General features: G+C 43.2%; 4 protein-coding genes across 6 annotated transcripts in view; 2 read left to right on the forward strand and 2 right to left on the reverse strand.

The window, feature by feature from the left end:
• Positions 1-1,551: 1,551 nt before the first annotated feature.
• Positions 1,552-5,950, forward strand: POP5 (POP5 homolog, ribonuclease P/MRP subunit). Of its 2 annotated transcripts, XR_013967896.1 has the most exons (6): positions 1,610-1,653; positions 1,744-1,886; positions 3,144-3,293; positions 3,476-3,559; positions 3,661-3,894; positions 5,074-5,950. XR_013967896.1 is itself a non-coding variant. In XM_080822280.1 (5 exons), exons 1-5 carry the CDS (start codon positions 1,634-1,636, stop codon positions 3,771-3,773), a joined length of 510 nt encoding a protein of 169 aa, XP_080678406.1. In that variant the 5' UTR covers positions 1,552-1,633; the 3' UTR covers positions 3,774-4,464. The 2 variants fall into 2 exon arrangements, 1 of the variants encoding a protein (XP_080678406.1); XM_080822280.1 differs by lacking the exon at positions 5,074-5,950 and having other exon boundaries at positions 1,552-1,653; positions 3,661-4,464.
• A 9-nt stretch (positions 5,951-5,959) lies between these two features.
• Positions 5,960-46,646, reverse strand: RNF10 (ring finger protein 10). 2 transcript variants are annotated; one of them, XM_080822279.1, is made up of 17 exons: positions 46,029-46,646; positions 33,017-33,213; positions 25,360-25,559; positions 24,127-24,217; positions 21,429-21,613; positions 21,213-21,349; positions 18,217-18,377; positions 16,448-16,573; positions 15,951-16,212; positions 15,604-15,737; positions 14,377-14,494; positions 14,038-14,139; positions 12,243-12,398; positions 9,968-10,068; positions 7,123-7,180; positions 6,870-7,028; positions 5,960-6,245 (listed from the first exon to the last, which is right to left on the reverse strand). In XM_080822279.1, exons 1-17 carry the CDS (start codon positions 46,183-46,185, stop codon positions 6,172-6,174), a joined length of 2,418 nt encoding a protein of 805 aa, XP_080678405.1. In that variant the 5' UTR covers positions 46,186-46,646; the 3' UTR covers positions 5,960-6,171. The 2 variants fall into 2 exon arrangements, with proteins under 2 accessions (XP_080678405.1, XP_080678404.1); XM_080822278.1 differs by having other exon boundaries at positions 5,960-6,248.
• Positions 46,647-51,059: 4,413 nt separating this feature from the next.
• On the forward strand, positions 51,060-68,488 carry COQ5 (coenzyme Q5, methyltransferase). The gene is made up of 7 exons (XM_080821726.1): positions 51,060-51,278; positions 55,803-55,952; positions 58,487-58,708; positions 63,868-63,974; positions 66,016-66,104; positions 66,917-67,028; positions 67,107-68,488. Exons 1-7 carry the CDS (start codon positions 51,077-51,079, stop codon positions 67,206-67,208), a joined length of 984 nt encoding a protein of 327 aa, XP_080677852.1. The 5' UTR covers positions 51,060-51,076; the 3' UTR covers positions 67,209-68,488.
• Positions 68,489-70,397: 1,909 nt separating this feature from the next.
• DYNLL1 (dynein light chain LC8-type 1) overlaps positions 70,398-70,497 on the reverse strand; it is a 2,472-nt gene continuing 2,372 nt past the window's right edge. Inside the window, exon 3 of the mRNA XM_080821400.1 lies at positions 70,398-70,497. This exon is cut by the window's right edge and continues 324 nt beyond it. The gene's annotated coding sequence lies outside the window, so the exon portion shown is untranslated.

The following is a 70,497-nucleotide window of genomic DNA, read 5'->3' on the forward strand; positions in this document are numbered from 1 at the left end:
CCCTGCTTGTGTTCCCTCTCTTGATGTTTCTCTCTCTGTCAAATAAATAAAATATTTTTTAAATATATTTAAAAATAAAGTTCAAGAACAAGCAAAGTTGATCTTATCTTTTTTTTTAAAAGATTTTATTTATTTATTTGACAGATCACAAGTAGGCAGAGAGGCAGGCAGAGAGAGAGGAGAAAGCAGGCTCCCTGTGGAGCAGAGCGCCTGATGCGGGGCTCTATCCTAGGACCCTGGGATCATGACCTGAGCTGAAGGCAGAGGCCTCAACCCACTGAGCCACCCAGGCGCCCAAAGTTGATCCTATCTTGATAGAGGTCAAAACAGATGCCACTTCTAGGAAGGTTTTGACTGGGAAGAGAGCAAGGAACCTTCTTGAGTGTGGAAATGCTCCCTCTTAATCTGGGTGGTAGTTACAAGATTCTACTCATATGTAAAAATTCACTGAGCCTTACACTTAATATGTACTTTATGCATAGTACACCTCAATAATTCAGGTGTTAAAAAAAAAAAAAAGATACCCAAGCAAAAAAAGTGCTAAGCAGTTTGATCCTATTCTTAATAAGAAGAAAAAAAGAAAAACGTAATTTAACACAGGGCAGCAGTTCTAAGATTTTTATCTCATGACCCTTTTATGTGCTTAAATTATTGAGGATCCCAAAGAGCTTTTGTTTTTATAGGATATATTGATACTTATCATGGATATTAAAACTGAGAAATGCAAAGATTCCAAGTAAATATAACAAAACTAAGTGTTTAGAACACAATACCAAATCCCATCAGCCATCAGTGATAATGTCAGCACATGTCACATAGTCTCTGGAAAACTGTCCACTCTGAGAAAATGAAAAAGGCAAATAACATCTTAGTATTATTATGGAAGTTATTTCACATTAGGGACACCTGGAAAGAATCTCAGAAAACCCAGCGGTCCCTGGACCTCACTTTGAGGCCCTATGGCACAAGGGGAAAGAAAAGGAATTTGTACTTTTCTATTAAAAAAAAAAAAGTAAAATATAATAATCACGGATTGTTTTTGCCAACAAAAGCCGAGGCAATACTCCGGTTTCCATAAGATTGTTGAAAGACCCAAATAGTAATAATATATTTGGCTGTACGAAAAAAATTAAACCGATCTCCAACCTAAAACTAAGGGCCCGATTTCCCGTGTCAATCCCGGGCATGTAAATGCAGGGTCTCGCCCTCAAAATTTCCGCCGTCTAGGTTAGGGAGCGAATATAAGTGCATACACAACTTGATTGCAAGGTAATAGAGAGTATATTTCCCGAGAGCCCCAAATGCAGCGGATGCACCTGCAAAGAACTGCAAACTTCGGCATGCTGTAGAAACACCCATCGCAACCACACGCCCCTAGATCGCGGAACCCCACTCCCAACCACCTAACTCAGCGGGGGCGGTCAGCAGGACGCATGCGCTCTACAAACGTAGAGGGAGGTAGGGCTTAAGGGAGACTGACACGGGGTTCGGCCTCCCAACCCTCTAGCCCCGCCTTCTTACCCTGCTTCCTCTCTAACTGGTTGCAAGACTGCGGAGGGTAATTTCCCATTGGCCACCAGCAAAACCGCAGATATCCGGTTTGGGAGCTGGGCCGCAGCGCGCGGAGGCCGCCATGGTGCGGTTTAAGCACAGGTAAGGGCCTCCTGCCTGCCCAACATCTGCTCCCCTACCGGGTCCCCCGCGGCCTTGGCCGCGCGCTCACTTTTCTGCTGCCCGCCGCAGGTACCTACTGTGCGAGGTGGTGTCTGATGACCCCCGTTGCCGCCTGAGTCTGGAGGACCGAGTGCTGGGCGGCCTCATACGGGACACGATCGCCCGCGTGCACGGGACTTTCGGCGCAGCCTCCTGCTCCATCGGCTTCGCGGGTACGAGAGTGCTGGGGAACTAGACGAACGGCGGGATTGGGAGGGAACGGGGACCGGAAGAGGGAAAAGAAAGGGTACGGGAGACGGCAGGAGCTTCCAAACCCGATACACAGTCCTCACTGTACAGTATGTCCTCTTGAGGCCACTCGGAGCCTGAGCCCGAGTCTGCGTGAGTCCGAGGTTAGGTGGAGAGCTAAAAGCAGAAGGCAGTGGCACTTTGGGAAAGAATCGGCTTTATCAATTTCACGTGTGTATACTGGGGATTGTGATTGATTGAGCAAGATAATTAAATGGGGGAGGACGTGTATAGTTCCGAGTTAAGTTACTTGGTTACATTGACATCCCATGGGGGGGGGGGGTTGTCAAAATTACCTTTAAAAAACCCCTTAATACAACAGATGAAATACAGAACCCACCATCGTATGTAAATGAGGGAGGGGATTCTTCTGACAAGGACGCTGTTTTAAGTGTTTTATTTTTTCTTACGATTTTAAAAACATTTATTGGAGACAAATAGCGACAGAGCGCAGGAGCAGGGAGGAGTGGGAGAAGCAGGCTCCATTCCAGGATCTTGGTATAAAGACCTGAGCTGAGGGCAGAGGCTTAACCGACTGTGCCACCCAAATTCCCCAGCCACGCTATTTAGTATTTAAATTCTTTACCTGTTTTAACCTTTGCTTAAAATTGAATACCGGAGAATTCATGCACATAGGCCCAGTTCATATACATCGGGTCATTTGCAACCTCTTCAAGACCTACAGAATCCAGTTGCGATAGAACCTGTTTTTCAGGGATCACCTGGGTGGCTCAGACACCTAAGCATCTGCCTTTGGCTCGCATCTTGATCCCACAGTCCTGGGATCAAGCCCCCACCAGGTTCCCTGCTCAAGGGGAACCTGCTTCTCCCTCTCCCTGCCATTCCCCCTGCTTGTGCTGTCAAACAAAATCTTAAAAAAAAACAAAAAACTTTTTTAGCCAAGGTTTCCCCTGAGGAAGATGAATCTCTACCAGTCCCAGCCCCACTTATCAGCTAATCAGTGAATTAGAAGAGCATTTAAAATTCCAAATTCATTCTGATTGGTGTGCAAAGCCCTGGTGTGGTTTATCCCTTTTCCATAAATAAAGGTCTGTCCTAAGGTTTTTTTCCCTTCAGAAATTTGTTTTTACTCACTGATGCACATAGTAGAAGCTCAGTTACTCTAAGATTTTTAAATGAATCCAGAGTTTCCCAAAATGTTTTTTTTTCCCCTGCTGTAGTGCGATACCTCAATGCCTACACTGGAGTAGTGCTACTTCGATGCCGGAAGGAATTCTACCACCTCGTGTGCTCAGCTCTTCCTTTCATCACATACTTGGAGAACAAAGGACACCGTTACCCGTGTTTCCTTAACACCTTACACGTGGGAGGTAGGGGTGCATGTGGTATGGCCGCTGATTTTCAATAGTAACAGGTCCAGGGTTCAGTCATGACTGGCAGGTAGGTCTTCCTTCTCCCCTGCCAAGAACAGGAAGCTTTCACCCAGCTCAGAAAGTCTTTGAGGCAGACACCTTTCATGAGCTGTTGACCACAGAGCTCTTTCATGTGCCAGGTACAATTAGAACATGTCAGAAGTTCCTGATTCATTACAACAGGAGACAGCTGTTGATCTTATTGCAGAACTGCACTGACGAAGGTAAGCAACGTTAGCCAGTGCCCACTGAGCAGTAACTAGCCTGACTGAAAAGAGGTGACTCCCAAAGACCTCTTTCATCCCTGCTCTGCCTGCCTTTCCAGGAGAACGGCAAGCTATCCAGAAGTCTGTCGCCAGAAGCTGTTTACTAGAGGAGAGGTCAGATGAGGAGTTTTCGGAGAGTGGTGATGAGGAGGCTGCTGAAGCAATGGAGTGAACCTCTTCAGGCTGTGCTGGGCTTGAGGTTCAGGGCCCAGTTGTTGGAACAGGACATTCTGGGAGGCAGCAGCATCTGCTACAATTTTGCCAAACTGGATGACTGCTCACCAGAGGCCAAGGTATCAGCTCAAAGTAGAGGACTTGTTCACTTAAACTGAAGTCACCTTTACCTAGCGCTGCCGGGTTAAGTGATCCTGCAGGTGGTGAACCCCCAGCAGTTACAGACATCTCTGTGTCTAACTGCCTGGCTGAGTAGGTTTAATAAATGTACTTGGCAGGGCACCTGGGTGGCTCAGTTGGTTAAGCATCCGACTCTTGGTTTTGGCTCAGGTCATGATCTCACCGTTGTGGGACTGTGCCCCAAGTTGGGCTTTGTGCTCAGCATGGAGTCCTCTTCGGATTCTCTCTCTTCCCTCTCTCCCTCTCCTGCTGTTTCAAATAAAATTTAAAAAATAAATATACTCACTTCTATAGCAGCATTTAATATACTTAAGAAGTTCCACTTTGGGGTGCCTGGGTGGCTCAGTGGGTTAAAGCATCTGCCTTCAGCTCAGGTCATGATCCCTGGGTCCTGGGATCGAGCCCCGCATCAGGCTCTCTGCTCAGCGGGGAGCCTGCTTCCTCCTCTCTCTCTCTGCCTGCCTCTCTGCCTACTTGTGATCTCTGTCAAATAAATAAATAAAATCTTTAAAAAAAAAAAAATTCCACTTTGGCTGGGAGGTCTCCTTCCCCCTCTATCCCTGGCCTCAGCGGGAAGACTGGCTCCCTGTGATGCTAGATGTATAGCCTCCCACTTGAGGTCTTGTGCCCCCACCCCTAGGATGAACCCTAAGCAGTCCAGGTTATTTAGAGTAAAAGTATTATTAGTGAGACATGGCAACTAAACTGGCACAAATCTATAGCTGGTTTCCATACTGACCCATAAAAATCCCAGATTCCTTACCAGTCCTTAACCAGGTAACAGGATAACAAACATGGTTCTTGCACTTTTCTTGCCGAGGCGGGAGTGGGGGGTGACAAAACCTGGCCTTGCCTGACATTACAAAGCCAAGCAGCAGCTGCCAACTTCTGGTAGTTTTCTGCAGTTCGCCCTTCCCTGTTGTCTCACCCATGCCGGGCCACCTGAAACCGAGTAACACTACCACACTGACAGGTTAGGAGGGTTTGGATCCACCACTTACCAATGACATTTCTAGGATCTGTTATCTTGTTTAATAAAACAGATGTTGTTCAAAGTCCCTTACACGTTTAACAGAAAGATCTGTAATGTTTGCTTCAACATGTCCCCTTATTTTCAGGGCTGAAACACACTCAGGCACCCAGGGCGGTTCCGGTCCCAGGATTTATGAACCTCTTTAAGAATGACAGGTAAAGCTAAGCCCAACTCAAGAACCCCTTAGTCCTGACACTAGGAAAGACACTGCCCCGTGACACCAGAGTGCTCAAGCTCACAGTAGCTGTCACTTTACCCTATTTAAGAAGTGTCTAGCTAACCTGTAATGAACTTTAAAAAACCAGAAAGCTCACATTGCTTGTGCAGGTGATTTATTGCAACTATTTGCCTTCACATTCTATGATACCTAGAGGTCACTTTATTAAGCAGCAAAATAATTCACATCACTCGAATTCACTCAAACCAAGGCACAGACTGCTCTAGACAACAGGGAGGCAGTGGACACCACCACTGCCTTCAGACCTGTTCAGCTCTGCCTCCAGCTGTGCCAGATTCCTCTGCTCCTACAACTCAGGCCACTGTCACTCAAAATAAGCTTCATCTAACAGTTGGCAGGTTCCAGGGCTGCTTTAGTGACAATTACAGCTCTCCTTGCCAAATGAGCCACATACAAGTTGTAAAACCCTCTAGCACATAGGTAAGCAACCGCATCCTGGCCATTTCTCAGAAGAAAAACTGCAGTTCAAGCTGAGTGTCCTAAATCCATTTTATTCCCATCCTCTGTTTCTTTAACAAGAGGAAAACTAGACAGGAAAGGCTCTATTTTTAAAAGACATGCTGAGTGGTGTGTTGAAACCATGATGCCGTGACGTGTCAGCAGAGCAGTGGGGTGTGGGCTGCTCCAAGGGATGGTGAAGGGACTCAAACTTACTTGGGTTGAGAAAAATTAATTATACATAAGTCCAAAAGAATAACCCTGGTAACAAACTAAAAATCTTGGCAGGAAGAGATCTCTTGAGAGTGTCAATACTTTATTTTGGTGTAAAGACGGGAAGCTGGAAAATACACTGTATTTAAAATTTTCTTGGTTCCCCCGCACGCTGTGGAAACCCCCTCCCCCCAGAGCTAATCTGTTCAAACTCAAATACTTAAAAATTACAGCAGCAAAACAAAAGCACAGAAGAAAGAAAACCAGATGGAGAAGGTAACCAGGCCAGTAGTGTCACTTGGTGTGGACGACTGAGGTGCTGAACAGGAGCTTTTGTTTCTGTTTTTTTCTTTTCTTTCCTCCTTTGTCTTCTAAATGGAAACAAGAAAGAGCTTAGCTTTGAACGTTATCCCCTTGCCCCCAGCCAGTTTTCACTCCTGAGAGTCCAGAGTGGCAGCTAAGGTTCTAGGGTGAGGACCGCCTGGATCCAGATACCAGTCCCTGCATGCTGCAGGTATTTGTCTGGGCAAGTCCCTTTACATCCGTAGACCCATTTCTTCATCTGCTCTACCCGTGATAGTTTACCCATTTAATATAGTTGTCGGGAGAATAAAATGAGCACAATGCTAAGCACAGAGAAGACACACCCTAAATGCTAATGTTCTTGTCTCACTGAATAGCCAGAGTGGTGTGGCCTTCAAGCCTGACTTCTCCATCTATTAGCCACCCTCTACCAAACAGGATTCTAAAATCTCCTCTCCACTATGTCTTAGAAGGGAAAAAATACAGAGCTTCTCAGAATTTCACATCCAGGCCTCAAGAATTAATGTGGGGTGGCGAAAAGGTCCTATCTGACATACCGAAGGGACTGTTAGCTGACACTAGCATGTGACTCTACAGGCTCAGAGGAAAATGCCTAATTAGTGATGTCCACCACTAGATCCAGGTGGGAATGACAGCCCTGTACTGAGCACACACTTCTTTGCCTTTACCAGAGAGGGGATCTGAAGAAGCTGGTGTGTCCAGTTTCATGAAGGCTGCTTCAATAGCTTGGCTGAAGGAGTTTTGGAAACTGGGCACAGGAACACGGTCTGAGTTATCACTCTCCCCATCGCTGTCCACAGGAGCAGGAGGAACTAAGCTGTTTTCATCTATAAAATATCAGTGTTAGAATTTTAGAGACGATTCTAGAGACTGACTTTCTGAAAGGGACCAAATCCCCCTCCACCAGAAGGTCATTCTCACCTTTTTTGGGAGCAGTTTTGGGCCACACATCTGCTTTTGCTTTTCCAACCCTCAGCATCTGCCAAGTGGGAAAAAGGAGAGAAAAGAATTTAAGTAACCAGTACAATTTCTCTTCCAGACTTGTGTCTCAACACTAACTAGCTAGAAGGTCAAAGAACTATCACCTCTGGGAAAAAAGGATTTTCCAGGTACTTCTCTCCTCAACACACTATTTTGGTCATGTTCTCTATATCCTGACCAGTAGAACTAGCAGTGAAATTCCCAAGGTGGAAGACCAAAGCCTGTTTTATTCCTTAGAAAAAGGTAGAAGAATATGCATGACAGCACAAAAGGTTCTTACTAAGACTCTCAAGTTGACAATCCTGACTTTTGTGTGATTCTCTTGCTCTGGTTAAGTTTTCCCCGCTCTTCTTGGGACTCCTAAAAACATAAACCTCCTGGAATAAGCAGTGTGCAATACCCTCCAATTTCAAAATGAACCACCTGGCTATCGAATTCCAGTTACTAAAGGCCAAGAAAACCAGTTTAATAAATTACTTTATCCTGCAACTGCCCCAACAGCCTTAATTACCCTTCAGTCTTTGCTTTTCCAATAGCTCCTTAATTATAAAATTTTAGATCCAGCCTCCATGTACAGTAAAATCAGAACAATCCCTCCTGCCCCTGAATGAGGAACTCTTTCATCTTGTCTGGCCAAGGCCAGCTTCTTAATTATCAAGGGCCAGTGTGAGTCCCATCTGCGACACATGCTATGCTCAAAGCAGGGGGAGTTTTTTTTTTTTTAAGATTTTATTTTATTTTTATTTGACAGAGGTCACAAGAGCTTAATGCGGTCCTTGATCCCAGGACCCTGAGATATGATCTGAGCAGAAGGCAGAGGCTTATTAACCCGCTGAGCCACCCAGGCACCCAAAACAAGGGGAATTTTATTCCTGGAAAAATACCAGGAGACAAGCCCCACAAGATTCAAATAGGAATGTCTTATCCTAAAGTATGTGTCCCAAAGTGAGGTACAGTATTATTCAGACAGAGTTGGGCTGGCAGAGGTTGATTTCACTGAATAACCTTTCTTTATCATGTACCACTTCGATGATCTTTTCTCTTGGTCCCTGGGAGTTTGGAGTCCAAATAGTAAGACATCTAAATCATCTTACTCTTAAAAGGTCATTAAAATACCTACCACCTATGTTTTATTCTTGCCAGAAATGTTTAAATGTTTAACCTGAATCTACTTATGAAAAAAGAAACCAACAAACCCAAATTCTAGGACTCTATATACAATAGCTGGCCTGGATGCTTCAAAAATATCCATACTGTAGGAACAAAACAAAAGAGAGAGGCTAGAGAAACTGTTATAGATCAAAGGACACTAAAGAGACTTGACAATACATGCAATGAGCAATCTTTGGACGTGACTGAAACAATACATGACCCTTGATACATACTCCATGAGATATTCAGTTAGCTGAATTTCTTTGATGTGGTCATGACAACTGCTTATACAGAAGAATGTCATTTGTGGAGCCACTTATATTTGGTGGTAAACTGTCATTCATGAGGTCTGTAACTTATTTTCAGCATAGTAAAACAGTAAAAAGAGAAAGCAAACACAGCAAAATGCTAACAATTGGTGAACATAGATGAAAGGTAAAAGCGTTCATTATGCTATTCCTTCAACACACTGAAGTATGAAGTTGTTCACCATTTAATTCTGAAAGAAAGCAAAGGCAATAAAACCTAGTTAAAAGAAAAAAAAAAAAAACTTAAGCATTTGACATAACTCCTGAGAGCCACTTGCATAATTATCACTTCTGAAGCCTACCAGTTAATGTTCGGGATTGCTCTCAATTATTTCTTTCTCCTTGACTTCAGGACTCTCTTTACCAAAGTCCAATTCCTGCTTATTTCTCAACATGCACTGCCATTTGTTGTGAGAAACATCCATTATCACCTGCTCTAAAGAACTGTTAAGCTAATGATTCCAAACTAGCCCCCAAAAAGTTAATACTAACTTCTAATGGGGGTGCTTGGCAAGCAGTCCCTCCATCTTAACTTAGTTATCTCAGTGCAGGAATGCTGAGTGTTGGTTTGTTGTTTTAAAGATTAATCAAGTCATCTGACATCCGTTTGCCTCCTTGCATCTGAGAGAGCAAGCCGTGTCTGCTCAAACCCACACAGTCTGAGATCCGGAAGCAGGGTCTCACTTAAGTATGTGTCACCAGTGTTTCCATCAGCACGGGAAGGATAACGGCTTCAGTAAATTGGATTCAGTGAACTTTCTTGAATGGGTCCTCCAAGAGACCTATCTTAATGTTAACTTGTCCATAAAATAAAAATACTTCAATTACTGGGGGGGGGGGGGGGAATCTGACAAGTGTCACTAGCCTAGTGTTCCTCTAACCCACCTGCCTAAGAAAGCTGGTCTGGCTAGTTATAGGATAACCACGACCTCTCCCTTCCCAAAGTGAAGAGGAATGGCTTACTGTATATAACAGATACACACTACCTAAATCCAAGGTCCTAGAACTAGGGACCAGCTAAAACTGATTGATGTCTCCCCAGCCCCTACAACAGTGCTCATTACCCAAGTATCTAATGATTTGTTAAATAACTGAAGCTCTGATTCTCCCTCAGCTACTCTTGATCTCTTTCCTTGGTAAATCTATACAGTAACATCTGAGACTAAATCCAACAGATTTCCTCTTAAAAAAGTTTTCCATGACTACTACCATCCATGCAACATTAGCCTGTAAGTCTCCTCCTCCAACGGAAAGATTTCCAGAAAGAACAAGCAGCAGAGTTCATGTTAGATATCCTTGGGCTGTTTTACAAGCATAAGATTTACCTGGGCAAAGGAAGGGAAGGGAGAGTCTTCTTCCAGACTCCCAACGCAGAATGAAGGACTGCCCTGACTGGCAGTAGGTGACAGAGGGGTCAGCAAAAAGTCTGAAAGGAAACCAGAGACCTGATTATGTAAGTTAAGCTCCAAAGAGCTAGTCTATTCTTAACAAGAGAGAAAAGATGAACCCTGAATCAGGTCTGGATAATTACCAGCCCCACCTCTAAAAGCGAACCTGATCCAATTTTCACTCTGCCATGTTCTTATAAAGTCAAGAACATGGCCCCACTATTCACACTAGTGATCCAGGGAGAAAAAAGCTGAGTACTCACAGTAATACTAGAAAGCATGGCAGAATCTGTTCCCACCCTTTCCAAAGCAGCTGACTCTCCAGGCCTAGGTATTGGGGACTGTTATGGACTAGTTTTATGTGAATGAAAAAGTTCCAAGGAAAAGATAAAATGGAATCAGGTCAGCCTTTATGGTCCAGCCAGATGTCTCTGACCTGGGAATATTCAGTTAGAATCCAAAATACACATACATGAACAAAATCCAGTATGAAGATCCAAGCTTTTCCTTGATAAGCCCTAGATAATAGTCTTCTCCATCCTTATGACCTAGAGGTGAGCAATTCCCTCTACCTCTACCGGTCTACCCATTGCCCTGATCACTGCTGGGAGGGAAGGGCCTAGTCACTCTCCAGGTAGCAGACCCTTCTGCAGTCAGCCAGGGCTATTAGTACGCTCATTCCTAGCACCATCCAACTGCTCTTCCTCAGGACATTAAAGCCCATTCCTCAGAAAGGCCAGTATGATGAAAGCACATACACAAACACAATTTTTGTATCACAGATAATGTAGTCGATGTTCTGCCATAGTCCTCTGTATAGCAGCTCTCTTCTTAAACTAAAGAGCATAATGGTCACGATGCAGGTTTCTGTCACATTCCTGTGACTAAGCCCCTGCCTTAGCCTCACACTTCTAATCTGCAAAGTGACAAGCAAATGATCACAAGAGGGTCACCAAGAGCTTTAAATATTCTGCTTTGGACATTTTATTAAAATGGCTGGCAAGAAATAAATTTTAATTATCAAAACTACCATCCAGGAGGATGATCAGAAAAGAGAGCTCTTTTTTTTTTTTTTTTTTTTTTAAAGATTTTATTTATTTGACAGACAGAGATCACAAGTAGACAGAGAGGCAGGCAGAGAGAGAGAGAGAGGGAAGCAGGCTTCCTGCCAAGCAGAGAGCCCGATGCGGGACTCGATCCCAGGACCCCGAGATCATGACCTGAGCCGAAGGTAGCGGCTTAACCCACTGAGCCACCCAGGCGCCCCAAGAGAGCTCTTTGAAACAAAATTATGATTAACTCTTAAATGTTTAACTTGATAATACATTAATACATTCTCTCTTTTAAAAAGTATTTTTAAAAGGCAAAAGCCTCTGAACAACCTCTAAATACTGACCTCACTCCCTAGAGTAAAACACCATTACCAGTTGGATTATGTAATCATCTCGGTATTTTTCTACACGTTCAGATATATAAACCCATAACGAAATGCTGTTTTTATGTTCTTTTTTTAAAATCCACAAATGTGGGGTGCCTGGCTAGCTCAGTTGGAAGAGTATACAACTATATCTCAGGGTCATGAGTTCAAACCCCACATCAGGCATGGAGCCTACTTAAAAAAATAAGTAAAACAAAAAAAACAACAAAAAAGTAAAACCCACAAGTGGTATCATATTTCGTCTTATTCAACTATCTCCTTTTATCTTAAAGGTCCACGCATTAGTTCATGAAGACAGCTACTCCCCTCTTCAATAGGTATAAAGTATTTCATAGTATAAATGCTCTACAATTCAGCCATTACCTTACCAGCAAATTTCATAAGCTTCCCCTCCCCTCCCCACCCCCCAATTTTAACCAAGAGACATGTACAAAGATGCTTAAGCATACAAGGGGATTATATCACAGGTACAAACTAGAAATAAAACAGCTGGGTCACAGGGAAGAATCTAAGTTTAACTGTTCCGCCCTATGAACTACCTTGAGGTTTTGATATTTTTAGAAGACAGCAGGTCAGTACAGCCAATGGGAAAGGTGGATCAAATGGCAAAAATCTGACATATCTCAGGAATATATTAACTACCCAAAGTAATGTTAGTTACCTAAAGATCCCACCATGCTGAGTAGGTCAGAGTTGTACATTCAGATACCAGGACTTTGCTTTAAGGTCTGTGGCTGATGGCCAACTTCATTCTTTAAACCCCAACTCATTTACCTGCTTGGGAACCTGGACTTCTGCTAAGAGGAGAAAGGGAGAGGGCACCATGGCCCTCGGTGCTGGTGGGACCCAAAGCAGAATCGGAGGTGCAGGTATAGGAATTGAAGGCAGGAAACTGCTGTAGATTCTCTAGGGGAATGTGGACTTCTGGGTCTGCAAAGAAAAGAGAATGGTAGGCCCATTTAGAATATTCCTCAAATTTTTTCCAACAGTTGAGGACAGTCACTATGAATCCCCCAAGGGTCTTTAAAAAAAGGGATGTAAACAGCTTTAAAACCCAAATTTTGGGGCACCTGGGTGGTTCAGTGGCTTAACTGTCCGACTCTTGATTCTAGCTCAGGTCTTAATCTCATGGGTCCTGAGATCATGACCCCCTGTGGGCTCTCCCCTCATAGGGGGAGTCTGCTTGGGGATTCTCTCCCTCTGCCCTGCCCCCTCTACCTCCCCCTACCTTTCCCTCGACCGCACTTTCCCGTGCAGTGCATGTACTCCTCTCTCACTGAAATACATAAATCTTTTTTAAAAATTTAAAATAAAAATAAATAAATAAAATCTTTGTTCTTACTATTCCTATCTGAAGCCAGATGATAGACATGCAGCTTAACTATATTATTCTACATACTTGTCTTTGAATACTTCCATAATAAAAAAAAGGAAAACAGAAAAAGCTCATTCCTGAAACACCAGTTTTTCAAACATTTGGGAAATGTGCCAAACAGCTATATAACACTGGGACCCCAGTGTTACCCTAGTTATCCTAGTTTAAGAAGTAAAAAAAGTAAAAGTAAAAAAAAGTTTTAAGATTTTTCTTAATTTATTCATTTGAGACAGAGAGAACATGAGCACGGGAGAGAGGCAGAGGGAGAGGGAGAAGCAGACCCCGCCCCCCCCCCCCACCAAGCAGGGAGCCCGAAGTGGAACTCGATCCCAGGACCCTAAGATCATGAACTGAGCTGAAGGCAGACAGTTAACCGAGCCACCCAGGTGCCTCAAAGTAGTAAAATGTGTGTTTACCATACTGTATGTAGTCAAAAACAGTGAAGTCCTTTCCCAAGCTGAGGACTCAGTTCTTTGCTTCCTGGAGTGATAAGCAGGCCCTCATGTCACACTACTCTCCTGGGTTTGATGAAGCTTACATTGGAGCAGCAGATCAAAAGGCTCTGCACTTACTGGTATGAAAATTAACCTCCTGCATGTATTTCCTAGTTTGTCAAGGTTTCTACTGTATCAGACCCCCTTGGGAGACATGCTAAGCTAGGTAGAGATGTCCCTTTAATACAAATGTGGGATTAATGTTCCATCTAGAGTGCATGGAGCAGCAGATCAAAAGGCTCTGCACTTACTGGTATGAAAATTAACCTCCTGCATGTATTTCCTAGTTTGTCAAGGTTTCTACTGTATCAGACCCCCTTGGGAGACATGCTAAGCTAGGTAGAGATGTCCCTTTAATACAAATGTGGGATTAATGTTCCATCTAGAGTGCACAGGAGACAATTATCCACCAAATTCAGATTTCCAGTTCTCTTCCCAGAACATATTTTTTCACCCACTATGCCAAGGATGAATTTAATCTTATCCCTTATTAAGAGCTATGAGCTTTGACTCGAATTAACCCACTTAATTCTCAAATAAGCCTATGGAGGAGGTACCCTCATGATTCACATTTAAGAGCTGAAAACATGTGGCAGGACTAAGATGTGAACCAAGCAGTCTGGGTCCTGGGCCCAAGCACTGAGTCTCTCTCCGATGATGCACAGCTGTACTACTCAATTATGGGAGCTCCTGAACTTACACTTGCCCTGTTTCTTGTTCTCCTCCATCTCAATCCTGCGCTCCCGACGGCGTTCCTCCCGAGCCTTCTTCTGGCGCTGACGCTTCCTCTTCTCAATGTCATCTGTGGGTTGGTCAGATGGTGAGGAGGTAGACCAAAGAAAACCTGGCCATTAACTCCTCCCAAGTGACTAGTAGCTAAGGCCACATAAGGAGAAAGCCAACTGGATGAATGGAGGGAGTGTTTCTGGAGGTATGGAGGCTCATGATTGGAGCTCCTTAATTCCTCCCACCCCAGGTTTCCAGTCAGAAGAACCCCTGAACTCCACTCTGAAGAGAAGCAGAGTGGATGCATTCTTACCTGAAAATATCTCTAGGGTTTCCTTAGAGACCACAGGAGGCTGCAGAGCCAATTCACAGATGCTGAACTCACAGGTGAGCGGCAGGTGAGAAAGGTATCTATGGCGCTGTCGAACGTCCTACCATGCAAAAGGGACCAAAACTCAACTGACAGCGAGCCAGACTCAGAGCAGAGGTTCCCACCCCAGACAGCCAACAGTACGCACACTCACACACAGCACCGGGGCTCAGAGAGCAGTATTCAAGTTATCACCATTTGACAAAGCCAAACAGAAACTGTCAGTCAACATTCATTAAGGTAGAATGAGCAACCAAAAGCAGTTTTTAGGTTTGTGCTGCAAATGAATAAACTGAGCCTGGTAATAAATAATCTAAAGCTGATCAGCTATTTCTGATTTTCTGGGGCCCAAAACTAAGCGGGGGGTGGGGGGGTGGGGGAGACAAGGGGAGTTGAAGAGTATTTGATGGCAAAAAACCTAGGATCTGTGGACAGAATTAATGGTAACTGGGAAGGCAAATAAAGCAGATTTCCCTACTAATAAAGCTTGGCCTGAACTAGTAAAAAAATGAAGGCCATCAATTTTTCTTTTCATTTTCTGCATGTTTATTTTTATTTTTTTTTAAGATTTTTATTTACTTATTTGACACAGAGATCACAAGTAGGCAGAGAGGCAGGCAGAGAGAGAGAGAGAGGAGGAAACAGGCTCCCTGCTGAGCAGAGAGCCTGACTCGGGGTTTGATCCCAGGACCCTGGGATCATGACCTGAGCCGAAAGCAGAGGCTTTAACCCACTGAGCCACCCAGGCGCCCCCATATTCTGCATGTTTGATGGAAAGTTTATGGTACTCAATGAGTCTCTTATTTTGAGGCTTGTAACAAATTTGTGATCAACACAGGGGTAACTCTCAAAGGGTAAAAACACATATATAAATTATCAGACAATAATTAACGGATGTATGCTGAGCCAAAAATGTGTTTCAAGGGGCGCCTGGGTTGAGCTCTCTGTTGAGTAAAGAGCAGTAGTGACTACCAGAAACCCAACATGGTAAGGGAGCACCATTTAATCTCTAAAAACTTTGCGGAGACAATCATCAGTGATAAAAATAGACTTAAATACAAAAGTTACGATCCTTGAAGGACTGGGTGCATGGGCTGGCTAGGCCCATGTCAAAGAGATCATTTTGATGGCACCCCAGAACCATGCCCCTCGGGGCAGGCAGGACCTTACCTCGGACATGGAGTAGCCGGCAATCTCCACCACTACCGCCGAGATCTTCTCCGGGCTCTGCTCCAGGCTGCCGTACTCCCTCACAAGGCAGCGCACATTCACAGGATGCAGGAACATGTGCTGCCCGTCCTCCGCTGAAGACAAGCGGCTCGCTCACACAGAAATCTTGGCGGGTCCTCAAGAGGGGGCCCCCCACACAGCTAGGCCTGCCTCTCCTTCCCCAAAGCCAAAGGCACAACAGACCCAAGCACCCACAACTAGGAGCAATACCTCCTTCTGCTAAGAGGACAGGTCATCTCACTGAAACCTCTCCATGGCAACCCAGCCCTCCTCTCAGGGACACTCACCTTGATAAAAGTAGTAACAAGGAGAGCTGCTCAGATGTGTGAAGCCTGGCTTGGTGATGGGTTCCTGCTGGCTGGACTCAGTACAAATGGTCCCCTCTCCCAGACTGTCATCTGCTAACTCTGAGTCATCACAGGCCTCAGGCTCTGGTTCAGACACTGCTTCCTCTTCCTCCACCAGAGGGAGAGCAAGAGGATGAGGAGAGCCCGGAGAACAAACTTCAGTGGTCTCTTCATCAAAAGCAGACAGATACTCTAGCACACCCTGTTGGGACAAATTCTATATCAAAGGAAAGTTTATGTGGCAAGGTAGGCACCGGAACCAAGTTCTCCGGATGTTTTCCTTAACTGTCACTGATTTAACATCCCTGGGTAAAGAACTAATAAGCACACAGGAAATACTCACAGCCCCCGCTCTCCCCACAAAGTCCAGCACCTGCCACCTCAACAGCAACATTAAAGAACAGCAGCCATTTAGCCTCTAACAGGGACACACTAACCTTCCTGGGTTGAAAAACGGACTCCTTTGCCAAGGGAGCCATCAGCACCAGTTGTTCCAGAGCAGGCACAACACCAGGGACCTCCCTTCCGTTTTCGGTCAATCCTGACAGAGCTTCTTCCCGAGTCTAGACCGCCAGAAAGAAGACCAGAGAAAGCGAAGTTTCCAGAAACACTGAGTTTGGCAAGGACTTACAATAGGCTCTCCCAACAGGAGTGTAAGTTAAAAGGCAACAAGACCCAATGGGAATAGTGCTCCCACTGCTCCCATCCCCGCTGTGGCTTTTTCTCCACACCATTCCTTTCATCTAGTCCTATATATTTTGATTACTTTGATTATTTTCAATCTTGGTCTGAAAACGTAATTGCCAGGGGTGCCTGGATTTCAAGTACTTAAAATCCTCATTCTTCAAAGGAAACAGGAAGCAAAAAGCACTTGGTAGCCAAATGGGATGGTATTCTACTTAGACTCTGTGGCAGTCACACTGACAACACTACACAAAAGCTTCCTGAACAAAAATCCAAGAACACAGAACTAGTCTTCTTGTGTTTACAAGCTACGCTTCAAAAGCCCCAGTGCAAGAGGCAGGGGTTTGGCCAACCCCCACCTCAACCTGGACAGCTCTACTTCTATATAGCTTTTCTTCTCTGAAATGCATTGGAACAAATACTCTGCATTACAGGGGGGGAAAAAACCAAATGAAATACACAGTACCCTGCTAAAGGAGGACTCAGGAAAGACAGGAATTCCAGCTTCACCTCTTTTTAGTTATATGTCCTCAAGTAAATTACCTTACTTAACCCATGACTCCATTTCCTCATCCATGAAAGGGGACAGTTGTATCTATCACACCAGGAAATGACATTTAAGTGAGATAAATGTAAATACAGTACCATCACACAGGGCCTGTCACATGCCAATCCTCAATAAACAAGGGCTTTCACTGCTCTAATTAAGATCTGTAATTCTCAAAATATGGTCTGAGGATGAACAAAATCAAAATCACCCTGGAACTCATGATAATGCAAATTATTAAGCCTACTGAGCCCAGACTTGACAGACTCCACCTCTCAGGGTGGAGCCCAACAACCAGGGATTCTGATGCCTATTAAAGGGTACAGAGCTTAGGAAATTCTGTATCTGGGGAATTCCTGTTGCTCCAAATCCTCAGCAGCAGGCCTGCTACATAGGCCATACTACTTTCTTCAAAATGTCCCTCAAATAAAACATCTCTAAAAATAAATCCAAGTGTTTTTTAAGGGGAAAAAAAAAAAGCCTACCTTGCTTAACTCAGAACATAGTTAATCAAAGAGACTTCAGTGGCTCAATTAACTCCAAGATCATTTTAACTTCTTCCTTTCAGCTCCAGAGAGCACTTTACAAACCACTAGGTACCGGGTACCTGGGCGGCTCAGTTGGTTAAGCAACTGCCTTCAGCTCAGGTCATGATCCTGGAATTCCAGGATGAGTCCTACATTGGGCTCCCTGCTCAGTGGGGAATCTGCTTCTCCCTCTAACCCTCTCGCCTCTCATACTCTCTCTCCCCCTAACAAATAAAATCTTTTTTAAAAAAGCTTAAAAAAAAAACAAACCCACTAGGTACCCCTACAAAAACACACACCAAAAAAACACTAGGTCAGCCCTTCCCTCCCATCACCAAATCCCAGAGCAAACTGTCTTTTTTAGACTTTCCCTGTTCATTATCTTAAATGTGGGACTGAGGTAACTTATCCCCACCACCCTACCTTGTTTCCAGGGCATTGGGCTTACCTTAAGCTCCTGGATAGCTGCCTCAATAAAGCAGGACTCGGGAGTGTGCTTCTCCTCTGCCAGCTGCTGCTCTAGAGCTACCTTCTCTTCCTGAACTACCCGGTGCAGCACCTGCTCCTTAGAGGCCAGCAGCAACTTGGAGTACTGGCTGTGCTGTTCATCTACAGGAAAACCAGCAAGATCACAAAAATGCAACATTCAAAGTTTTGCAACCGCCTGGCTACACAGCAACTTTTACACACACCTTTGTTGTAAAGATGGAAGTAATTTAGCATAATTTTCTAAAAACAATTTCATAATGACCTTAATACAAGGTTTCAAACTCTGACCCCATTTGATAAGGAATCTAAGAAAACAAAAGATGCAGTTAAAAAAAATTTAACCAAACAATATTCAATAATTACATCATCTGTAATACCAAAAATACTACAACCAAGCAGTATGTCCAATAATACAGAAGTAGTTAATGACATGATGGCATATTCACTAAAGAGAATTTTGCAGACATTAAAAATGGTTTTCTGGGAGCACCTGGCTGGCTCAATTGGGAAAGCACATGACTCTTAATCTCCAGGTCGTGCATTTGAGCCCCATGTTGGATAAAGAGATTACTTAAAAATAAGCTTTAAGGGACACCTGGGTGGCTCAGTGGGTTAAAGCCTCTGCCTTCGGCTCAGGTCATGATCTCAGGGTCCTGGGATCGAGCCCCGTGTCAGGCTCTCTGCTCAGCAGGGAGCCTACTTCCCTTCCTCTCTCTCTCTGCCTGCCTCTCTGCCTACTTGTGATCTCTGTCAAATAAGTAAAATCTTTGGGAAAAAAAAGCTTTAAAAAAATTTTTTAAATAAAAATGGTTTTCTGAGGACATTTATTGACATGTAGAAATACTCACATTACATGAATAAAATGCAGACACCAAACTAGAAAATTTAATCCTAATCTTGCAGAAGTATACATGCACAGGAAAAAAAAAATCTAGAATTTTGGGGTACCTCTGCATAAAAGGATCATGGAGGATTTATTTCCTTAACTTCCCTCTCCCATATTTTCTGTACTTTTTCAAAAGTTTAAGACAATATTATCTTTTGAGAAACGCTTGAAATACCATCTCCCCACCCTCCCATCCTAGTACCCACCCAGAGATAACCATTTACAAATTTCAGTATGTAGTCATCAAATCTTTTTCTATATTTATACCCATGTTCATTTAAAGAAAGGAAGCTTTTTCCATAAATGATAAACTCTAAGCTTTGTTCTGCATTTTTCATCCAATGTATGCTAAAATCTTTCAAAATATTAATACAGAGAACTGATTTTTTATTTTTTTTAAGATTTCATCCATTTATCTGACAGAGAGAGATCACAAGTAGGCAGAAGGGCAGACAGAGAGAGAGGGAAGCAGGCTCCCTGCTGAGCAGAGAGCCCGATGTAGGGCTTGATCCCAGGACCCTGGGACCATGACCTGAGCCGAAGGCAGAGGCTTTAACCCACTGAGCCATTCAGGCGCCCCACAGAGATCTAATTTTTACCTTCTGTATTGTGTTCCACAGAATAATACTCTACTTTGAGTAAATTCCTTATGGAACATTTAGCTTATTGTCAACTTATATTACATTGTAACAAAATATCCTTATACATGCTCCTTGGTGCGAATAATTTCCTTATGATATTTAAGTATAAATGCTGGATCAAAAGTTGTGGGTTTTGTTTTCTTTTTTTACTTAAGTAATCTCTACACCCCATGTGTGGTTCAAATTCACAATCGTGAGCCACGTTCCTCCAGCTGAGCCAGCCAAGTGCCCCTGTGCATACTTTAAATACTATCAAACTTCTCCCCTCAAAAGACCACCAAGAACTCATTTTCCTTCCCCCTGCGAAACTTGGTGTTCCCAATGTTTCTTCCTTTTTTTCGTGTGTGTCAATCTGATAACTCTTAGCAAAATTAAATTTCTTATAATTCTTGGGAAGGATTCCAATATCCCTTTCTGGAAAATGCTTTGCACATGCTTAGCCCAGCTTGTTAATCTAATTCATAGAATACTTGCTCTCCCTCTCTGACAAATAAAATCTTTAAACTAATTAGTTAATTAATTTAAAAATGTGTAAATCTTCCCTTAGTTTATCACCAGTTGACTTTAAGGAATCTTGTCAGATTTCATTCTTATAAAATCACATTTATTTAGCTTTTCTTTTATAAAATCTACGGTTTTACCCTGGTTCAAAAATCCATCCCTACCTGAGGATTTATAAAGATACTGTCCCATATTTTTTCTTAAAAATTTTAGATTTTTAAAAATTCAATTACTCAATCCATGAGGAGTTGATTTTTAGGAATGGTATGAGACAGGGATCTAATTTTTTTTTTCCACGAGAGTCAACTGTTTCAATACTATTTATTGAGAAATATCTTTTGCCCAGAAACTGAAATGCCACTTTAATCAATACTCATTTCTGCATGGAATGAATACAGGACATAAAACCCTGTGCACATTGCCCACTGTGAGTATTTCTCACATTCTATATTCTAATTGCCTGGCCACCATATGTCTCTTCTACTAGACTACTGAGTTCCTGGACAACAGGTGCCCAGACTGCTGACTGTGGAATCCTCAAGACCAGCCACTATTTCAACAAAATGAAAAAGTGAGGGCCTTTGGTTGGCTCAGTCAGTTAAGCAGCTGCCTTCGGATTAGGTCACGATCCTGGAGTCCCACATTGGGCTCTCTGCTCAGTGGACAGCCTGCTTCTCCTCATGCTCTCTCAAATAAATGAATAAATCTTAAAAAAAAAAGTAAAATATATAACTGAACCATACTTGAAACTTGCAGAGAGTTAAGCCACTCTACAAACTCCCCTCTAACCTACCAGAATCCTAAAACTGATGTGGAAATGCTAGAAATGGCCTGTCCAAAGGCTCAATTTCTAAGAGAAAGATATACTCACAATAGCCTTGAAGAATGTACCCAAAATTATTTGCCCCCTAAATTAACAGAACTCACCTCCTAGATGAATAGGATGGTCTACATTCATCCATTTGGATTTGGGCAAAGCCAACAACACACCTTTCTCCCTCTTCATCAGCTGCATTGTAATGGTATCACCAACAACATACTGCCGTGACTCTGTGGCAACAACACTGTAACATGGACATTTAGATGGAAAAGAGCAAGGAGTCAGCAGATGGGGGTCTAATCTATTAAATGTCTCCATCTCACCTCTTGAGATCCTTCTTATGCACAGAACTGTAACAGATGGGACATTTACTCCAGGTCTTCTCACTCAGGGAAAGGTAGTGTAGAATGCATGCCCAGCAAAAGATGTGTCCACACCGGGTTATCTTGGCTGCAGTAGGTGGATATAGGCATATTGGGCAAGATGGCACTTCATGGCTACAAATACGCTGAAACAAAATAATGCCACAAGTTACACTGCTTTCAAACTGACATGGGGCTGTCAAAGTTAAAATCTTTCTCTCCGGGGCGCCTGGGTGGCTCAGTGGTTTAAGCCACTGCCTTCAGCTCAGGTCATGATCCCAGGGTCCTGGGATTGAGCCCCGCATCAGGCTCTCTGCTCAGGGGTAGCCTGCTTCCCCCTCTCTCTCTGCCTGCCTCTCTGCCTACTTATGATCTCTCTTTCTGTCAAATAAATAAATAAAATCTTAAAAAAAAAAAAAAAAACCACCTCTCTCTCCTCTCCCATCACAGCTCTGTACATCTCTACTCAACACATCTTCACAAAAGTGTTCAAAAATGCAGATACAAGGGCGCCTGGGTGGCTCAGTGTTGGTTAAGCCTCTGGCTTCGGCTCAGGTCATGATCTCAGGGTCCTGGGATCAAGCCCCACATCAGGCTCTCTGCTCAGCGGGCAGCGTGCTTCCTCCCTCTCTCTGCCTGCCTCTCTGCCTACTTGTGATCTCTCTGTCAAATAAATAAATAAAATCTTTTTTTTTAAATGCAGATACATATATATGAATACAAATATAAATATAAATAAAGTAGGTATATAATAACACTTTATATCATTAAGGAACCCACAATAATGGTTTAATATAATAACAAGGGGCACCTGGGTGGTTCAGTCAGTTACACATCCCACTTTTTTTTTTTTAAAGACTGTTATTTATTTATTTGAAAGAGAAAATGAGAAAGAGAAAGCACATGGCAGGGGAGGGTCAGAGGCAAGAGCAGACTCCCCACTGAGCAGGCAGCCTGATGCAGGACTCGATCCCAGGACTCCAGAATCACAACCCAACCCAAAGCAGTCACTTAACCAACTGAGCCACCCCATAAGCACCCCACTCTTGATTTCAACTCAGGTTATGATTTCAGTATTCTGGGATCAAGTCCTATATCAGGCTCCCCACTCAGCATTGAGTCTGCTTGTCTCCTTCTCCCTATCCGCTCCCTGCCAGGTGCACACATGTGTGCATGCTTTCTCTCAGTAAGTAAATCTTTTTTTTTTTTTTTGAGATTTATTTATTTATTTGACAGAGTTATCAAGTAGGTGGAGAGGCAGGCAGAGAGAGAGAGAGAGAGAGAAAGAGGAGGAAGCAGGCTCCCCACTGAGCAGAGAGCCCGATGCGGGACTCGATCCCAGAATCCTGGTACTATGACGTGAGCCAAAGGCAGAGGCTTTAGCCTACTGAGCCACCCAGGCGCCCCAGTAAGTAAATCTTTAAAAATATATATATGTATAGGGACGCCTGAGTGGCTCAGTTGGTTAAGCGGCTGCCTTCGGCTCAGGTCATGATCCCAGCGTGCTGGGATCGAGTCCCACATCGGGCTCCTTGCTCGGCAGGGAGCCTGCTTCTCCGTCTGCCTCTGCCTACCACTCTCTCTCTCTCTAACAAATAAATTTAAAAAAAAAAAATATATATATATATATATATATGTACACACACACACATACACACACACATATATATATAATAAGTACACAAGTATTTTAGGGGTTCCACAAAGGGGAAAGTGACAGAAATCAATATATGATCCCACTTTCTTTAAAAGATTTTATTTACTTATTTATGAAAGAGAGAGAGTGAACACAAGCAGGGGGAAGAGGGAGAGGCAGGCTCCCCACTGAGCAGGGAGCCCGATGTCAGACTCAATCCCAGGATCCTGGGATCATGACCTGAGCCAAAGGCAAACACTTAACTGCGCCACCCGGGCACCCCTATGATCCCATTTATTAAAAAAAAGATATATACACATACACAAAGGCATACAAAAGATCAAGAAGTAAGGTACCAGTAATTTTCCAACAGAGAAGTCAATGAGATTTTCACTTTACATGCCTCTCTTTTTTTTTTTAACCAATGAATATAAAACTTAGGCTTCATAGGACTCGTCATTCTCTGATGATTTTATGAATTTTCATACTTAATGGGAAGCCAGGCTTTGAGGCCTTTAGTTTTGAAAAGTATTCTACATCTCTATAAGCTAAGAGCAGCAAGAGAATACCCAAAGCTCCCAACTTCAACAGAAAACAAAATGCAGCAGTGGCTTAGACAGCAGTGCAGCTAGTGGCTCATTCACCTGCCACAAGACTGAGGCCTAACTGAATACAGATTACTACAAATGGCTACCAATGAAGCCATATCCATGAGCCCATTCTAGGTCAGGAGGGTAACCAGAGTTCTTCATTTATTTCCCTGGTTACTTCTTCCCAGGAGAGGTTGTAGATAGCACTGCTTTTATATACCTTTTAGGTGAGAGTCCTCCAATTTCCCAATCCTGCAGGCCAGCCAATAGGAGTGCACAAAACGAACTCCAGGAGAAACCAGGACTAATCTCTGGGGAACGTCTACAGTGCGGCCATGCAAAAAAACGTATCAACAGTGAAAGCAGCCAACAGCTGCTGTGTCACCTTGGTCCATTTCTTTAGTTCTCTCCCCCGCTTAGCTGAGCTACTCACCACTTGTTCCACAAAGTCCCAGTTGACTAAGGTATCAGGATCAGCAAAATGAACTGTGTAGTCTTGGTCTTCAGACACTACAAATTGGCAGCTGGAAATAGGGAAAAAGACAAGGAAAAGGCAGACTGTCAGAATCCACCGACATGCCATCACCAAAAAGTCATTACTTCCTTCACTTAGTAATCAAATACAGGCCATTAGCAGCCATGGTTTGTGAAGCACAGAACTAGGAGTTCAGCCTCAGTTTTTAGCCCTGGCTCTGGCAGGAATCCAGAGCTTGGCAAGTAGGAAGGAGTCTAAATCCATGAACTCTGTTTCTTCTGCTCCCAAGCCCAGCCAAGCCGTTGTAGGCCTCCCTTGGGCTAAAATTAACCCAGACTATGGCTCCATCAATCAGCAGGAAGCCAGATTTCCTTCCGCCCTGTGAGAAACCCCGGCGCACAGCTAATCTTCAAGGCAGTAGAAAGCCTATTCTCAATCATTTGATTACCCACTTACATAAAGTACTAACCAGTTACTTGAGTCTAGATCCAAGGTCAAATCTTACATTATAACTAATGACACACAAAAGGAAACAAAAGGCAATCAGTATTTGAGCAAATATATGCCAAACACTCCAACCTGTCATTCATTTTCCTCCTTTATAGGAGGAAGCAGAATCTCAAAAGTGGCTAAACAAATTACCTAATTACCAAAATAAAATTTCATACAAATTACCAAAATAAAATTTAAATCTGGGTCCAATTCAAAAGAAAACTTTTACTACATCATGACACTAAAGCATTATTTAATTTTAGCATTTATTAATACATTTAAGTAATATATTCTTTTAAGGACCAATAACATCCACTTGAAAAGTTGTTTTTAACACTTGCCACCCCCCTCAAAAAGAGAGAGAGAGGAGAAAAAGAACCAAATCAAATCCTTTCCTACCTCTCTCCCACAGCAATTTAAAAGAAGCTTCTGCTGGGGCACCTGGGCAGCTCAATCAGTTGAGTGTCTGCCTTTGGCTCAGGTCATGATTCCAGGGTTCTGGGATGGAGCCCTGTGTCAGACTCCCTGTTCAGAGGGGAGGTCTGCTTCTCCCTCTGCCCCTCAACCTGCTCATGCTCTCTCTCTCTCAAATAAATAAATAAATTTTTACATGAAATAATATAAAAGAAGCTGCTTCTCAGCTCCAGCAACTGCCCAGAGGCTCAACTGCACTTTCCTCCTAAGAGTTGACATACTCACTTGGCCTGTAAAAAGAGTTCCTTGTTAAAAGGCTTATGCCCCCACTTGTTCCTTTTTCCCCAGCTGCCATGTCCACCGCCTTCAAAGTGACCCGCCTGGCCACGGGGTTCAAAAGTGAAATTCAACAAGTGGTTCAAATTGATCTTCTTCGGACCAGAGAACTGGGCAGGGCTAAACTCTGCCCTTTGAGCCTCTGCTACCTAGAACAAGAATGAATCAAGTATTTCAGGTTATTACTGACTTACAGCAGAAACCAGCACAATCCCTCCTTCTACATGGCTTAAAATGCTAACTAAATGAAACACAGGCTTAAAGTAAACAATCTTCCTAGGAGAGGGTAATACAAAAAGTCCACCAAAATGTGGGTGGGAGTGAAGAGGGGGACCAGAGCCTTTAACATACAATTACTTAAACTGCTCAGCCTGCCCTGTGAAAAGGCAATTAACCATTAAGTGACAAAACCCAACAGAACTCTTCTTGCTCTCCTGAAGCACAAAGATTCATTTACTGGATTAATCTTTTGACAGTCCCATAGGACTCCTACACCTTCACTCTTATTAGCTACCTGTTCGTTGGTTTGTTTCTGGCAAAAGCGAGTCTGTGGAACTACACTCTGGAGATGGCTCCCAGGCAGCTGCTAACTGCCATGGGCTTCAGGATCCTGCCAGAGACCTCCTGTCTAAGACACACACTGCTATTCGTTGTTAATTAAAACTGACGGAATTAGAACATGTAGGCAGACTACCTCTGTGTCCAGAAATAAACCCAATCGGCAGATTCAGAAGCAGTTTAGAAAGTGGCAAGAAACCACATGGGAGAAATACCACTGCACACAAAGATAGAAGAAATCATATTGGGATTTTTCAGTTTGTTTTTGTTTTTTAAGATTTTCTTTATTGGGCACCTGGGTGGCTCAGTCGGTTAAGCAGCTGCCTTCGGCTCAGGTCATGATCCCAGGGTTCTGGGATCAAGTCCCATATCGGGCTCCCTACTCAGCAAAGAGCCTGCTTCTCCCTCTCTCTGCCGCTCTACCTACTTGTGCTCTCTCTCTCTCAAATAAATCTTTTTTTTAAAAGAAAATATATTAAAAAAAGAAGATAAATAAATTTTTTAAAAAGGTTTCATTTATTTTTTTAACAGAGAGCAAGCAAGAACAGCAGGGGAAGCAGTAGGCAAAGGGAGAGGGAGACGCAGGATCCCCACTGAGCAAGGAGCCCAATGTGGGACTCAATCCCAGGACCCTGGGATCATGACCTGAGCTGCAGAAAGATGCTTAGCCAATTGAGCCATCCAGGTGCCCGTTTTTTGGCTCTCTTAACATTCCCAAATTGAAATGGAAGATACCTGTTATAAATCAGCTAGTGCATTTCTTTCTTTCTTCTTCTTTTTTTTTTTTTTTTAAGATTTTACTTATTTATTTGACAGAGAGAGACACAGTGAGAGAGGGAACACAAGCAGGGGGAGTGGGAGAGGGAGAAGCAGGCTTCCCACCGAGCAGGGAGCCCGATGTGGGGCTCAAATCCAGGACCCTTGGGATCATGACCTGAGCCGAAGGCAGACACTTGACGACAGAGCCACCCCGGTGCCCCAGCTAGTCCTAATTCCTAATTCCAGTATCTCATCTGATGTTAAAAACACTGCCACCTCATTCATATTAGCATATAGTCACTTTAAACGGCTATATACCACTACATCATATAAGTATACTATAATGCCCCACGTAGGACACACTGTTCATAGCTTCTCCTCTGTAACAAAATAATGTTATGATAAACCTATTCTTGGGTAGATCTTTGTGCACAAATATTTGGCCACGTACAATTATTTCTTCTGAATGTACAGTAGGAACTACTAAGTCAAAGGAAATGCAAATTTAAGGCGTTTGTTACTTAGTCAAACTTAGAGATTAGTAAACAGCACCTACACGTCATAAAGAATACAGGCGTGCCCAGGTGGCTCAGTCAGTTAAGCATCCAACTCCTGATTTTGGCTCAGGTTATGATCTCAGGGTTCTGAGATGGAGCCCCACTCAGGCTCCACACTCAGCACAGAGTCTGCTTGAGACTCTCTCTCCCTCTCCTCCTCCCCCTGCTCATGCTCGCTCTCTAAATAAATAAAATCATAAAAAAAGAAAAATCTAAAGAGTACAGAAAGGGATATGGTGAAAAATACCTTACATTACAGAGGCAACCAATATGGCCTGAGATATCCAATGCATATAAACCATAGTACAGGGGCACCTGGGTGGCTCGGTGGGTTAAAGCCTCTGCCTTCAGCTCAGGTCATGATCCCAGGGTCCTGGGATCGAGTCCCACATCGGGCTTTCTGCCCAGCCGTGAGCCTGCTTCCCTTCCTCTCTCTCTGCCTACCTGTGATCTCTGTCTGTCAAATTAAATAAAATCTTTAAAAAAAAAAAAAAAAAAAAAAAAACCATAGTACAGGACCCTTATAATTAAGTGGCAAACCATAAACAATTTCCTTTCATCTCAGCAAAAGATCCCGGGAGACAACACCTCCCACTGTTTATGTAACTCACCACAGGAAGCTCATGACTTCCAGTCACCTGTTGTCTCTCATCCCCTGGATGCTCATTTCCATGTGGCTCTTCTATCCCCTTATCAGTCTTCTACCCCCAATGCCCCAACCCTACATAAGAGCTTGTACTCACTCAGCAAAATCCTCCGCACCTTCAACCTTCTATCATCACCTTGTTATCCTAGTTGGCCCACTGCCACCCTCTCCAATACTGCCCATCACAATTCCTGATAAATTATCCTTCCAAACCACTGACTTCTCAGTTCCTCGAACCTCACCTCCTCCAACTAGCTTGCCCTCCACTCTACCTCAGGCACGCAGTTCCCAAGGACATACCATCTAGATCTGTGACATCCTATACAGCAACCACTACTAGCCAGTGCCACACATGAAATACCATTTTAGCTATACTGGGTAAAAACATAAAAATTAATTTTACCATTTCTTTACTTTTTTAATGTGGCAACTAGAAAAGTTTCAATTATATATGTGGCCTGCATTTCTACTGGACAGCACTGCTCTATATCTAGACCATTAAGGATAACAATCACATCTCTTCCAACATCCAAGTAGCAACTCCCTCCTTCCCTAGCTTGTTCCCTTCAGGCCTGAATCCACAATTCTTCAGCCCCACTGGGATATCCAAACCAGTGATCCAACCCACCCCTACAATTTTGTTTCCTTACTCGTAGTAGATCCTACGGTCCATTTACCCCTTCCCTTTGTCATCTGTACTCACCTGGCAAAACCTTCCCAATTAATCCAACTCTGCCTATGTATTTCCATACAGTACCAGAGAGTTATACACAAGAACACAACCACACCACACCAACCAGTCTCACTGAAGTAGGCCCTCAGGCTGCCTGGCAATACTACCACAACCACATGACAATTCTGTACCCACTTAATTCCCCAGTCACCCAGACAATTCCATTCCTCAAGGCTTCCAAGGCTCCTCTCTCAGCTAATCTTCCGTATTTCACCAAGACAATAAGAACAATCAAAAAAGAATTCCTACAGCCTCCTACCAGGTACTCTGTCTTCCTCCTGTGTACTGAGGATGAACAGGCAAAGCTCCTATCTAAGCCACTTGTACACAAGATCCCAACTCCTCAAGGACTCAAGGACACTGTTACAGCAATTCTCCCCCTTTCTCTGCATCATGTTCCCCCCTCACAGGACAATCCCATTACCAGAGATATGCTGTAATTCCTCTAACTTTAAAACCTCTGGATTTCACACTCCCTCAAGCTACTGCCTCACCTCTCTGCTCCCCTTTAGAGCAAAGCCACCAGAAAGTACTGTCTAAACTTGCTATTCCTTCCTCCCTGTCTTTCATTTTCTCTTAATCTATGCCAAATCAGGTTTTTATCCTTACCACTCCACCAAAGCAGCTCAAGGCCAACAACCTACCTTCCTATTATCAAATCTACTAGTCAACCAACTTACCTTCCTATTTATGAAATCTACTGGTCCACTTTCAGTCCTCATTTTCTGCGTATCCGCACCGGGCAAAACTAACTACCTTCTCCAAATGGCTTTCAGTTCTCTTCCTCCATTTTTGTTGATGCCTCATGATCCTGACTCAAGCCTCAGTCCTTAAATCTCTTCCCTTTCTGCAGCACTCACTCCTTAATGATCTCACTTAGTTCCACAGCTGCAAACACCAAATGCACACAGACACCTAGCTCTAGCCTGGGTCTCTTCCTTCAAGTCCAGATCCTATTAACTGCCTATCTCTACTTAGAAATCCAGTAAACCGGGGCGCCTGGGTGGCTCAGTGGGTTGAGCCTCTGCCTTCAGCTCGGGTCATGATCTCAGGGTCCTGGGATCGAGCCCCGCATCGGGCTCTCTGCTCGGCGGGGAGCCTGCTTCCTCCTCTCTCTCTCTGCCTGCCTCTCTGCCTACTCATGATCTCTGTCTGTCAAGTGAATAAATAAAATCTTAAAAAAAAAAAAAAAAAAAGAAATCCAGTAAACCGGGGTGCCTGGGTGGCTCAGTGGGTTAAGCCTCTGCCTTCAGTTCAGGTCATGATCTCTGGGTCCTGGGGTCGAGCCCTGCTCCCGGCTTTCTGCTCAGCAGGGAGCCTGCTTCCCCCCACCCCCACCTGCCTCTCTGCCTACTTGTGATCACTGTCAAATAAATAAATAAAATCTTTAAAAAAAATACAGTAAACATAACATAAATAACATAAACATAACATAAATATATTTCCAAAACAAAGTTCTTTATCTCAACTCCCCTTCCCACCCCACCACCCCCAAAACCTGTACTTCTCTGGAAATCTTCCACACTTCAGCATATGGTATCTGAATTGAACTCCTGCCAAAAACATTCATTTTTTTACTCTGCTCAGACCCCATATCTAACATATTAAAAAAGTCATGTTGGTTCTACCTTCAAACATTAGCCCAAAGGGCACACCTCTCACCAACTATCGCTATTTCAAAGTTTCCATCACTCTCACCAGAAACATCTTAACAGCCTCCTAACTAACCTCCTTGGTTCCACACTCCCCTTTAAAATTCCAAGTCAGATTATAGCACTTCTCTTCGTAAACCCGATGGCTTCCCATCTCTCCCAACAAAAGGCAAAATCCTGCAAGGCCCCACATTATCTGACCCCTCCTTCCCAATTCTTTAGCTTCATTCCCTACTCCTCCTCCTCCCAGGGAAGCCTACTTGTTTTACCGAAAACAAGCCAAAAACATTACCACCTCTGATCCCTTACTACTTGTGCACTTGTTATTCCTTCTGGCTAAGACACTCTTCCTCAAAACTGTATGGTGTTCTCCCATGCTCATTCAGGACTCCACTCAAACTTCACCTCCTCAAGAGCAGCTTTCCTTAGGCACCTTCTAAAACCGTACACTTGGGAAGCCTGGGTGGCTCAGTTAGTTAACCGTGTGCCTTCAGCTCAGGTCATGATCCCAGGGTCCTGAGATAGAGCCCCACATCAGGCTCCCCGCTGGGGGCGGGGGGAGTCTGCCTCTCCCTCTCCCAGCCCTACACACTACTCATGCATGCTCTCTCAAATAAGTAAAATCTTTTTCTTTTTTTTTTTAAGATTTTATTTATTTGACAGAGAGAGACACAGCGAGAAAGAGAACACAAGCAGGGGAAGAAGGAGAGAGAGAAGCAGGTTCCCTGCTGAGCAGGGAGCCCAATGTGGGGCTCAATCCCAGGACTCTGGGATCTTGACTTGAGCCAAAGGCAGATGCCCAACAACTGAGTCACCTAGGCGCCCACAAATAAGTAAACTCTTTAAAAAAATAAAAAACAGGGATGCGTGGGTGGCTCAGAGGGTTAAAGCCTCTGCCTTCAGCTCAGGTCATGATCCCAGGGTCCTGGGATCGAGCCCCGCATCGGGCTCTCTGCTCAGCAGGGAGCCTGCTTTCGCCTCTCTCTCTGCCTGCCTCTCTGCCTGCCTCCCTGCCTGCCTCCCTGCCTGCCTCTCTGCCTGCCTCTCTGCCGACTTGTGATCTCTGCCTGTCAAATAAATAAATAAATAAAATCTTTTAAAATAATAATAAATTAAATAAATAAATAAATAATAAAACTGTATTCTTTGTTATTCTCTATCCTAACTCTCTCAGTCTACTTTTCGTCAATTCAGTAAGCACTTACCTTCAGATTTATTATACAGATGACCCCTCAACAATGCAGGCATTAGGAGCACCGACCGCCTGCACAATCAAAAACCCATTTGTGACTGTTGACTCCCCCAAAAACTTAACTGCTAATAACCTACTGTTGACTGGAAGCCTTACCAAAACAAACACTCAACGCATATTTTATACATCATAGGTATTATACATTGTACTTTTAAAATAAAGCTAGAGAAAAGGAAATGTCATTAAGAAAATCAAAACAAGGGGCGCCTGGGTGGCTCAGTGGGTTAAAGCCTCTGCCCTCGGCTCAGGTCATGATCCCGGGTTCCTGGGATCGAGCCCCGCATCGGGCTCTCTGCTCAGCGGGGAGTCTGCTTCCCCCTGCCCTGCCCACCTCTCTGCCTACTTGTGATCTCTGTCTGTCAAATAAGTAAAATAAATAAAATCTTAAAAAAAAAAAAAGAAAGAAAGAAAATCAAAACAAAGACACCTGGGTGGCTCAGTCAATTAAGCGTCCAACTCTTGATTTCAGCTCAGCTCATGATCTCAGGGTTATAGGATCAAGCCCCACGTCAGGCTCCATGCTCAGCGTGGAGTCTGCATGAGATTCTCTCTCCCTCTGCCCCTCTCCCTACTCACACACTCTCTCAATAAATAAAATCTTAAAAAAGGAGAGAAAATCAAAACACATTTACAGTACTGTATATTTATTTAAAAAAAAAAAATCCACATAAGTGGATCCATGCAGTCCAAACCTGTGTTTTTTAAGGTTCAAGTGTATAATCATTTATCTCCCTGAACTAGAATATAAGCTCCTGAGGGACAATATTCCACTCAGTATTGTATTCCAAACTGAATAGTATCTGATACACAGCAGAGGAGAACTAAATTCTTGGTGAATGAATGAATTCTTCTATAAATACATTAAATGTGTCTTATTCTATAATGGTTACATAATATGGAACATTCAAAGAGGAAGACAATTTAACCAGTCCCTTGCTAATTAAGGTTGTTTCCTACATTTTCTAACTACCAACAATGCTACAATTAACTCCCTTGTAAGGAAGTCTTTATGGACTTACAAAAGGAACCTAAGAAACTCCTAAAATCAGAGTACCTGGGACTAAGGATATAGCATTGTGCATTCTGCTAGATACTACAGGGCAAATGTCATTAATTAACTGAAGTCACTTTATTACCTAAATATTTAAGAGGTACCTCTAATTCAGGAGTGATGACAGAAGGACTATACAAAGTAAGGTACCCCAAATTTGCTGTAATTTCTCACAATCCAGGATAATGATGTCTTCTTCCACCAAGAAAATTTCCGTAACTTTCAAGGGAAAAAAAGAGGCAAAGTTCCAAACCTAGTTAATCCTCAACTATTCAAGACTTTGGTTATTTACTTTTTCATGTTTTTCTCCTCGCCAACTACTGATAAACCTGGGGGAGGGGGGACAGAATCAGAGCTCATGCTTCTTATTTTAGAAAGACCATTCTTAAATTCCATACCTCATCTCGTCTTCCACCATTAAAAGAAGAGCTAAAGACTTTGCTGCTGCCGCCGCCCCTCTGTGGAGGCATCTTGTTAAAAGTTTTGCTTTTCTGTGAATTGGAGCGACGGGACTGGTTGCTAAAATTTTCATTTTTGGGATAGGAAGGTTCACGTTTGCGATTAAAACGCTTGGATCCACTTGAGTTCTTTCCATCTGAAAGCAAGAAATGCAAAGAATTAGTTAAGAAATGATACACAGGGCTCCTGGAGGATCAGTTGGAAGAGCATGTGATGCTTTATCTTGGGGTTGTAGCTTCAAGCATCCCCATCAGGTAGACACTACCTAAAAAAAATCTTTTAAAAATAAACTAACAGGGATACCTGGCTGGCTCAGTCAGAAGAGCCTGGGACTCTTGATCTCAGGGTTTTAGGAAAATAAAATCTTTAAAAATAAAAATAAAGGTAAATAGACCCTTCCACAACCTCTAATAAGAAATCTCGGTTTGGACCAGAGCTTTGGGCAAGACAACTCATGGTAAGATGGTTTTTACTTTGGCTCTCTATCTTTGTTACAGATTGTATTTACTTATTTATTTGAGAGAGTGATCAAGTGAGAGAGAAAGAGAAAACGCGTGAGGAAGCATGAGCAGGGGGAGAGGGAGAAGCAGAAGCGGACTGCCCACTGAGCAAGAAGCCCAATGCGGGGGCTCCATACCAGAACCCCAAGATCACAACCCCAGAAGAAGGCAGATGCTCAACCCACTGAGCCACCCAGGTGTCCCAACTTATTTTTTTTAAATGCCAAAGCCTGAAGGGTCCCTCCTTCAGGAGGGATACAAATGCAAATGAAACCACAGAGATTTTTAGTTCACAATATCACACTTTTTTTTACAGGGTTTAACCACTGCCCTTACAAAAGTCCACTTAGATGAAGTGATTAAAAAGTGAACAGCCTGGGGCACTCAGGGCTGGCTCAGTCTGCAGGGCATGCAACTCTTGATCTCGGGGTCCTAAATTTGGGAGCACCACGCTGGCCATACACCCTACTTTTAAAAAAATTTTTTAATTTAAAAAAAAAGAAAAGATAAAGAAAAAGGGGTCAGCCTATATCTATTAGGGAAAAGTATTTTATCTGGAAGCAGGATAGAAGACATTATTCTCCTTAAATTAATACAACATAGCTAGATTCTATAGTGCAAAGGCTTGGCCTAGGCTCTAGCAGGTACATTCAAAAGGCATAAAAGCAAAACAATATTTACATATACACTAGAATCAAGCTGAGAAGCCATTAAATTGACAAAACAAAAGAAGTTGAGTTCTAAAAACATTAGATCAGCATGAGTCATATTCTTTTAAAAAACATTTCTTGGAGCAACTGAGTGGTTCAGTCAACCATCCGACTCTTGGTTTCCACTCAGGTCATAATCTCAGGGTTGTCAGACTGATCCCTGCAGCTCTGTATGGAGTCTGCTTAAGATTCTCTCTCCTTCTCTCTTTGCCCTCCCCCTGGCTCACTCTCTCTACCCCCTCTCAAATAAAATCTGAGAAAAACAATTTTTTTAATATATTTCTTGCTCTTTTCCTCCAGTCATAAGAACATATGTTCAATTTTGAAATCTGGAAGAATAATTTAAATTTGCCCCTATCCATAGAATACCAACTTACACACAGTGCATAATTTCCTTTCACTCTCCATTTCACACACTTGCCACGTCTCACACAAAATCACAGACATACAAAATATACTGTCTTCTATTACTCCATGAGCACTTTCATGCATCTCTAGTCTTCAAAGAATAATTAATGGCTGCACTGTCTACCATATGCTTATACTAGAATATAACCAATCTCCTACTGCTATATATTTAGGTGGTTTCTAGTTAGCTAGTTAGCATTGGGAGCATCTTTATATAGAGGACTGTGTGTATGATCATGTCAAATTCTCAAAATGAAATCAGCAGATTAAGTATGATCATTAAAGCCTTTTATGCATTCTAAAACCACTGTACCTATTTATTTACATTTTAACAACCCTGTAACAGAGAAAAGTCTAGGTCACTACATTATTGACAATGCCGAGTTGAATAAACTTTGTTAAACTGAAGGGTCAAAATTCTTTTTTTTTTTTTAAGATTTATTTATTTGACAGAGATCACAAGTAGGCAGCGAGGCAGGCAGAGAGAGAGGAGGAAGCAGGCTCCCTGCTGAGCAGAGAGCCCAACTCGGGGCTCGATCCCAGGACCCTGGGATCATGACCTGAGCGGAAGGCAGAGGCTTTAACCCACTGAGCCACCCAGGCGCCTCAAGGGTCAAAATTCTTGTTTTAAATTTTATTTTCTCTGACGAGTAGCAACAAATACTTTTTCAATCTGTTGACCATTTGTATTTTGTACAAAGAACACTTGTTTTGGGGGCGCCTGGGTGGCTCAGTGGGTTAAGCCCCTGACTTCGGCTCAGGTCATGATCTCAGGGTCCTGGGATCGAGCCTCACATCACATTGCATTGGGCTTTCTGCTCAGCAGGGAGCCTGCTTCCCCCTCTCTCTGTCTGCTGCTCTGCCTACTTTTGATCTCTCTCTCTGTGTCAAATAAATAAATAAAATCTTAACAACAACAACAAAAAGAATACTTGTTTTTATTCTTTGCCCCATATTTTCTACTTGGGAGTCGAACTGCATAGATTGTTTTGTCCCCAATTGAAAGAAGAATCCTGACAAGACACATTTAACATGTGCCAAAGTTTACCAGCAAAAAAAAGGGAAAATGAAACCTATCTGAGGACAATATAAACCTAAATAACTAAAGGTAGAAGAGGTCCCCAAATTAGTCTTTGGACAAAAAAAGACTACTTTATCTTTCTTCTCCCTTTGCCCATTCCATGTTGTCTTTTTTTTTTAAATCTCAGAATAAAATTTATTTTTTTAAAGGTTTTGTTTATATGAGAGAGAACAAGTGAGGGGGCACACAGAGGGAGAGGGAGAAGCAGACTCCCCACTGAGCAGGGAGCCCAATGTGGGGATGTGGCACTCAATCCCAGGACCCTGGGATCATGACCTGGGCTGAAGGCAGACGCTTGGCTGACTAAGCCATCCAGGTGCCTTCAGAATAAAATTTATTTTAAAAAGATTTTCGTCCTTAAAAAAAAAAAAAAAAAAAAAAAAAGATTTCCGTCCTGTCTTAGATTTGACTATATTCACTGCATATCTTATTTCAACATGGAAATCTGACCAAATCAAGCCTGCGTACTAATTTAATGGCTTTCATTACAGCAGAAACTTAGAATGGAAGTTGGGGAACTTTTAATGAAGAAATCCATTAGGCTTACACTCAAACTTTAAGGAGGTGGTGGTTTAAAAAGAGGATCCCACCATGAACCTCAGAAACTACAAAGTTTCTCCCCCCAAATATAGCTTAATCCTGTTACGTTAAAAATATGTAATTCAAGGGCACTTCTCCCTCTCCCTTTGCTGCTCCCCCTGCTTGTGTTCTCTCTCTGTGTCAAATAAATAAAAAAATTTTTGAAAAAAGAAAAGAATATATTGGGGCGCCTGGGTGGCTCAGTGGGTTAAAGCCTCTGTCTTTGGCTCAGGTCATGATCCCAGGGTCCTGGGATCAAGCCCTGCATCGGGCCCTCTGCTCAGCAGGGAGCCTGCTTCCCCTTTCTCTCTGCCTGCCTCTCTGCCTACTTGTGACCTCTATCTGTCAAATAAATAAATAAAATCTTAAAAAAAAATGTGTGTGTGTGTGTGTGTGTGTGTATATGATTTGTAGAAAAATAGAGGGAGACAGACACATACACACCAAGAAACAGACTCTTAACTAAGGGGAACAAACTGATGGTTACCAGAGGGGAAGTGGGGGGGGGGGGGAGGAGTGAAATAGGTGAAGGGGATTAAAGAGTACACTTACCATGATAAGCACTGAGTAATAGATACAACTATTGAACCACTATATTGTACACCTGAAACTAATATATAACTAATATATATATAATATAACTAATATATATAACTATATAACTAATATGTATATATAATATAACTAATATACATAACTATATAACTAATATATAGCTAATATATATAACTATACTGGAATTAGAAGTAAAACCTTAATTTAAAAAATTTTTTCTAGGGGCACATATATATCTGTGTGTGTTTGTATATATATAAATACATATATAGAAACAGGTCTGGAGGGGCACCTGGGTGGCTCAGTCAGTTAAGCGGCTGCCCTTGCCTCAGGTCATGATCCTGGGGTCCTAGGATCAAGTCCCGCATCGGGCTCCCTGCTCAGCAGGGAGCCTGCTTCTCCCTCTCCCTCTGCCTGCCTCTCACCATGCTTGAGTGCTCTCTTTCTGTCAAATAAATAAATAATATCTTAAAAGAAAGAAAAAAGAGGGGCACCTGGGTGGCTCAGTGGGTTGAGCCTCTGCCTCTGGCTTGGGTCATGATCTCAGGGTCCTGGGATCAAGTCCTGCATCAGGCTCTCTGCTCGGCGGGGAACCTGCTTCCTTCCCCCCCACCTCTCTCCGCCTGCCTCTCTGCCTACCTGTGAGGCCTCTCTCTATCAAATAAATAAATAAATAAAATCTTTGTTAAAAAGAAACAGATCTGGGGCACCTGGGTGGCTCAGTGGGTTAAAGCCTCTGCCTTCAGCTCGGGTCATGATCCCAGGGTCCTGGGATCGAGTCCCACATCGGGCTCTCTGCCCAGCCACGAGCCTGCTTCCCTTCCTCTCTCTCTGCCTGCCTCTCTGCCTACCTGTGATCTCTGTCAAATTAAATAAAATCTTTTAAAAAAAATTATTAAAAAAAAAAAGAAAAAGAAACAGATCTGGAAAGGCAATGCGCAGGCTGTTAAGACAGTTAACTTCGGGAAATGCAGCTTCACTTTTACCTAATCAAGTGGTTTCCAATCCTGCCAGTTTGAAGGAATCACCCAGATAAGCTTTTAGGGGATCCCTATGCTCAGGCCTCACCCTCTAAGATTCTGACTTGAGTATACAAAAAGTTCTGTATACTTATCGTTTGGCTAATTTTGAAAACCACTAAGTACCTAGAAAAAATTATTTCTAGGTAAGATGACCAACTTATTTTATAGCAGACTAATAAATCCAAGGTGAAGATACCCTCAAAAGAAGAAAAGGAGAGGCACCTGGGTGGCTCAGTGGGTTAAGCCTCTGCCTTCGGCTCAGGTCATAATCTCAGGGTCCTGGGATCGAGCCCCACATCAGGATCTCTGCTCACCAGGGAGGCTGCTCCCCCCCACCCCGCCGCCTGCTGCTCTGCCTACTTGTGATCTCTCTCTCTCTCTCTCTGTCAAATCAAAGAAAGCCTTAAAAAAAAAAAAAGAAAGAAAGAAAAGAAAAGGAAACACGAGCTGATAAAATCAGAGTCTGAATTTTGAAATCAACCACTTCACACTTACCTTGTCACCAGCATGGCTTAAATGAGAGGTATGCCATCCTCTCCAAACCTGACCAAATCACAACCTGGGAGTCGAGCTAACAGTCACAGGAGATGGCAGCAATGCAGACAGAGAACAGATGGTCACAGAAACTCTGACAGGCTAGGTTTACTCCTACCAATCACCTTTCAATCCCAGGTAGGGAAACTGACCAGAGTTTAACCTCAAGTTAGAACTTAAGAACTACACTTTCACCTACTACTTCAGTCAGCCACAGTTACTGACCAACACAGCATCACTGGTAACAGAAAGTGAAGCTTTAGATCTCTCACAAATGTTCTTACCTGTGGAGTGTGATAATAAGATTTCAAATAAGTAGAAAATTCAGAGGAATAGGGTCCAAGCTAACTTTACCACAAAAACAAATGAGGGCTTATGAAAACAGGCAGGTACAGAAAACATGGATTTCCCAAACCTCATTACCAAAGACTGTTTCAGATGATACCGCATTTGACCATAATACTTTCAATACAAGCACCTAATAGTTACATAGATTTAGGTAAAGCCAGATTATACATTTGAACAAGAGTTCTATTTTCATTTCTTCACTTATTACCACACAGGCAAGGAAACAGTTTCATCACATTTACAGAACTGCTCTCTGATGGACAGGGAACTGCTCATTTCTAAAAGAGATTACAAAATTACCACATATGGATCACGATTTTAGTTGCTCAAACAAACTCCATCATCTTGTCTTCCACTCACTTAAAAGTATGAAGTTAGATACCTGAAGTGAGAATCTGGCTCTTATCTCTAGACCCAGGCAACAGGCAGCTGAAGACTGAAGGTACAGTCAGGTCTGTAACCCAGAGATAAAATTCGGAGTACGGTTTTTGGGATGTCTCATAGACAACTTGTCAGGACACACATATGAATAATGTGGGGGGTAGAATCTGTCCTCTTTTCTCTGAAAGGAGACAGCAATAAAGATGATCTGCTTCAGATTTTGGAAAAAGTCAAGCTCCTAGCAGAAACATATTCTCCACTGTAAGTTTTAAATTTCCAAGTGGTGGTTCTCAGTCCTGGCTGCACAGAAGACTCTCTCACAGAGACTTTTAAAACTGGATGCCAGGACCCAAGGACCCAATCCAGACCTAAAAAAAATCAGAAAGAGGGGCGCCTGGGTGGCTCAGTCGTTGAGTGTCTGCTTTCGGCTCAGGTTGTGATCCCAGGATCCTGGGAGCAGGGAAGCCTGCTTCTCCTTCTCCCATTCCCCCTGCTTCTGTTCCCTCTCTTGCTGTGCCTCTCTGTGTCAAATAAATAAATAAAATCTTAAAAAAAAAAAGGGGGGGGGGCGCCTGGGTGGCTCAGTGGGTTAAAACCTCTGCCTTCGGCTCAGGTCATGATCCCAGAGTCCTGGGATCAAGCCCCACATCGGGCTCTCTGCTCAGCAGGGAGCCTGCTTCCTCCTCTCCCTCTGCCTGCCTCTCTGCCTACTTGTGATCTCTGTCTGTCAAATAAATAAATAAAATCTTTAAAAAAAAAAAATCAGAAAGAATCCCTAGGGAAGAGCTCCACACATCCCTATTAAAAAAAAAAAAAAAAAAACCTCAAAAAAATAAAAAAAAAAATGAAAAAGAGCCTCAAGAAATTCTGATGCACAAGCCAGAGCTGAGAACTACAGAGGACGACTATCAAGACACATTTCCAAAATGGACAAGACCATTGGTTAAATGACTCAAATCCAGAACTCAGGATCACAGAGTCAACAAGAGACTTGAAACCTTAATCCATGTCTTAGTTCTTCCACATCTCCCTAACAGAAAGGTCTCTACCAAATACACATCTCAGTCTTTCCCTCCATTGCCAAATTAAAGGCCAAAAATTTTTCCACAGTTAAATAATTTGGCATCATCAACCTTTCTAGCTCTAGTTCTAACAGGTGGCACAACCTAGAGGTCAGAAAACCAGCCAGGAAGTTTCTGCTGCTGATTCATGCTGTAATCACAAGCAAGTTGCTTACCCATCACTTGGAGTAGTTGACAAGCACCTCCGGAGGGGCAACATATGGCCTTACTATAGAAACAACTGACAACAAATTGAATACAGCTGAAATTAGTAATTCTTAATGAAAGAAAGACAGAAGTGGTATCAAAAATGACACGTGCCGGGGAACCTGGGTGGCTCAGTGGGTTAAGCCTCTCTGCCTTCGGCTGGGGTCATGGTCTCAGGGTCATCGGATCGAGCCCCGAATCTGGATCTCTGCTCAGCAGGGAGCCTGCTTCCCCCACCCCCCCTCTGACTGCCTCTCTGCCTGCTTGTGATCTCTCTCTGTCAAATAAATAAATAAAATCTTAAAAAAAGAAAAATGACACATGCCAACAAACTGAGAGTTGCTGGGGGGTGGGAGGGGAGGGAAGGGACAGGGTGGTTGGGTTATGGACATTGGGGAGGATATGTGTTATGGTGAGTGCTGTGAATTGTGTAAGATTGATGACTCAGACCTGTAACCCTGATGCAAATAATACGTTATATGTTAATAAAATTAAAAAATTAAAAAAATAAATAATAAACCATTTCTTATGTTAAAAAAAGAAAAAGAATGACAAGTGCTAAGTTACCTGCATACAAAGGGCAATTTATAAATGTTGCCTAGGACTTTTTTTTTTTTTTTAAGATTTTATTTATTTATCTGACAGGGACAGAGAGAGAGCATAAGCAGGAGGAGCAGCAAAGGGAGAGGGAAAACCTGGCTCCCTGCTCAGGACCCTGGGATCATGACCTGAGCCAAAGGCAGACACTTAACCCGACTGAGCCACCCGGGTGCCCCTGCCTAGGACCTCCTAAGAATTCACTTGAGAGGCACCTGCGTGGGTCAGTAGGTGAAACATCTGACTCCTGATTTCAGCTCAGGTCATGATCTCAGGGGTGTGATCAAGCCCCATGTTGGGCTCCACACTGGGCACGGAGCCTGCTAAAGATTCTCTCTCTCAGGGTGCCTGGGTGGCTCAGTCATTAAGTGTCTGCCTTTGGCTCAGGTCATGGGATCATGCCCAGGGTCATGGGATCGAGCCCCGCATCGGGCTCCCTGCTCAGCAGGACTCCTGCTTCTCCTTCTCCCACTTCCTCGCTTCTTTTCCCTCTCTCGCTGTGTCTGTCAAATAAAGAAATTCTTTTTATTTTTTATTTTTTAAGATTTTATTCATTTATTTGACAGACAGATCACAAGTAGACAGAGAGGCAGGCACAGAGAGAGGAGGAAGCAGGCTTCCTGCTGAGCAGAGAGCCCGACGCAGGGCTCGATCCCAGGACCCTGGGATCATGACCTGAGCGGAAGGCAGAGGCTTTAACCCACTGAGCCACCCAGGCGCCCCAAGAAATTCTTTTTAAAAAGGAAGGAAGGAAGGATGGATGGATTAAAAAAAAAAAACAACCCTCGGGTGCCTGGGTGGCTCAGTTGGTTAAGCAACTGCCTTCGGCTCAGATCATGATCCCAGAGTCCTGGGATCAAGTCTCATATTAGGCTCCCAGATCCATGGAGAGTCTGCTTCTCCCTCTGACCTTCTCTCTCTCTCTTATGTTCTCTCTCACTGTCTCTCTCTCAAATAAATAAATAAAATCTTAAAAAAAAAAAATTCTCTCTCCCTCTGCCCCTCCCCCCAGCCCACCCCATCTCTCCCTCTCTTAAAAAAAAAAAAAAAAAAAAAAAAAAAAAAAACCACTTGAACAAATCACTCTCACCCCCCTCTAAAGCCTCAGTTTTCTTGTCCATGATCCGAGGCTTATCCTCTACCCCACCTCAACTTCTGTAAAATGCCTACCACAGTGGTTAGCACAAAGTTGCCATTATTATTTGGAAGACTATTATCATTAATATATCTAAATCATTCTTGTCAAAAGCACCCCCTAGACTTTCAACAAAGCCATATAAACCAAGGACTCCAGCCAAAAGGCCCGGAAATTCTTATGACTTCTCTAAGTGGTTTTTATTAAAGGCTCAAGTCCCCTCAATTTTCAAAGCCATCAAAAATCTCCAGGTCCATTTACAGCTCAGAAGCATTCTTCAAGGCAGATTACCACTAGTAATCTGGCTCCTGGTACCGGAATAAGAGGAAGTGTGTCAGGACAGTGCTTCGTATCACCAACCTCAAAATAACTGCTTCATAATACCTGACCTTCCCTTAACCTCCATGGTAGTATCATCCCCCACCCAGGGGAATGGGGCAAGAGCCTGGTTCTGGGCCAGGGTCCATTGTTTGTCCATAAACTGCGTAACCTCTCCTGACACTTTTTACTTTCTTTGCTCCTTCTAAATGACTTTCCCCAAACCCTAAACCACCTTTCTCCTCTGGGCCATATTCCTAGGCTATTCACTGTTAAGTGTTCTCAGAATTGTATCTTAGAACTACTGGAACAAAGCTGTAAGAATATACCTAAGAAAAGGAATGTGATGTGAATTTTGAAGCAATTAGCCAAAGCAAAGAAACTGCAGTTTGCCACTCTGGCAGAAAAGATCAAGTAAATCCCAAGAGCCAAATTTACCTATTTCCGGCGTGTATGAACTTAAGCCAACTGCAGGAACAAAGACTCAAGTGTATTAAACATGTAACTAGGAAGCAAATGACCATTTCTGTCATGCAGTTTAGAAAATGGAACAGACAGGGTTTTTTTTCACCTGAAGTAGGGAAAGGAGAGCGGAAATGGGAATTAAATATTTAAAATCTGAACAATCTTAATTCTTGTCACTTTGACAAAAGAAGGCAAGTTATGTATTTTCACCTTACTTCCCCTTTCTTTCTTCAACTCAGTACTCTGAAACTCAAGAGGTCCTTTCAACAGTTTCCAGCAGAATCGAGTACATGAAGTGTTGGGTCAGCTTCTGAAATACTACAGAAACCTCTTATGGAATTATGCTGAATTTGGGCCTACCGTTTTGTTAGAGCAACTCTCTAGAATCACTGTGTAAGAGGTCCTAAATGATGTCTGCCATGGTCTTAGCTATAATGTTCTTAATGGAGTTTATGCTATTCTTCAGTTCAACCTTAAAAGTTACCTAATATCCAGCATTTCCTAAGTCATTTTTAATATCTACTTATTCTGCCTTTGATCTGTTCCTAAATGCATGCAGTGGATTATGGATGATCAACTCTGTATTTAGCTACAAACCTATCCTTCCTATTTGCTAAGGGTACACAGCAGTAGCCAGGAAAGTAGGCACTGGCAATGGCAAACATGCACAAGTTTTCTAACATACTAAACAAAACCTAATGCTACCAGAGGGCACACTGTATTTTATAAAACTTAGCAAAAAATCCTTTATAGGAGTTTTTACTTCCTTCCTCAGAAGCTTTAAATTAAGAAGGTGAACAAGTGTTTTAAGAGCATTTTACAGGATTTGTCATAAAAAAAAATCACTTTAGTCAGAATGAACCCAACAATAAGTATTCAAGATTATCTGAAACATTAAACCTGACAAGTATTTTCTGGTCAAACTATAACAGAAGTTTCTATCAACCTCTTGGGTGATCACAGTTAGTTCTAATCAACATATACAAAGTCAGGGACAAAATAAGTAAAATGCTTTAAAATACTTCAGTTTTTGTCCCACATCGGGCTCCTTGCTCGGCGGGGAGCCTGCTTCTCCCTCTGCCTCTGCCTGCCACTCTGTCTGCCTGTGCTTTGCTCGCTCTCTCTCTAACAAATAAATAGATTTAAATTAAAAAAAAATTTTTTTTAAATACTTCAGTTTTCTTGTTTGGATTGTCACAAACTTTCACTACAGCCTCACTAGAGAATAAAGTGAAGGCAAGCCCAGAAAAATTAGTTGACAATCCAGATAGCTAGAAAATCACTATCTTTATCTTTACATCTGGGAATAGAGTGCAAAAGTAGTTATTTATCAACCATACTGAGAAATACTCAGACCACACAAAACCAGCAGTTTTGGCCAAGAGGGCCAGCTAACCTCTATCTCTAGAGGGATCTGTGATAAAGCTACATGCATGCAAAACCCCCAAATTAATCTACATAATACTGCCTGAAAGTCCACACTAATCCCTGCTTAGATATTTAAAGCATTCTCTTGCGATACAACTGGACTCCACCTGGAATTCCACAGTTTCTAGAAGCACTCAGCGTACCACGTAAACAAGTTTGCTATATCCAACAGATCAATTCTGAACTCAAGTCAGCCTTACAGCTGTTTTTTCTCTTTGCATTTAAGCCTCATAGTTTTTAAATCTTAAAAAGTTTTGAACTGGACCTCCACATTTGGAGACTTCAAATCTTCACCTGTCTGCCACATATCTCTACTTCCACTGAAAACATCTTCCTACTCCTGCTGATATAATCACAGCACAAAATAGCAGAGATTTGTACACAGGCTTTGAAGTAAGATGGAGAACATTCGATTTCAGACTCTGCAAACACCTAAACTACTGGCCTCTTGGCTTTTTCCTTCTTTAGAAATGAACAATTCCGGGGTGCCTGGGTGGCTCAGTGTGTTAAGCCTCTACCTTCAGCTCAGGTCATGATCTCACCGTCGTGGGATCGAGCCCCGAATCAGGCTCTCTGTTCAGCAAGGAGCCTGCTTTCCCCTCTCTGCCTGCCTCTCTGTCTACTTGTGATCTCTCCCTCTCTCTGTCAAATAAATAAATAAAATAAAATTAAGAAAAAAAAAAGAAATGAACAATTCCACCATACTGGACAGGTTAATAACTGTAGTATAAATAACAGAGGTATAAACCTACCCCACTCCCTGGCACATGGTAAGCCCTCAATAAATGGTAGCTATCATCATCATGATGGTCATGAATACTGAGAAGCATAACTACAAAAAAGACAAAATCTTCCCTGTAAAAGGCCTCTAACCTACACAGCGAAATAGGCATGATGTGTATTTGGTGGATAATAGGTGTCAGGTATTCTTCTAAGCTCTTAGTTCATTTGCTCCCTAAGTTAATTTATTTAATTCTAATTATCTCCACATTTACAGAAAAGGAAACTTGGAAGCTCAAGGTCTGGCAGATCTAAAAAGACTGAAACAGAGCCCATGCTCTTAACCACTACTCCACAGTGAACAAAGCCATCTGAGGACGAGATGGATCTCGTCCTCAACAGAGAGATGGATCTGAAACCAGGTTATTAAATATGAAATTTGAGTTTGAAAAGTCCTCGGGCCCCACCCTCCACTGTTTAAACTTGAATGCCATCCAATGCTAATTCAACATTAAAGGGTAGAACAACTTGGTGGTTTAGGAGCTTGGACTGGTGAGTCAGACAACCAGGTCTTAAGGCCCGCCGTGAGGCACATACTGGCTGAGTGACCTTACCTTTTCTGAACCTCAGTTCCCTCATCCGCAAAATGGGGATAAGAATAGCACCCACTTCACCAATTTGTTTCGTGTAATAATGCAAGGTTAATGCAAGGATTCACGTAAACGACGCTGTACAGTGCCCATTAAGTTTTAATTTTTAAATAATTGGAGCCACGGAAAAGGGGAGAAAGGTAGGAAACGATAATAGAAAGTGGGCTGTCCCTGGGTGACCCAACACACACCGGAGCGAGGATCCTCCCCGGCCGCAGGGGCAGTCGCCCCCCTCCCTCCCACCGCCCTTACCGCTCTTGGGTTTAGACTCGCCGGCCGGCCCCGCCGAGGCGGAGCGGGGCGGCTGTTGCCCTTTGCTGCTGCTCGAGGAGGCGGAGGAGCTGCTGGAGCCGCTGTTCTTGTCCATGTCGGAAGCGGTGGCGGCGGCGTTGGGGGAGCTCTGCGGCATCAACGGGGGCCTCGGCGGCGGCGGCGGTCGGAGCGGAGCGGGCGCGGCGGGGACCCAGGCTCATGGCGTTCGGGGCCGGCGGGGGTCGGCGGCGGCAGCGGTTCTCGGCCTTCATGGCGACATTTTTCCCTGTTTCCTTCCTCGGCTTCTCAAACTGTAAAGAGAAGCGGCGGGCGGGGCTGTCGAGCCCAGCGGCGGCGGTGGTGACAGAGAAGGAGGAGGAGGCCGGGGCTCGGAGGTCCGGGCCGGGCCTGGCGGGGCGGAGGCTGCGGGGGAAGGGGAGGCGAGGGAGGGTGCGCGAGCCCCGCCGGCCGGCCGGACGCGCTCTCCCGCCGCGGGGCAGGGGAGAGGGCTGGCTGTCTTGGTGTCGGGGACGTGTGTCTCCGACACAGGGACCGACACTCGCCTCTAGGCCGAGGCCGAGGTGCTCCGGGAATGGCGACGAGTCGCCAAACAGCATCTCGAAGAACCCGGATGGAGTATATATATAGTGGCGATGTGGGAGTGACGCCCTCTGGGAAACGTAGTTTTCTATCTACATCCGGGCCCAGTTTTTCTGGGCCCAGTTCCCCACGCCCCGTCTTTGACAGGATGATGGGACTTGTAGTTCAGGTTTTATTACGAGCATGCTAATGTGCATAATAATATAATATGCACCAGTCATAATAATATAATATGCACCAGTACTAATAACGAATCCAAACATTGGAATGCCTGTGGGATTTTTTTATTTGGTTAATTTATAGTTCTTATTCTAGTATCAATATCAAGTTATTTATGGCTCTTATTTTATCTCCCAATAAGAATAAGGGTAGGGACGCCTGGGTGGCTCAGTTGGTTGAGCGGCTGCCTTCGGCTCAGGTCATGATCCCAGTGTCCTAGGATCGAGTCCCGCATCGGGCTCCTTGCTCAGCGGGGAGCCTGCTTCTCCCTCTGCCTCTGCCTGTCACTCTGTCTGCCTGTGCTCGCTGGCTCGCTCGCTCTCTCTAACAAATAAATAAATTTAAAAAAAAAAAGAATAAGGGTAAAAATAATGACAAACCCCTACATTTAATATAACTTTACAGCATTTCGTCATACAGCACTTCATATCATTGTTAATAAGTCATTTATTAATATAAGCCATTGTCAGGGCACCTGGGTGGCTCAGTGGGTTTAGCAACTGACTCTTGGTTTCGCCGCACATCATGAGCTCAGTATATGTGCTGCCGAAGCGAGCACAACATCATGAGCTCAGGGTTGTGAGATGGAGCCCCACCTCAGGCTCCAGGCTTGCAGAGCCTGCTTAAGATTCTCTGTCTCCCTGTCACTCTGCTCCTCCCCTCCCCCACTTGCACGTGCTTTCTCTCTCAAGAAAAAATATATGTCATTGTTAATATTTCATTTCATCGTTAATAGGATTATCATTGAGTGCTTATCATTAGCAGGCATTGCAGTGTGGGTTATATGGATTACTACACTTATTCCTCACATTAACTCAAATTTAAAGACAAGGAAACTGGTTCCAAAAGCTTAGATCAGTTACCCACCATCACATAGCGAATAAATGGTGTTCTCAACCACCTATGAGATAAGCAGTTCTCCATTTTACAAATATGGACACTGAAACTTAGAAAATCTCATCACAGCCATCTGTACTTTAGAAAATTATTAATGATTTCTTTCAACCATAGCAGTTTGAGATTTGTAGGATCACATACACACACTGTTAAAGAGAGGAACAAGTAATTTTTCAGACTAACCGCAGCTCGTTAGAAACCTATTATATGCCAGGCACTGCGCTGAGCACAAGGAAACCCAAAAATATATTCAGATTGAGGCCTTTAATAAATTCATTGTTTCCTAAGTGAATTAACCTAATAAGAAACTACAGTGGTTAGGCCAGTGCTCACCAAAGAGAGAAGGCCATGTTCTGTTTGAGCCAAAATATCACGAAGCCCAATGGCTACAGAAGAGTCTAGCATCTCCTAAAACTCTCCTTCAGCTACAAATGAACTCAAAACTCAAGGCCCACCTAAGGGAGTTGAATATAACAACAGACAAGGAAACTTAAGTTGGTGATCAGAAAGCTATATAATTTTTGTTCCTATTCCTCAATTGAAATCTTTCCAGAAAATCCAAGTCCAGATGTTTCATAAACTGGAGAAAAAGTTCAGTGGGAAGTGCAATGTCTTTATTGCCCAAAGTTGCCTGAGCCAACTCAAAAAAGCTGTAAAAAAAATAAGCAAGTGTTCAACTCTGACAGCTGTGCATGATACAGTCGTGGAGGGCTGGGGCACCTGGGTGGCTCAGTGCGTTGGGGCTTCTGCCTTCAGCTTGGGTCATGATCCCGGGGTCCTCGGATAGAGCCCCACGTCGGGCTTTCTGCTCGGCTGGGAGCCTGCTTCTCCCTCTCTCTCTGCCTGCCTCTCTGCCTACTTGTGATCTCTGTCTGTCAAATAAATTTAAAAATCTTTTTTAATAAATAAATAAATAAATAAATAAACAAACAATCCCAGAGGGCTTAGTCTTCCCAAGTAAAATTATAGGCAAGAGAATCCATGTGAAACTGGATGGCAGCCAACTCACAAAGGTCCATTTGGATAAAACATAGCCGAACAATGTGGAACACAAGGGTGAAACTTTTCCTGCTGTCTATAACAAGCTCACTAGAAAGGATGTTAATTTTGAATTCCCAGAGTTTCACTTGTAAACAAAACTGACTAAATAACATATCATTCACCCAAAAGAAAGGAAAGGAGGGAGGGAGGGAGAGAGTAGGGGAGGAAAACTACAAGGGAAGATGGTAACAAGAGCTATAATAAACTTAACACAAAATGCTGACTATAGCAAAAACTCCAAGGAGAGGTATACAAACAGTTGGGGGTGGGAGGGTAGAGGAGGGCTTCCCAGAGAGGTGTCACTTGAACTGAGCATAGAAGAAGGATGAGTGGAATTTCGGCAGTCATATATGAATAAATAAATAGACAAAATCCTAGAATTCCCCTAATTGAGTCCTTTTCAGCTCCTTATCCATCATCGCATGCAATACAAAACATTAATAAGTAATGTATATATAAGTCAGTTTCTTGAAATTGACAGTTTTAACTGGAATAAGGAAAATTAGATACTAATTTCACATTTTTTAATTTCCTTAAAATGGCCTTCATCATTCTTTGCCGTGCTTCACCTCTTGCAGATTTTTCCTCCGCAAGTCATATTGAAATGAGAACAAATACATAATGTTGGTTTGGAACCTAACTTTGATGTCTGGAAGAAACAGCCCCAAAGCCTGAGGTCCATTCGTATGTATGACTAGATATGGAAGACATACTAAGTTTCCTTGATGAATTTTTATTTCCCTTAACAATGATGTGAGAACTCTAATTACGTGAATGAATCATTCCTTCTTTCTATCACTTTTAAAAATAAAAGAGAGGGAAAGAAGAAAAACCCATATAGCTCTTCCAAAAGAAAGCAGTAGGTGTCCATCTGTCAGGCTACACATTAAACCAGGAAGAGATTTTTCATTTTTAAAATAGTTGCTTAGGGTCCTTGGCGCTTTCTCCTTGTGAAATATTTACAGGCAACATATATTTAAAAAGAGAATCAAAGCAGAAACATATAGAAATCCAAGCAAAACTTACCACCTCCATCCTCTTTTGCGCAAGATGGTCTACATTACCCTTTCCATAAAAAAAAACCCACGAAAATCTGGGGTTGAAGTAAATATACATGCTATGCCAGTTGGCACCAGAAGTGTAGCTTTGTGACAGCAGAAGAGGGAGGGTGAGTGGTGATTGGGTCTGACTCACTAAATAGACACTAGAGCTTTCCTTTCCATTTATAAACTTCTTAGGTACATAAAATATAAAGACCAAAGAACAGCATTTTGTACACTTATTTTTCAGAGTCATCTAGCACATGTTTCTCAAGAATGGTCTGCAAATTCCTTGCATCAGAATCAGCACAGAAATCTGTGGATTTCCTGGGTGGCTCAGTGGCCTGGGTAGCTCAGTGGGTTGAGCATCCCACTCCTGGTTTTGGCTCAGGTCATGATCTCAGGGTCCTGAGATCCACCCCTGCATGGGACTCTGCCCTGGGTGTGGAGCCTGCTTTGGATTCTTTCTCACCCTCTCCCTGTGCCTATCCCCCAAGATATAAATCTTTGGGGGGGTGGGGTGGGGGGAGAGAAAGAATGAATGAATGAATCACCACAGAAGTTTGTTCAGTGAAGATTCCCAATGCCCATCCCTAATGTATGGATTCAAAATCTCTTGATATTTGGCCCAGGAATCTGCTTTTTTTCTTTTCTTTTCGATAGAAGATAGAGAGAAAATCCCAAGTGGCCTCTGCGTCCAGCATGGAGCCCTATGGGGGCTTGATCCTCAACCATAATATCATGACTTGAGCGAAATCAAAAGTCAAAGGTTTAACCCACTGATCCAACCTGGCGCCCACCTGAATCTGCATTTTAAAGCTCAAACCAGTGATTCTTAGGCCCATCAAAGTTTAAGAGAATTGACCTTGTTATCTCTGCCTTGTAACCACACCATATACTTCAGTTTCCTACTTCTGCATCAGAAAGCAAGAGTTACAGGATATCTTGCGAGTTAGCTTTCATACTGCTGGTTGAAAATATTCAGGGATATGGCCGCTGGGAAGTGATTGTGGCCTTATCCTAAGGACCCTTCATTCTGGTGAATTCTATATTCAAAGTGGGAAGAGGGAGAAGAAGGGATTTCCAGTACTCAAAAACTAAGCAGCCTCCAGATGCCAGAGGTCGCACACATAGCTCCCTAAGAAAGGGTTTCAGGACGCGTTCGGCTAATAATGTCTCCTACCGGCTGCCGTTGGCCCTCTAGTGATGCAACCCTACGTACTGTCCGGGCGCTGTCACCCTACTGCCAAGATGGCGACCCACAGGAGCTACGCTCTATGGAGCTACTGCGGTTGTAGGTGGTCGCGGGTGATGCGGTGCTGCCGGCTCCCCGGGTTTCGTAGCTCCTGGCCTAGGGGCCCGCTGGGTGTGCGGCACTTGTCCCAAAAGAAGCAGGCAACGGAAACACATTTCGGGTTTGAGACTGTGTCGGAGGAGGAGAAGGGGGACAAAGGTGAAAGGGGCGAGAGGGCGGATGGAGGGATCTATCTGCGATCTAGTTTCTTCTGCTCGGCTAGGAGTTGATTTAACGTCCTGTTGACTCGGATGATGTAGCCTGTGCAGTCCTGACCTCCAGAGAGCGCTCCCCCGCTGCCCAGCCTGACCCCGCAGAGCTTAGATGCCACTTCTGGTTAAACACAGTAATTATCACTAAATTCCAAAAATTGGGTGTTTATGATGTGCCAGGCACCATGCAGACATTATTCCCAATTCTCATTTCAGCCTCCAAACAATGGTATTGTTATCTCCAAGCTACACATGAGGGAATTGAGACTTCGAGATTAAACGAGAAGTTGCCCAATTTAATATTGTAAGTGGCGGAACCAGTATTCCAAAACTGCGACTGCAGAGCTCATGTTCTTCACCTCTTGCCAAGGGGTAGGACTATTTTTTAATAGAAAGGAAGGAGGAAACTACCTTTGCTGTGCCTCAGCCTCCAAATTGTCTAAGTAGGAATAATAGTAATCTTTCTTAGAGTTATAATGAGGATTAGATTACTTAATATATTAAAATATTTTGAACAATGCCTGGCGCTTCGTAATTGCCCAGTAAAGGTTAGATACTGTTAAGCAGTTGCTTTGTGTCCAGCATTGTGCTATAGGCATGGGAAAGGAAAGGACTGTTTTAAAATTCCAACTGTACCATTCATAATGGGGTAGGTTTTAAGCCCATTTAATAAGTGGATGTGGTGAGGCTTTGAGTTTCCTTCCCTTGGCCTGTGGTCACCCAGGAAATAAAGAGAAAGAATTCACAATGGAATATCCCATCCTCTTAAAGACTACTCACATTGTCTTATGTCTTACCTCAGCCTTACTAAATACATAGCTCTACTGGAACTGTTCGAATATTGATTTTAAAATAACATCTAGGGGCGCCTGGGTGGCCCAGTTGATTGAGCGACTTCGGCACGGGTCATGATCCCAGACTTCCAGGATCCAGTCCCGCATTGGGCTCCCAGCTCCTTGGGGAGTCTGCTTCTCCCTCTGACCTTCTCCTCTCTCATGCTCTCTCTCACTCATTCTCTCTCAAATAAATGAATAAATATTTATTTTTATAAATATTTCTATTTATATAAATATGTATCTTAAAAAAAATAAAATTAAATTTAAAAATAAAATAACATCTATTTCACTGGGCTGTGAATCCCCGGAAAGCTAGGATGGTGGCTCATTGATGTCTAGATCTTCAGCGCCTGATGCACATTAAAAGCTTGATAACTGCTTGTGAAATAAGAAAATCCAAGTAAAACGATAGTAAACTTTTATTAAGGACTTGAAACTTTTTTTTTAGATTGTATTTATTTATTTGACAGATCACAAGTAGGCAGAGAGGCAGGCAGAGAGAGGGGGAAGCAGACTCCCTGCTGAGCAGAGAGCCTGATGTGGGGCTCGATGCCAGGACCCTGGGATCATGACCTGAGCTGAAGGCAGAGGCTTTAACCCACTGAGCCACCCAGGTGCCCCAAGGACTTGAAACTTTTTGGAATACTTTTCATTAATTCTTTTAAATACAACCTTATAATGTAGAGACTGGTAATAGCCTGATACAATAGATGAAGAAACTGTTGAAACAGAGGTATTAAGTCACTTGCTGAAGATTCTACTAGTAAGTGGTAGAGCCGGGGATTTGAATCCAGGTGGGTTGCTTCCAAAATGATAATAATGCTTAACCTCTGTATTGTACTTTACAGAATATAATGACATTTCACACACATAAGCAAGGAAGAGGTTACCCACCATGAGCTAAATATGTATCTCCCAGATGGGACCCAACATTGAAGTACAGGCAGTCTTTCCTCTGCTCAGTAGTGCAGGACTGTAAAAATGGCCATGTGCACTGAAATCATGCACAATGATATTAACAATCGATGGGAAAAATTACAACTGTTCTATGACCTCTAAAAATTATTGAACATAGTGGGTGGCTGGGTGGCTCAGTCAGTGGAGCATGTGACTCTTGGTCTCAGGGTCATGAGTTTAAGCCCCGCTTTGGGCATAGAGTTTACTTAAAAATTTTTTAAAAATTATTGAACATCAAAAACTCTCTTACTGTTAGTTAAAAATGTATAGAGAAATGAAACAAATAGTAAAGCTAATATTTATTTAACAAGGGGCGCCTGGGTGGCTCAGTGGGTTAAGGCCTCTGCCTCCCAGGGTCCTGGGATTGAGCCCCGCATCGGGCTCTGCCCAGCAGGGAGCCTGCTTCCCCCCACTCTCTTCCTGCCTCTCTGCCTACTTGTGATCTCTGTCTGTCAAATAAATAAATACAATCTTTAAAAAAATTTATTTAACAAACTATAAAATTAGATTTAATTTTAACTTAATGTAATTAGAATTTTTAAATTTTAAGGTTTTTTTTTAAGATTTTATTTATTTATTTGACAGAGACAGAGAAAGAAGGAATACAAGCAGGGGAGTGGGAGAGGGAGAGGGAGAAGCAGGGAGCCCAACGTAGGGCTCCATCCCAGGACCCTGGGATTATGACCTGAGCCAAAGGCAGATGCTTAACGACTGAGCCACCCAGGAGGTGCCCCTTAAGTTTGTTTTTTTAATTAAATTAAAATTCTAATAAAAAAACTAGAAACATGAAGTTGTTTTATTCCTTCCTAAAAAAATGTACCAAAAGTAGTTTGAACAGTGTTTGCTACCTTCTGGTCATATAATTTACAATAGGGAGCAAGCATCTTCTCTGTGTCTTGGCAGATTGCCATACTCCTTTCTAAATTTCAATCCGCTTATAACATTCTATGCCTTCACTGTCATGAAATATCTCTAAGAATTCCTCTAGTGTGAGATTTTTTTGCTGGCATCATTTCCTCTGGGACATATTCAACCTTTTCATCACAACCACATCCTCATTTTTTTTTTTTTTTTTTTTAGATTTTATTTACTTATTTGACAGACAGAGATCTCAAGTAGGCAGAGATGCAGGAAGAGAGAGAGGGGGAAGCAGGCTCCCTGCTGAGCAGAGAGCCTGATGCGGGGCTCAGTCCCAGGGCCCTAGGATCATGACCCAAGCCAAAGGCAGAGGCTTTAACCCACTGAGCCACCCAGGCGCCCCCACATCCTCATTTATGTCCATAAGTTCATCTTCACATAGTTCTTCCAGCTGCATATCTAGAGTCTCTCCAGCATCACATTGCCACAGTCAGCTGTTTCCCCTATAACCCCATGGGCATTTCACTTCCAGAATTACCACTTTTCATTGCTTTGCAGTGCTTTCATTTTTGTTGGCCAGTTCCCTCTTTCAGTTATCTAGTTTTGTAAAATCCCACATGTGTTTACAACTGAGAGATAAGGAGGTAACACAACTACATGCTTTGCTGTCTGTGTGTGAACTGAATGACTGATGTGTAGTGACCTACCAAGTGCTAACCAAAAGAAGTGACATGGTTGGTTACTGACCATGATGCATGTCGATTATTTACAGAGTGATTTATGGGCTGCAGAACTACCAGGGAAGTGTGTGCTTTATGCACTTACTTCACAGTTAACGCACCATTGCGCATGAATGATGTTGTTGGGGGACTGGTGTTACCTAACTAAACCACAGTCACTGAAATTCATGTATATCGGAACCATGCAAAGCAAAGATTCCTTATATTCAGTGGGTTGAGCTATAGTGTCTGTGAATACCCCAAAAACAAAACAAAGCAAGCTTGGAGATCCTGGGGTTGAGACAGGCATTCAAGATTGAGTTCAGGAGGAGCTCTGTAGTGCTGAATCAGCAGAGGATAATGATGTTTTAGATCTATGCAGCAGATTCCATCTGAGAAACTCAAGGCATCTCCCCTTCATTACCTAATTCAGCCTTATGGCAGGGTGATCAGGAGCTGGCACTAAGCTTTTCATCTTAAGGGTGGAGAAGCAGGTATAAAGAAGTTAAATGTAGCCTGTGCTTTAAAACGCCTTGTGTAGTAAATTCCTTCTCCCACTAGGCTAGATTCCACATTCTCCCTTGATCCTCTGAGATTTATGAGGCCCTCTGCAGTGTGGCTTGGCCCTCACTCACATCTTGCCATTCGTCTGCCCACCAAATTGTACCTGAGGTTTTTCTCTGTGATCCAGGGAAGGATGAGCTGAGGCCTTCCCATCCATTAGTCATGTATTTCTAATGATTTTGTTGTTTTCTATTATAATAACCACAAAATAAAATAAAATAAAATTCCATACCTCCCCCATCCTCTAAGAAATGGAAACCTACTTAGTACCAAGCAGGTGCATGGCATTATTATGGGGTAGTGGTCCTAGATAAAGGTAACTAAGACAGCAGAAAAGAGGTTGGTTTCTTAGATGAAGTAACTTAAGGCTTTTTAAAAAGAGGTTAAGGGGTAGATTTGGGCATCAAGCAGTCTAGCTTAACTTCACCTGACAAAGACCAGCAGCTTCAGGGGAGAAAAGCTTCATCCTCTTTCATTTAGGACTTCCAAAGTTAATCTTGTTAATAGCACAATTGTGTTGTATTTCTCCTGTGTCAGTCTACCATGTGTTTGAAAGTGTGGCCAAGAAGTATGACGTGATGAATGATATGATGAGTCTTGGTATCCATCGTATTTGGAAGGATATGCTGGTCTGGAAGATGCACCCATTTCCTGGGACCCAGCTGCTCGATGTTGCTGGAGGCACAGGTAATGTCCAGTCAAGTATCCTTAAATATCACTGAGCACGTTTTGTAGAAATCAAGTGTCTCTTGTTGGAATGAGCTAGCTTATCTACCATTAGGCTGAAGATGGTAATTGAAAATTAGTACACTTCTAAGAAAGGTTTACTCTTTCTAACCAAACGTCACTCAAAAAGCATAACGTATCAGCTTTATGCCCGGCATTTTTCTAAAATGCACAGGGTTACAAAGTAAAAAGTTCACTCTTTTACTCCAGGGACATCTCACCGTGTGAATGAATTTATTTTTCTGTTTAGCCTTTAATCCACTTTCCCCCTTTCTTTGGGCAGGGGGAGAATATGCCCATTCTCATATTCCATAAGCTTTCTAGGCAAACTTTTCTGCCTAATCCACAATCATAACAGAAATCCAAAGCTCAGTTGTTTATCCACGGTCCTTTGTTACTTGGTGCACACTAGGTATCTAGGGAGAAAAACATCATGGGTTTCACTCATGCATCTTGGTGATGTTATTACATGGCTAATGTACATGTTAAATTACATTAGAATAATGGGTCATATAATGTAATAATGTGATAATCTATACCAATAGGGTAATATAGAATAAGAAATGACAGTAGAACCATCTGCATGTGTATGTTTATGTGTGACTTTGTTGGTATGGTCCTCTCCCTGGTGGAAACTCGGAAGGTGGTAAGACACCTTGCTCAATGAAGGACCATTTAACAGAATCTGTTAAAATCTAAAATCTTTATAGTCTAGGATCCCACAATTCCAATTCTCCATATCTAGTCTTAAAAAAAGAAAAGAAAAAGAAAAACCTTGCACCAAGATATAGCTTCAGAAAGGATTTGGTCAGACCTGCCTACATCTGTGCCTTCACCTACATGATTACTGCATGCTGCCAACTGTCCGTTTAGAAAATCTACTTGGGGGGCACCTGGGTGGCTCAGTGGGTTAAAGCCTCTCTGCCTTCGGCTCAGGTCATGATCTCAGGGTCCTGGGATTGAGCCCCACATCGGGCTCTCTGCTCGGCGGGAGCCTTCTTCCCCCTCTCTCTCTGTCTGCTGCTCTGCCTACTTGTGATCTCTCTCTCTCTGTCAAATAAATAAGTAAAATCTTTTAAAAAAAAATCTACTTGGAAGGTAATCCCATATATTTAAAAAGACATTTTAAAAATATGTAGCTACAGATATGCTCACTGCATCATTTTTAGTAGTAGTGAAAACTGGGAAATAACCTATTTCTGCCTCAGTAAAGAAATTGTTTTAAATTAAGATACACCCATTCTACGAACTATCATGTAGCTATTTAAAAGAATGTGGAAAACCTATAAATACTGATGGAAAGTTTTCAAAGACATATTCAGTGGGAAGAGAAAGAAAAGTTGTACAACTATGTGTCTAATTTGATCCCTGTATATGTTTTTAAGTCATTCATATAAAATATTTAAACATATAGGAAAGGGACTGGAGAATACCTAATTGGTTGGAGAGACTAGAAGAACTTAAGGGTATATTTCTTACAACTAGTGTAAGAAAAACAAACAACATTATAAGAAAGGCAGTGTGCTCCTAGAAAGCACTGTCTTGGTCCAAATAGTATTTACCTTGATTACAGTAACATACACACTTTTCAGATTTTAGACTCCAACCAACAAAGCACAGAAGTAATTATAGCCTCAGAACAAACAGTATGTCATCAATTGGTCTTGACGGTATAAAAGTGCTCACAGCAGAAGGTTGAGGAGTCAAGAGGTACCATTTGTAGTTGACGAAATAGAAATAAGAGTCTGTTACTCTAGTTTACAAAGGAATCTATGAGGGACTATGAAATGTGATCTAAACATATTAGGAAGATAGAGCCAAGCAGACAGGAGGGGCAAGATATCATTATAAATTTGGTACATAAAGAAAGAGCTGGAACCAACAGAAGACACAGCTGAGAGGGTTGAGAAAGACGGTCCCTGGGGAGCTGAACTAGGCATGGGAAGTGGTGGGGGAGGGGATCCTTGCTGGTAACTGTACCCTCATGTTGCTTGCGTAACAATTATTAGACAAAGACTAGAAGGGCTGAGCACTAGCACTTAACACTGCTTAGGTCTGGAGAGGGTATGGAGAGAGAAGCCAACGTTTCTGTTTTAGTCTAAATATTTGGGTGAGTCTTTTATAGCGAGAATGTGTCCATGCATTACTTACGCAATTTTTTAAAGGATTTTTAAGACTATCTGAAGTTAAAAGGGCATCTACCTGGCTCAATCAGTAGAACATGGGACTCTTGATCTTGAGGTCATGAGTTTGAGTCCCATGTTGGGTAGAGAGATTACTTAAAAATAAAATCTTAAAAAAAAAAGAAGTTAAAAAAAATTGCTGTCTTTTTTTCCCTTTTAATTTACCAGAGAAATGAAGAGAAACTTCAGTTTTTGTACACTGTCAAATCCTGTGCCTTTGTTGCTCTGTTTGGGTTTTGGAAATGTTGGGGTTTTGCTTGTGTTTGTGTTTGTGTTTGTGTTTGCATCTCTCCTCCCGTTGGCTTCCCACAGGTGACATTGCATTCCGGTTCCTTAATTATGTCCAGGCACAGCATAAGGGAAAGCTGAAGCGGCAGTTACGGGCCCAGCAAAATTTATCCTGGGAAGAAATTGCTAGAAAGTACCAAAATGAAGAGGACCCCTTGGGCAGTTCCCGGGTAGTGGTCTGTGACATTAACAAGGAGATGCTAAAGATCGGAAAGCAGAAAGCCCGTGCTCAAGGACACAAAGCTGGTAAGTCCTATGAGAAGTAGACACAGTGGAAATGTTTGTGTGTTTATGAAATAAGATGGGATATATAAACGTTGAAGTGCTTTATTTTCAAAAATATATAGCTAGGCCAGAGTCGAAGATAATTTGTGTGCCTGAATCCAGTTTGCGGGCTGTTATGTACATTTTTTTTTAAGATTTTATTTATTTATTTGACAGACAGAGATCACAAGCAGGCAGAGAAGCAGGCAGAGAGAGAGTGGGAGCCGGGAAGCAGGCTCCCTGCTGAGCAGAGAGCCCGATGTGGGGGTCCGATCCCAGGACCCCGAGACCATGACCTGAGCCGAAGGCAGAGGCTTAGCCCACTGAGCCACCCAGATGCCCCTGTTATGTACATTATTTCGCCAACCTGGGGAGGTAGCTTGATTACCAGCCCCATGTGACAGGGCCGATAACCAAAGCCCCAAGTGCTGCTTGAGTAAAGTGCCTATGCCCAGGTAACACAACTCTTAAGTGGCAGATCCCAAATTGGAGTTGAGTCTTGGGATCTTAGCTCTTGGACCCTGAGACAGAAGTTTTGCCTTCAGTTCCCAGCAACTCCCTGCTGACCCCAACGTCATGTTTTGGAGCCATCCCATTCTCCATCAGTGCTCAGAGGATTTCCACCGATGTGGAAGCTGAGAAGGGGCTCAGCCCTTAAAGCAGGAACTTGACTGGGACGACTGGGTGGCTCAGTTGGTTGGGCCTCTGCCTTCAGCTCGGGTCATGATCCCAGGGTCCTGGGATCAAGTCCTGTGTCGGGCTCCTTGCTTGGCGGGGAGCCTGCTTCTCTCACTGCCTCTGCCTGCCTCTCTGCCTGCTTGTGTGTACTCTCTCTCTCTGACAAATAAATAAATAAAATCTTAAAAAAAAAAAAAGCAGGAACTTGACCTTCAGACATGAGGGAGGGCAGGCAGCTGGCAGCCTTAAGCTCTAACAACCTTTAGGTTCTGCCTCAGCTTCCAAGATAGGCGCTTTCCAGAGCTCCCTGTTGGGTTGACTAAGGCTTTATCAGATCTGCATTGAGGCCTAAGGCTTTCCCCACTCAGTCTTGCTTCTCCTTCCTTTTATCCTTTTATTCAACCCCAGGTGTTCTCCCTTACCACTCCCCCCGCACCCCCAACCGACACAAAAAAAACCCTTTTTCACTCCTCCCTCACCTGGGCATCTGTTTCTCGAGGGCCCAACTGATAGAATGAAAGAAACACCTGGAAACAGTACTTGTCTCAGCAGCAGACAGGAACGACAGCGGGTCTCCGGGAACCCACTGCAGCCTGAAAATGAACAATGTGTGTACTAGCTTAAAGATGTAGATTTCACATTTTGCTGTTTGTTTTCACCTTTTTTTTTAAAAAATATCATTTATTTATTTATTTATTTGACTGACAGAGATCACAAGTAGGCAGAGAGGCGGGCAGAGAGGCGGGCAGAGAGGCTGAGCAGAGAGCCTGATGCGGGGCTCGATCCCAGGACCCTGGGATCACAACCTGAGCTGAAGGCAAAGGTTTTAACCCACTGAGCCACCCAGGCACCCCTGTTTTCACCCTTTAAAATATTTTCCCCCCAACTTTCTCAAGTAGAATTCAGGATGTGGCAGCCGTTTCCCCAGCTTTCCAGAGTCTCTGCACTGCCCTCTTCCCAGCTGGCTAAGCACTGCAGGCAGCTACCCTGAGGCAGTGGTCTGGGACAAAGAAAATAGAGTCCCTCGGGTCAACATCAGCGTTCCTGTGCCCTCCCCTCCCCCACCAGAAGTGACTATGGTTATTTAAGTTCAGTTCTTCCTCCTACGCCCCCCACCCCCAGAACGAGCTGCCTAGACGGACCACCACCCACTTGGCCTCCAAGATGAAGGGCTCTTTTGTTAACCATCAGTGCTGATCGGAAAGCAGACAGCCCCTAGTGTTTTTAGACAAAGGCACTATGTTTCCTTACTCCTGCTGAAAAACGTGTTTCCCTTCCCTCTGGTGCTCAGCCATAAAGAATGGAGAACAAAGATAGAAGTGATAGGCAGTGTTCCATTTCTGGAATCATCCCTTCCATAGCATAACTTGCCCTTCAGCCTCTCCTCACTCCCAAGACAAAACCGCTGGCGAATGAATTATTAAGTGCTGCATAGGCCCATTTTCCTTATCTTTCCGCCTTGCTTTATCAGTGTCCAACAATGATGTCTTTGTAAAAAATACACCATGAAAAGAGTTGAAACTAAGGAGAATCCTAGAAATTAATTTGGGAGAGTAAGTTAATGAGAAAGACATATTTATGTGTAGCACTCTTGTGTGTTTGATTTACATCTTCTGTGGAGCACTTCCTCCCCAAGTGGAAGTACTGAGGGCAGGAGCTTTAAAAAAAGTTATCTGAGGGACGCCTGGGCTCAGTTGGTTAAGCGTCTACCTTCAGCTCAGATCATGATCCTGGGGTCCTGGATCGACTTCCAGCCTCCGCCCTGCCTCTGGCTTCCTGCTCAGTGGGGAGCCTGCTTCTCCCTCTCCCTCTGCCACTCCCCCTGCTTGTGCTCTCGTGCATGCTCACTCTCTCTCTCAAATAAGAAAATAAATATTTTTTAAAAATTATTTGATAGGTTATAAAAGTGATAGATTTGAGAGAACTTTTGGATTTTGCAAAGGTATTAAGAGGAAAGTAAATGTTACCTATAATTCCAAAATCAAGTGATGCCCCTAATATTTTAATGTATTTCCTTCCTAGCTTTTCCTAATCATTTCCTTTTTATAAAATTGAAGACTTCCTATATATACAATTTAGTATCCTGCCCTAACTCAGTATTGTATCATGAGATCTTTCCATGTCATTAAAAATTCCTTAAACTCCTTCTCTATGATTTTCTCTTATACGGATGTGAATGACAAAGATTCACATCACCAGTTTACATAACCAGCAACCCATTGATCCTTCACTTTTTTCTAAAGCTCTTGCTTAAAAAGCACAGCGTTGTGACATCCTTATTTGTAAATTTTTGCATGCATTTGTTCATTTTTCCCTTTTACATAACCTCAGACAAGTGTTTAAACTCTCCAAATCTCAATTCCCCTATCTATAAAATGGGAGAATAAAAACCACCTTGTAGTAGGAGGTAATATACCACAGCTATTGAAAACACAGGCTCGGGGCGCCTGGGTGGCTCAGTGGGTTAAGCCTCTGCCATTGGCTCAGGTCACGATCTCAGGGTCCTGGGAAGGAGCCCCACATCAGGCTGTCTGCTCAGCAGGGAGCTTGCTTCCCCTTCTCTCTCTCTGCCTGCCTCTCTGCCTACTTGTGATCTCTGTCTGTCTAATAAATAAATAGATAAATAGATAATAAAAAATAAATAGATAAGAAGGAAACACAGGCTCTGGGATAAAACAACCTGAGTTCCAATCCATCTGGTTGACCTTGGACAAGCTGCCTGATACTCAGCTTTGCTCTCCTAAAACATGATGATGATAATAAGAGCCATCCCATGGCGGTAGTATGAGAATGTGATAAGATAATGTATGTGAAGAGATAATATAGACCCTGCCATCAAGGGCTCAGAGCAGTTACCCTGATGATGATATCAGGGTCATCCTCCTAAAAATCAAATAGCTGGTTCAAAGGATATGGTTATTTTTTTTTTTAAAGATTCATTTATTTATTTGAGAGAGAGAAAGTGTGTGTGTTTTGAGCTGGGGGAGGGGCAAAGGGAAAGGGAGAGAGGCTGAACACGGAGTCCCCCATGGGGCTGGATCTCTAGACCTCCATGATCTCCAGATCACGACCTAAGCTGAAACTAAGAGTCCAACACTTAACCAACTGGTGAGCCACCCAGGCACCCCAGTGTATGGTTATTTTTAAGGGTTTTGTTAAATCCTGCCACTTTGCTTTTCCAGGGAGGTTTTCATTTACTTTCCTCTATAGAGCCTTCCTTCTATATGGCATTTTATGTCTAATTTGCTGCAAGTTGACTAATCTTAAAGCTGAATGAGGATCCTTTAGTGGATGTAGCTACCCTGTTATGGGGTTCCCTTGGGTGTTTTCTAAATTTGTGACCAGACAAAAATTGTCTAGGCACTTTGATTCTTCAGTAGAACCAGTATAACTAGGCTAAATTCCATACTTAGAATACTTCCAATCAAGGTGCCTGGGTGGCTCAGTTGGTTAAGTGTCTGCCTTCAGCTCAGGTCATGATCTCAGGGTCCTGGAATCGAGTCCCACGTTAGGCTCCCTACTCAGCGGGGAGCCTACTTCTCCCTCTGCCTCTCCCCCTGCTTGTGCTCTGTCTCTCTCTCAAATGAATAAATAAAAATTAAAAAAAAAGAAAAAGAGGGGCACCTGGGTGGCTCAGTGGGCTAAGCCTCTGCCTTTGGCTCAGGTCATGGTTTCAGGGTCCTGGGATCAAGCCCCACATCGGGCTCTCTGCTCAGCAGGGAGTCTGCTTCCCCCTCTCTCTCTGCCTGCCTCTCTGCCTACTTATGATCTCTGTCTGTCAAATAAATAAATAAAATCTTTAAAAAAAAATACTTCCAATCGCCCTCTGAAGTTAGTACTATTAATAACTCCATCTTACAGACGAGGAACCCAAGGCAAAGTAGTTTATTCAAGATGATACAGCTAATAAATGGTGACGCTAGAGTTAAAACCCTGGCAGTCTAAACCCCAGACCTGGGATCCTAACCATGGTACTTTACACAGAACAGTTAGTTGGGTAAAAATTGCTTGAGGGTAGGCATAACTAAATATTCATCAGGTTCTACCCTGAGACCCATGGGGAAAGAGCTTCCTGCTAAACTTGAAGAAATTCAGATTCTCAGGCCAAGCCAGCACCTCGAAGACAGCGGCCAGGAACCCAGTGATGAAAGCAGGTGTGTGATGGTTTCCAATACCACACATATGGTATTTGCCCAGCGCCAGACTGCTCTCCAGTTCTCCCACACCAAGTAGGTGTCCAACCATTCAGTTCAATTCTGACACTGACTCCCAGAATCAGTCACAGGTTGCATAGACTGCCCCCACTTGAGAAGTCAGCCATGAGTGGGGTGTGCAGGCTGCCCACACTTCTACCTGGCTGACTACAAATCGGGGGATTCCCACAATGCCCTCCTCAGGTTTGACAGTTCGCTGGGTGCAATCGAGCAGCCCAGGCTGAGCCCAGAAATGATTTTCTCTTTCAGGACTTGCTTGGGTATTGGGAGATGCTGAAGAACTGCCCTTTGATGATGACAAGTTTGATGTTTACACTATCGCCTTTGGGATCCGGAATGTCACGCACATTGATCAGGTATATATGGCTGCATCTTTAGCTTGTGTGACTCTCGTGCTATTCGATCTCCTAGAGCAGCGCCACAGAAAATGAGGAAAGAGGGAGAGACTCTTCTCTCCACCCAGCTTTTGAATGGAATGACTGTTTCAGGCTTGGGGGCTTCATTCCTTGAAGTTGCCAATTTTCCTCGTCACAAAAATGAAGGGGGGGGGGGACCACAGAGCAGATCCCCATAGAAGCATTTGTTGCTTGGGTTGGTATTCACATCTTTGAGCTGTCAGTCATGCTCTGGCTTTCCATCTGTTTCCGCTTACTTGTGAAGTTGTCTGACCCAGTGAGTTTGCAGATCAGAGGCATTTCCAAGGCCAACACAGAAGGCACTCGAACACTTATTTTGGCAGAAGATATCTAGAGTCATGGGTTCCTCTACAGGGAGAAGGGAACATTTAGCTCTTAATCTGATGCAGCTGTTCTTTTTTTTTTAACGATTTTATCTTTAAGTAATCTCTGCACTCAACGTGGGATTCCAACTCACAACCCTGAGATCAAATGTATCTACCGACTGATCCGGCCAGGCACTCCCTGATGCAGCTCTTCATTTCTCCTTCAGTATTCTATGCCAGAGCATTTGAAGACCATGTGCAAGGCACCACGTTTTGTTTTTGTAATCACGGGCTCCAGTTACCTGGTTCCTCTGCTTTCAGTGGGACATCTTTATGGTGCACTTGAGCTTGGTTTTTGTGACCTGCCCCTTGTATGCAGCCAGTTTATTATTTCTTCTAATTAAAAAAATTTTTGAATAGGTTCAAAGTACAAAAGGGCATGTCAGGGACGCCTGGGTGGTTCAGTGGGTTAAAGCCTCTGCCTTCACCTCAGGCCTTGATCTCAGGGTCCTGGGATCGAGCCCCACATCGGGCTCTCTGCTCAGCGGGGAGCCTACTTCCCCCTCTCTGCCTGCCTCTCTGCCTACTTGTGATCTCTGTCTGTCAAATAAATAAAATCTTTTAAAAAAAAAAGGGTATGTCAGTGAAAGTATGCCTCCCACCCATGTGTACCAACCTTGCAGTGCCTCCTCTCCCTCCTCCAATCACCAGTTTCTTATGTACCTTTGCAAAGATGTTTTGTGAATAATAAACGTTTTTCTTTTTCTTCTTCTTTTGTATAAACATTAGCATATGATACATTTTGCCCATTGCTTTTTGTTCCCTTAAAAATATATCTCGGGAGGTTTTTCCATGTCAGTACATGAAGAGCCCTGGCTCTTCCTTTTTCTAAATAGCTGCATAGACTCCATTTATATAGACATTCCATAATTTAGTCTCTCAATAGTTAAGATGCTTCTAATCTTGTGCTGTTCAAACAGTGCTGCAGGTAATAACGTCTGTGCATGTCATCTCTACAATAGATGCGTTTCTTTTTCCTTTTTTTTTTTTTTTGGATGGTGGGAAGGGGCAGAGTAAGCAGGTTCCACGCCCAGCATGGAGACGGATCTCATGACCTGAGCTGAGCCAAAATCAAAAGTCAGATACTTAATGGACTGAGCCACCCAGGTGCCCCTACAACAGATGCATTTCCGTGAGAGTTCCTTGAAGTAAAATTCCTAGATCAAAGAGGACACCCATTGTGATTTAAATAAGTAATTGTAGGGGCACCTGGCTGACTCTACTGGTAAAGGGTGCAACTCTTGATTTCCGGGTTTTAAGTTCAAATCCCATGTTGAGTAAAGCGTTTACTTAAAAAAATAAAGAAAAAAAGAAAATCCTGAAATAAGATTTTAATAAATAATTGACAGTTGTGAAATTGGCCGTCATGTGGTTGTACCAATCTGAGTACTCCAAGTTAACATTCTCTTGACGGGCAGCAGAATGCCTATAAAATTTAGGATATTGTCGGGTTATCTCTGCTGCTACAGCTTACCCACTGAGAATGCACAAGGGATCTATGTGCATGCTATGGGAAATGCTAACTTTTATAATACCCATCAAAGTTAAAGCTGTTTTGGCCTCATGGAATTGAGTTCTGCTGAGGAGTGTGTTCTCTTGTTCCTTGTCTCGCTCAGGCACTCCAGGAAGCCCATCGAGTCCTGAAACCAGGAGGACGGTTTCTCTGTCTAGAGTTTAGTCAAGTGAACAATCCCCTCGTATCCAGGTTGGTACTGTTAACAGGGCTTTATTCTCATTGTCTAGCCAAGGATTTTTCCATCCCCAAACTGGACAGAAACAGCCAGTAAGTGGTAAGCATGAAGCTCATAGTTCAGAGTCTCTAAGGCACACGATAGCCCTATCTAAGGCATAGTGCCACCTCCAAAGTGCGCCAGTTCTGAATACCTAAGCCAAAAGAGTTTCAAACCAGCGACCAGAGGCTCAAGTTGACCCACAGATGTATTTTGTATTTTAAGAAATTGACTTAGGGGCACCTGGGTGGCTCAGTGGGTTGAGCCTCTGCTTTCGGCTTGGGTTGTGGTCTCGGGGTCCTGGGATCGAGCCCCACATGAGGCTCTCTGCTCAGCGGGGAGCCTGCTTCTCCCTCTCTCTCTGCCTGCCTCTCTGCCTGCTTGTGATCTCTCTCCCTCTGTCGAATAAAAAAAACTTTAATTAAAAAAAAAGAGATTGACTTAGATGTTCATATTTAAAAATCAGGAAGTTTCACATAAAAATGTGAGTTTCCAGCTTCACTTGAGGAATCATATAGGGCAATGCTGAGCACTTATTCCCACATGGCAGTAGTCGGAGCTGAGTAGTACCTGCCCCTTCTCCACTTTTACTCCACTTTTATGCTATTTTCTAACTGCACCTGTCACCACCTCCTCCTCACTAGTCCCTACTGGTCTTGCACTTGGCCCACATTACTTTCAGGTACTTGACCCCTATAGGCATTTGAATTTATAACTTCAGGCTTAAACCTTCTTGCTTCTTATCAGGGGGCATGTTCTAATCTTACTCTTTTGCCTTTGTGTTTAGGCTTTATGATCTATATAGCTTCCAGGTCATTCCTGTCCTGGGAGAGGTCATCGCAGGAGATTGGAAGTCCTACCAATATCTTGTAGAAAGTATCCGACAGTTCCCATCTCAGGTACAGAACTTTGACATTTTACAACAAAGGCCCTAGAGTTTAAATCCAGGTGATCCTTGCTGTATCTTTGCGTTTTAGGAGGAGTTCAAAGAGATGATTCAAGATGCAGGTTTTGAGAAAGTGACTTATGAAAGTCTCACATCAGGCATCGTGGCTATTCATTCTGGCTTCAAACTGTAACTCCCTTACCATTCTGGAGTGTGAACAGTCACATCCTGTCAAAAGCCTGGAACTGGAGGATAATCTGGCTAGTGAGACTGGCAGCAGAACATCCCCTCTAAAGGACGTGTGCCTTGGACTCATGTTCTGACGTGACCAGTCCCAAAGTGGAAGAAACAGATTCTACTGCACCTTTCACTAGAAGCTGCTTCAGGGCTTCTCCCAGAGGTATTTGCTCTGTATTTTTTGCTCAACTCCTAATTTTTATTGACTGTGCAGTGTGTGGTAAGGGTAAAACCAGCACTACTTCTCCTTTTTGAAGTGTGTTTGTAGCTTCTCTGCTGGTGCTGCCTTCCATAGGGATGATGACTCATTTGAACCCAGTAATGATTTGAACCAAAATGTGTCCGAGCTGTACCTGAGTCAGCCTCTCAGCCTAGGACTAAGTCTGGGGCCAAAAACGAAGGCCCGAGTCAGAGTGCTAACAATCACAATTAGAATTATGAACTGAACCACTGAATGCATTTACAATTTGTGTGGCATTTGTTATTTCTTCTTGGGACAGGGGGAGTGTGAGGGAAATACATTTTTGTCATCACTCAGTCCTCTTCTACCGAAAACTACTATTGGATCCTCAGTGCCTGTCACGAAGAAAACAAACCTTTGGTGAAAGAATAAATAAATGTTCCAGGAAACTCCTGCTTTTGTGTTATATATGGAGAACTCCTTTATCAGAATACATTTGGAGGATTTTGTAGCCCCCCTCCAAAAAAGTCTGAAAATGATCTAGCCTAACCCCTTTTTTTTTTCTCTGTACTAAGGGGTAGAGCTGGGCAGAGCTTGTCTCCTTAATACAGTCCAACATTTGATGCTAAAATGAGGCCTAAACGGGCACCTGGGTGGCTCAGTCGTTAAGCGTCTGCCTTCTACTCAGGTCATGATCCCAGTGTTCTGGGATAGAGCCCTGCATTGGGGTCCCTGCTTAGCGGGAAGCCTGCTTTTCCCTCTCCCACTCTCCCCTGCTTGTGTTCCCTCTCTCGCTGTCTCTGTCAAATAAATAAAATCTTTAAAATAAAAAAAACAGGGGTGCCTGGGCAGCTTAGTTGGTTAAATGGCTTGCTTTAGTTCAGGTCGTGATCCCAGGGTCCTGGGATCAAGCCCTACATCCAGCTCCTTGCTTGGCAAAGAGCCTGCTTCTCCCTCTCCCTCTGCCTGCTGCTCTGCCTATTTGTGCTCTCTCTCTCAAGTAAATAAATAAAACCTTTAAATAAATAAATAAATAAATGAGGCCCAAAATGTTCTGAATGTGGATTAAGCCCATGGTTTTTAAGGGACTTTGCTAAGACAATGCAGAAAGCAACTTGTGACTTGGCTGGCCATTTGGTAATTGTGGATAATTTAGTTCAAGTCTATTTCAAAAGCCTTTAGACATGCTGCCTCTAGGGCCAGCACAGTAGGGGTCATTTATGTAACTTCACTCACAAGATCTTGCTTGCTCTGTCATTGAAAAGCTTTCAGACACAGCTATCTATATACAACTATCTCAAAGAACAGAAAAGAGCATTTAACAAAGTGCTAAACCTTAAAAAACTTAGCTTACTTTTTTTTTTTTTCAGCCAGCTGGAGCCTGTTGGTCTTTGAAATTAGAATTAACAAGGAGCAGACGCTGAGGGAATTTCATAAACCATCAACCCAATTCTATCTCCCTGGCAAAGTGGTTTTTTTTTCATATCTGAATTTAAAAAAAGTAAATAGTTAAAAGCTGCCACTTCCAGGCAGTAGATACAGGCCTGATCAAATTAAAACCCCCAATGCCCAGCCATTATGGACTTAAGTCAACTCTAGGGTCTACTGCCAGAAGACTATCTGGAAGTAGGGGCTAATGGAACAAGAATGATACAGCTTTGGGGGCTTCAAACAGAACTATAGCTAGGTCACTAAAGAGGGAAAGGAGCTAGAAAAGATGAATTATGGGAACATCTTCAGTATGTTCATATAAATACAAACCTAAATCACCTCAGTTATACTCCCGTTCCACAGAACCTCATCCTTCTTTACTACAAAAAGCAGGGAGAAAATTTTTCTCCCATTTTAACTGCCGCCAATAAACATTTTTTTGCCTCTCTACTCTGTAACGCTCCCACTCCTAACCTAGCTTAACTTCACTACAATTCCTAAAACCCCAAGTTCTAGTAGTAATAATCTCCCCAAAATGTTACAACCTAATGCTGTCCTTAAGATGGAGTCATTTCAACTATTATCCTCCCCTTACATAGCAGTAGCTTGGCTGCTCAGAAATCCTAATTGCATCTCAGATATCCAAAGTTTAAAACGAAAAGCGTTACCTCCTGTGAACACTCAAAACATAGACTAGAAAGCCAGGACCTTCCTTGCATCTTCCCAAGAGGAGCGTGGGTTGTTTCAGCCTCTGGCATACTTCCTTTATGCCTACAAAAGCCAAGTCTGCTATATTTGCTTTTCGTCATAGAAAAGCCTTTAAGTCTTCTTAAAATTGATAGCAGGAAACCTTTAATGAAGGTTACTTGTCCACAGCTTTAATTGGGTCTTTTAATGAAAGCTTCAATTCACATTTAATTGTGAATTGGGGTTTCTAAGCACAGCTAGTTAAAGCAAAGCACAGCAGGCTTACACGTTTAAATTCCTGCAAAGACTTTATTGGAATCACATGGAGGCTGCTGCTCAAAAACTGCTCAAAAACTTTCATTTTCCCTTTTAAGACCACTTTTAATCTTTGAGTGTCCTTTGGGACAGGGCAGGAAAAGGGGGCGGGGGTGGACTGCCTAGAGCCCAGCAAATTTCTCATTAGTGCAACTTTGTTATTGGCTTGTTTTACAGCCAAAGAGAACTTTGATAAAGTTCTACACATTCATCACCACCACCTGAGGCCCAAAGTCCAGAACAGCATCTTTTAACAAAATGAGCACTTAAGGATAGTATTTATCAGATTAGTACCGAGATTTAACCGAAGAGTTTCTCTGCCATGCATTTCTCAACATGCACTTCTGAGCAGTAGTCTTCCATGCGCAATAGCTGCAGGATCAGGCAGATCAAAGACTCAAGAACACTATGAATACGCTAGTCTATTACACCCCCAGAAACTCACTTCAAGGCCTGACCCCCAATAACCTATTCAAGATCAAGTAATAGGCCATTTTTTACCCTAGATTTGAACAAATCGTAACTAACACACACTTCTCCAACAGATTTATTTGAAAGGAATGGATTTTGAGGAGAAAAAACATGGGGCAGAGGTATGGAATAGAAAATAAATACAAATGTAAGCTGTTTT

This window comes from Martes martes (assembly GCF_963455335.1).
Source record: "Martes martes genome assembly, chromosome: 13".
Lineage (NCBI taxonomy): Eukaryota > Metazoa > Chordata > Mammalia > Carnivora > Mustelidae > Martes > Martes martes.

What these genes read in the sequence shown, in the direction of transcription:
- COQ5 (XM_080821726.1), top strand. Translation starts at nt 51,077, where the DNA reads ATGGCGACCCACAGGAGCTACGCTCTATGGAGCTACTGCGGTTGTAGG. An exon ending in CGATGTTGCTGGAGGCACAG is followed by an intron (nt 55,953 to 58,486) that starts GTAATGTCCAGT and finishes GGCTTCCCACAG; the next exon opens with GTGACATTGCATTCCGGTTC. An exon ending in TCCGACAGTTCCCATCTCAG is followed by an intron (nt 67,029 to 67,106) that starts GTACAGAACTTT and finishes TTTGCGTTTTAG; the next exon opens with GAGGAGTTCAAAGAGATGAT.
- RNF10 (XM_080822278.1), bottom strand. Translation starts at nt 46,185, where the DNA reads ATGCCGCAGAGCTCCCCCAACGCCGCCGCCACCGCTTCCGACATGGAC. An exon ending in CGAGTCTAAACCCAAGAGCG is followed by an intron (nt 33,214 to 46,028) that starts GTAAGGGCGGTG and finishes TCTTGCTTTCAG; the next exon opens with ATGGAAAGAACTCAAGTGGA. An exon ending in CCGTTTTTCAACCCAGGAAG is followed by an intron (nt 16,213 to 16,447) that starts GTTAGTGTGTCC and finishes TTGTCCCAACAG; the next exon opens with GGTGTGCTAGAGTATCTGTC.
- POP5 (XM_080822280.1), top strand. Translation starts at nt 1,634, where the DNA reads ATGGTGCGGTTTAAGCACAG. An exon ending in ATGGTGCGGTTTAAGCACAG is followed by an intron (nt 1,654 to 1,743) that starts GTAAGGGCCTCC and finishes TGCCCGCCGCAG; the next exon opens with GTACCTACTGTGCGAGGTGG. An exon ending in GCAGAACTGCACTGACGAAG is followed by an intron (nt 3,560 to 3,660) that starts GTAAGCAACGTT and finishes CTGCCTTTCCAG; the next exon opens with GAGAACGGCAAGCTATCCAG.